This window comes from Poecilia reticulata, chromosome 4, assembly GCF_904066995.2.
Source record: "Poecilia reticulata chromosome 4, P_reticulata-male-v2, whole genome shotgun sequence".
Taxonomy (NCBI): domain Eukaryota; kingdom Metazoa; phylum Chordata; class Actinopteri; order Cyprinodontiformes; family Poeciliidae; genus Poecilia; species Poecilia reticulata.
Genome location: NC_088833.1, coordinates 28,937,782 through 29,009,870, shown reverse-complemented (window position 1 = coordinate 29,009,870; position 72,089 = coordinate 28,937,782). Strand labels below are relative to the sequence as shown.

Genomic DNA, 72,089 nt, shown 5'->3' with positions numbered 1-72,089 from the left:
ATGCTAAACTAGAAGTCGCTCAGCCAACCACAACTTTCCGAATCAGCATACAAGAGTTAGTTGTTTTGCCAACTGAGAACTTTGAAAATTCATCTTCCGAGGACAAAAAGAAAGAAACATGAAACCCAAGAATGACCTGTAGATCAGTAAATACCTGGACTGTACTGGATTTTACAAATGAGTTCAAGTGGAACAAAACAAATTATAAATTCAATCTGAGTTATGTCATTAAAGTGGAGTTAAGTATTGTTGGTTAAGAGGTCACACAACAGTCTTACATATTAATGAAAGCTGGCTTCACAGAGGATGACAAATGAAAAAAAAATAAATCTTCAAGGCAAAAATGTTTAATTCAAATTCTCCCAAATTTTCCCTCCAGCCCAGTTCCAGTACCACACTTCCAGTTGATAGACGAGACCGGCCTCTTCGCCTACACTTACCCAGTTCTTTGAGCAGCTTTTCTGGGCTCTGAAATAATTAGGGAGGACGATGTGAGGATGACAAAAGACAACAGGAAAATGAAATAGGCCCTCTCTGTGGGCCCTTAGGGTCTTTTGCAGCAATTCTAATTAAGCCCATCCAGAAACAGAGGAGCTCAGATTGAGGCAGTTTCTCATCAGAGTCCCACCATGAGCCCCTTTTGTCAGGAACACACAGCCAATTACAAAGCTCAACAATGGAGTGGGGAAGTCTTATACCCTCCACAAAGACCAGAGACTATGGAGAACTGCAAATATCCATCAGCATGGAGTGACTTTGAAGAGAAGAAGAAGAAAAAAACTCACCTTCCAAAGAAGTGAAACCAAATATGCTTTCATGTGTGTGGCCCCAAATTGGTGGACACGAAACTGGCGGGTTCAATTCCCCGTGGCTCACGTGCCAGAGTAATTATATGTTTCCACAGCAACCGTGCTCGCGCATCGTGTAATAGAGCAGTTCCACAAATATGCGTGGTCCGCTAATTAAATAGAAATAAATTTGGGAGTGAAGTAAAATACGAACGGATCTCCCTCCGCAGAGCCAAAGATAACCAGACTTTGTTGTTCATCTTTGCATATTAGACTGCGGGCTTGCCAAGCCATACATTATGGAGCTGTCCCTCGTTTTATTCATTGTGCACTGAAAGTAATTACCCAGAGATAAGTGTTCCTCCATCAGGGCCCACTCGCAATGCTCCCTCAGCAATCTCCTCAGACAAGGGGCCCGTCTCGGGCCATTTGGGCGGCTTCGTGGTGTGGCGTGGCGCGGGGGTGAGCTTTGTGCTTGCCTGCGTTCGGATGAGGCCTTCCTGACAGTCACAGTCAGGTGAGCCAATCTTTCAATCAGACATCCTATTTACCATCGCAAAGCTCCGCTGGCCTGCCTCATTTGGAGCCGCCTTGGGTCGCCTGCGATGAGAGCAGATAAAGCACTGGATCCCACCTTATATTTCTGTCCGTAGAAGAAAGAAAATGCGCGGAGTTTATTTCTTTCTTTGCTCATCAAACCCAGAGATCTGGAGAGAAATTAGGCGGCTTGTCACAAGGTGAAATTAGGTTTCTGAGGAGGGAAGACAAAGGGTAAGTGAGGGTTAGAGGAAAGCTTGTATGAAAAAATCAATGAGTGAAAGAAAAACATACTGTTCTGTGTTGTGACTTTGTACCCAGGATGTTTGAACTAGGTGAATATGCAGTCCCTCTGAAATCAATACGAGCCAGAGAAACAATAATTCCTTGTTCTTATGGCTGAACAACTGAGACTCGATGGAATTAAATTAATCTTTGATTTTACCACAAAACAGTGTTAGACAAGCATTAAATTAACTTTACATGTAAGCATTTTGTTTTATCTTACACAGTGCTAATGGTGTGGGATTCCGCCCCCCCACAAACCCTGCATTAGCATTTTAAAGATGGAAAGTACATATTTTCAGCAGTAAACAGTCAGTTTAGGGCAGGTCACGTCATAAAAGAAATATGATGTGTTGATGCTGAATGTTCAGTGGGTTTTCCTGAAGAAGGCTTTTTGAATTCTTTTGTAACTTGTTTCTTGTCATCAGACTAATCTTAAGTCTTGTGTAAATGTGAAAGTAGTTTTGAACTGACATTTAGTAATGGAAGATGCTAACCAAAGCAACCTGACCTGTGAGAGAAAGTTATTGACCAAGACTTAGCTTCCAAATGTTGTACATTCTTTTTCCGCATAACATCTTTTCAAAGCTTTTATGGACCATCAAGGCATGATTTTTGACAAATTTAACATGATATTTGGTGCTGTTTTTGGTTAACAGGAATTAGGAACATCTAAGATGCTAAGTTAGCTCCTAGCATACGTTGTATGTGCAGAGTGCTTTGTAGTGTAGACAACATGGGGGTCGGTATTTTTTTCACCAGCACCTTCCATTTCAGCACCCTCTTGTTTAAATTGAAAGGGCTGAACTTTAATTATTGTGCAAAAATTACAGTTCTGGCCGGTTGGAACTAGCCACATAGCACTTAGCGTATCATCTACCCATGATGCGTGGTATGGTAAAAAACACGGCAACATCCATTTTACTTCAATTTTTAAAAAATTAACCATTGTAGTATTTTAGTTTTAATATTTTTAAAACATGACATAATTCCACTTTGACCTCGGTGTAGCTTTCTGATTAATGGTTAGCTAAAAGGTTAGCCAGCTAAGACCGCAGGTATGGTCCTTCCTGTTAACATTCTACAGAATTTTTTGTTCTTTTTCTCATTTTTAATGTTTTTAAAGAAATAGTTTGTATACAAATTTGCTTTAGTTACATTTCCAGTGTCTGTGGACCAGGTTTGGACATTTGGTAATAATAATCTCATCGTGAGTCATGCGATAAACTAGCCCAGTTTATTTGAAACATTGCACAGCAGGTTGAAATGCTGCATGGGTTTTTATACAGGTTGCCCTCATTTGCGTTGTTGCTGTAATTTGTTTTTATCTGCGTGTGTGAGCATGGTTGCTAAATGATAACATATTTCATCTCGTGTCTATCTCTGATCTGAACAGCTCATAAACTTAATTTTGCCTTCAAAAACACATTTGTAGAGTCACTCCAGCCGCATTGTCTGGTTGTCCTACAGAGCATGTCCTATGCTCTCCATGTCCTACAGAACTGCGGACAGCAAGTTAGCTGACATAAAACACCTTGGTCAACTGGTGTGGGTTGTTGGTGGGGATGAGCCACTCCATCTGTCGGCCGTCCCTCGCCTCACCATAAAGGATTTGAAAGCGCTGCAGCTTGGCCTAAATGTATAGATCTCAGCCTTTCCTCTCCTGTGTCCCCAAACAGTGGTGGTTCTTGATATGGACGACATGGGAAACCGCCCAGGGCAGCATCTTGTGGGGTGACAATATGATCGCAAAAGTTTTATCGAAAAGTTGTTTTTTTCCTGAAATTGCCATGTTTTCATTAAGAAATACAACTATAGATTCTCAAACTCATTTGTGGTTTATAGATGGCTAATAAAAGTTATTTAACATAAGGTGTTTTGTTCAAAATATTTTGTTAAATGTTATTAAAGCCGCCATCATGTGCAATGGAGAATTTTTATAATTTTCCAATAGGTTAGCGTGTATGTTATGAAGGAGTATTACTGTTTTATTTTTGATAAAATGGTGTGCTTAAAACTAATGTGCTAACAGAAAAGACTCATTCAGGAATTGTGCCTAACGTAGTTTTTGTACCTTTCAGAACAGCACACTAAGTCTGAATGGGAAGTTAAAATTAAACTCGAGAGAAAGTCAGAATAAGGGCATTTCCTTCAGGGCATTGATCGTTTCTTTTCCTTTGGACCTCTGGGCTTTTGCCTCAGATGATCTCAGTGAAACTGAGTCTGACTGTGTCACACAGGCACACAAAGAGCCAATGCGGCCCAGCCGAGCATTCTTTGCTGCTGTTTTAATATATTTATTTATTTTTTTTATTTCTACCTTTATTTGTGCTGGGAAAGCTTTTCCTGAATGTGCTTGTTCTTTTCTTGCTCCTGCGACCCCAGACGTCCAGTGTTTGGCCTTGGAGTGCTATTAGAGGAACAAATGGGAGCAATATTGTTGCTTTTGGAAGTAAAAGCATTACTCCTTCTCTTCAGCTGCTTGGTTTTCCTAACTGTTGCAGAAAGTCCACCAAATAGAAGCCTACTTATTTTTTCTTTTAGACTACTGTTGCCTCAGTCGAAACCCCGAAATAAACCGATTTTTATGTTACATGGCACATTCCAAAAGTATTCATACAACTTTAAAATTGGTCTTCATATTTTTCAAAGTGGTACTATGCAGTGGCGCAACTACACATTATTCAGGTGGATGCGAAAACATAGATTGGCGCCCCCCCACCACCCAACCCCCCGAGGGAAGGATCGTCAGGGTGAAGGAGCGACGCTCTCAAAATATTGCCATATGTTTGTGGCACGACTTTCTATAAAATAAAAGGGAAAAAAAGATTAAGTAACAATTATTTGCTTCTTACATTTTCCATTTAAGATATAAACTTGCCATGGAAATCTTTTCCTAAAACATTTACAAAGAGCATCTGTCTACATCAGAGGGCCGCACTTTAGACATCCCTGTGCTTTGTAGCTTTTTTACAAAATAGTTTTTTTCTTGCAATTCCTCCATAAAGGATATATATTTTTTAGATTGCACAACTAGCTGTATACTACTTGATGCTAGTCTAGCACACAAAATAAATAAAAACATAAAAGTTTTTTATTTTTATTTTACTGTGATGAGACATTAAAGACATAACAAATTTTCAAGCCAGTTCTCAGTAAACACCACAAGCAGACAGTAGCTTTTCACCCTCTCCCATTCTGTCTGACTGGTTTCTGAACATCGTCACATCGTCGGCCAGAAAGGAAAACCAAACAAACTCCGTCTTTCAGACAAGACAGTAAAGGCACCAAGCATTTCCTGGTGTCACATGTTTCATCTCTGGGAGGCTGAGACAGTTCTTCCTTTCACAATAATGAAACACGAGATGCCAGAAAATCTCATAAATATGTGTCGTATTCCTTTTTCGGCACTCTGGAGAAAGAGGCAGGCCTTTGTTTGAGGGGCTTCCTGGCCCACAGGAAGTGATTGCAGTGTGACAGTGAGGAACACTCATCTCTTAGAAAAAAAAAGGGAGTTGGGGGGGGGGAATGCTGGAAGACGTATCCTTTTTGATCAAGGCCTGCTGACGGATCAGTCGGAGAAAGGCAAATGGGGATCATACCGCGGCCTGATGACAAGGGGGCCAATTTTGATGTCCCTTTTCTCTCGTTGCGGCGCTTCTCTTTCAAGCCAAAATCTGCCTGAGCAGCCTGGGAAAATGGCCTTTTTACCCACCCTCATAGTCACACAGTTGACAGGACGACTAAGCTAAAAGCAAATTCACATGAACGCTTGGGCTGAAGTAAAAACGAGTCCTTCATCTTTTCTGGCTGCAAAAAAAACAACATGAGGAGAATAGAGGGATTTTTGTCCTGAAACATCAGAAATGAAAACTGGAGTCAGGGAGGAATAGGGCCATCTGCGAGCAAAATCACAATTTCACAATTGTGGTGTCTGTGTTAAGTAAGAAACACAATCAGAATCGCTTGTGAATAATTTTAACACGATAAGACATTAAAAAATATGCCTCGCCATTATCCTCCTACCACTTCCTGCTGTCTTCTTCATTTTCGCCACTAGTAACATCCAGTTGTTGATCCTGTGACTCGTGATGTAAAAAGTGTTTCCATTGCAGCTTCCTGAAATGCACTCATTTTGATGCGGCAGAAAACCACAAAAACTTTTGATCAGAAAAAGTGAGTTTTTTCTAAATTGGCATGTTTCCATTAAGCAAATTTATTTTCCTAATTCCAATTTGAGGAAACACAGCTATAGAATCTCAAACCTAGATGTGCTAACCCTAGACTTGCTTCACGACTTATTGCTCACAGAACGTATTTAACTTATGGTGTTCTGTTCAAGAGATGTCACTCATTTGTTGAAAAACACAATTTCACAATTGCGGTGTTTCCCTTAACTAAGAAACACAATTAAAATCACACGTGAATACTTTTGTTCATACAATAAGTCATTGAAAATCATACAATGCCATCATCCTCCTACCACTTCCTGTTGTCTTCTTCATGGTTTCCACCAGTGGCAACATCTGGTTATTGACAATTCGACTCGAGATGTGAAAAAAGTGTTCCCATTGCAGTTTTGTGAAATAAACCATATAGCCCAAAAAAACACCTAACCTACCGCTAAACTAACCACCAGTCAACTGGTTGTTGATCACATGACTCGTGTCACTTCAATATTTCTAGTGATACGATTAAAAACGCCACCTAACCTCGCACCAAAACTTTTCATCGAAAAACTTTTTCTTTTTTTTAAATTGCCATGTTTCCGTCGAGCAAATTTATTTTTGAAATGTCAAATTGTGCAGCTATGTGGTCAATGGAAATGCAGCTAGTTTTATTAAAGCTGTCGTCATGTGCTGCGCGATAGAAGAAGTACAATTCTAATACCTGACTTTTCTGGCTGCAAGAAAAACAAAAACAGGAAGAGAAAAGAAAAGAAGGGATTTTTGTCCTAAAACATCAGAAAAAAAAAACTGGACCCAGGGAGAAATAAAGGCCATCTGCGAGCGAAAACAAGGGAGCTGCTTTGTTTCATCCCAGATTGTTTAATTTTAAAATGTTGACCCATGTGAGAAACATTATATCTGAGCGGCATCAAGGTCCATATTCAGTGTAACCAGAACCTCAAAGACGGCACGTCCTCGCTGTGTTTATAATGCATTAGTGGAACCAAACTCTACACTGTACTCTCCTCACAAATCCCACCTGGCCCATGTATTAGTTGCAGATGTGGCTCTCTTAATTCATAATGAACTAATAATGGTTTTGTTAGTGCAAGGTTGTTTTCCTTTTCCCTCCCCGGCGCACACATACATTGACGGGGCTAATCTGCGGCCGAGGTGTGGCGGGGTGGCGGGAGGAGATATTAACGCCCCGAATGAAACACACACTTTGGAATGCGTTGTTGCAAGGCTTTGAACCGCGCTAATATGATTCTCTCATCATAAATGGATCCTGATCATTAAAAAGGGGCTCATTTGTCCTCTCTCAGGGAGTCACCTCTCTCTGTCTGCTGAGATGATAACAACTATTAGCTCATCATTTGTGCCGAGCAGAAACCATGTAGGTGCGGCGTATTTTCTTTCTTTTCTTTTTTTTCTTCTTTTTTTTTATTAACTGCGTTTTTTTTTTTGTGCTAATGAAAACACATGGCTGAGAGCTGCGGTTTTAATGACTCCATATTCCGATGGCGTGCCGATAAGAAGGAGAGCTCAAGGACGAGGCATACCGGATAAAGAACAACAGAAGATGGAGATCTGAAGGCATCAATTAACAGCTTGATCCAGCTTTTATGTCAAAGATGATGGAGCTTTAAAAAAAAAAAAAAAGAAGAGAAAAACAACCGTAATCCTTGCAGTTGTTGACATGGAGATAGATTGTCTGCGTTTGTGCTTGTTTGAATTATTTTCAGTTGACTTGAAAACATTAATTAGCTGAAATGTACGTGGCGGCTATTAATGAACGCAAACTCCTCTGTAGGTCCTAAAAGAAATGGTTTACTTCCTTTATAACTGTGCCTGTGTTCATTGCCACTGATATACAGTCACATTTCATAAATTAGAACCTTAAAGACAAGTTAATTTATTACAGCAACTCCATCAATAGGTGAAACATAATATAGATTAAATTCACATAGATTGATGTTTTCAAGCCTTTGTTTCTGTTAGTAATGATGATTGTCAGCTTCCACCTGATGAAAACGTGACATTTAAGATTAAAATATTACATCGGACCAATCAAACATTTTTCATACAGATGTCTGGGGTTAATGAAACACATATTTAATATCTCCTAAAAGGTTTTCATTCCAAATAAAATTTTCAAATTATTATTATTTTTTTTTTACATATTATGGGAGAAAGTTATCCCAACCACACTAACACTATATAAAATAACTTTAACATCATAAATTAAATATTGTCAACCACATTCTCTGAATTCATTTATAGAGAATATGTCACAAAAAACAAGAAATTGCTTAAAAAGGACCTGAATGATAACATGAATTAGGCTTAATTAATTCATTAAAACTGCAGCTTTTATAAACACACACACGCGTTAAAATTACCACCATGTCATAAGAGTATGTGAGACAGATAATCTGTGAAAAAAATGTATTTAGCAGTGCATACTTGAGGTTGATTGAAAGCACCAAACAGCAAACAGTCCTCCTTGCTGTGACTGATTGTTTCTGAGTTTCTGACCAGGACCGGTGTGTTTCTTCTTTCAGATGCATATGTAAATGCCAGGTGGACCAAAAAATGTTCCAAAAGCAGGAAGCGAACTAAAGCGTAAGGCATTCTGGGTAAATCTGAAATTGTAAATGAAGGTGGATGTTTTGAGTGCAGTCAATGCAAAAGTATGAAGTCCTGCACTGAAACTGAAAATGTACGCACTTCATATTAGTCATTTTAGTTCCTGCATATGCAATGGTATAAACTCTGTCAGGAATTTAGAGTAACTTAATATTCTGAGGTGTAGCTACAGCAAAACAACAGCACCGATTTTTCTTGCATGGGAATAATTTTTCTACCATTTTTCTGGCGCCCGTTCTAGCGCAGCACCCCTATGTGTTGCATGTAGTGCAGCATTCTCTTTTACTGGGTGTTTTATCCAGTTACTTGGCTGATGCTAAAGATTAAGTTCTTAATCTGTAAATCGGAAGTATGACAGAGTATTAGGGTCAAACAAAGAAAAATTAAATTAAATTACAAGAATAGTCAAAATTATATGAGTAAAACATCATTATAATATGAGAATGAAGTCGCAGTATTATGGACAAGAATAACATGAGAATAAAGTGATAATATATTGAGAATAATGTATTATGAAAATAAAGTTGTATGAGGATAAAGTTGAAATAATGAGAGTAAAGTTGAAATAAAGTCATATTATGATTTTATTCTCATATTTTTTCAATGTTATTCTCTTAATTTTTTTGATTATTTAGTCTCATAATTTAATATTTTTTCATCTTTTTAGCATCTCCCCACCACTCCTTGATTAGAGGTCATATAGAGGACATGTAAATTAAAAATGAGCAAAGACAAAAAAAAAAAACAAAGCTGCCTTGTTTTGGCAGCACAGCTGAGCTTCTTACTCAGTATTACAAATCGTTAGCACACACCATCTGATACAATAAAGCCCAACAGGAGAAAGATACGAGCGAAAAAAAGCTGCGTTACCATCCAAAGTGTCCTCCGGCTGTTTCTGGCACACAGTGAACTCCAGAGCTCAACAGAATTCCCACCAGTTGCTAAATCATCAACAAAGTGATCAGTTGTGTAACACCAGGATCAGCTATTGAACATGCTAGTCCCTGCTTCTGTGCTGTCAAAACCTAGAATCTGTTTATTAATCTACACAAAGGTGGTGGAGGGGCGGGGGGGTGGGAGGGGATCTGCTTATGATTTTTCAGAGCTCCACAGCCAAACCTAATAGTTTTTTATACAATGAGCTGCTTATTTTTTGTGATTTATTTGTGTGGGTTTTGGCCACTCGCTTCTTCTCAAACCACGCTCTCAGAATGAGATGCAAAAAACAAATGGCTCTCACCGTGGAGGGATCATCTTTTATTTTTATACCCCACAGTGGCCACACAGACTGACCTCTTGAGCATTAGACCTCTGAAATAATGATAATCAAAATACTGGAAATCATATCAAGCGTAGTGTTAGCGCCACCAGCCTGGCGGATTGCAAGCCTTCTACATTTCCATTATTTTTGCGGCGCAGACTGCTGAACATATTCCAAAAGACAGAAACTTTGACGAAGAGAGGAGGCGATTTCAGTCGGTCGCATGGTGCTGTGCTGACGTGCAAAGAGTAAAGCCGTAACACGTGTGGTGCAAGGTCCCCAAATTAAAATGGCTTGTTACTCCCAACTTTGATGTCTGACCTGAGAGTATGGATTGAATGAAGGCTGCATGCTCTGTATGTGCAAGGAGGGAATTGTACCAATAAGAAAAAAAACAGGGGCGATAAAGCAAATGAAAGAAAAGTGGAGGGGTGAGTGGGGGCCGGTGAAGGAAAGCAGGAGGAAATCCAGCCGTAAAGAGAACTGGGGGATATTGTAATGAGTTGCACCTGTTTCCTTTAACCCAGCTCCAGTTTCCCCTCTACAATCGCATGCAGATTACCCATCAAAGCCCCTCTTCGCTGCCTCTGCTCAATGGATCCTTTGTTGCCAGTTGTCAGGGAGGCGGCCCACGAAAGTATGTAACACAAGCAGGCCTCATTGCTCTGGAACTTCCAACGCATGCTAGCCTCTGCCAGCCACAACAGGAATAAAGGAGGGGAGAGTTTGTATAGGCTGCTGTTCGCTCCTCAGACGCTGGTGGCCGTTTTTCCGTTTTGGCGTTCCACGGCCACATAACAGTTGCATCATCATCTGTCAACACTGTTAAGAAAAAAAAAAGAAGAAGAAGTGCGGAGGGAAGGAAAGGGAATTATGTGAGCCGCGGCACACAGGGCTGATGTCGGCAGAGGAAGGATGGATTTTCCTGGTTGCACATATGCTGTTAGAAACAGTGATATGACAACCAGTATTCCCTAACACACTCTAGGGTTGGGATTCTAACGCCTTGATGTCAAGTAATTACATAGATTTTACTGCAATTAATCTTTTCTTTTTTTCCATACAACGTTCAAATTGGAACCTTTGTATTTGCGTGTTTCTGGTACACATGTAAATCTGACGCACAAGCGACATCTGCAAGCAGCAATGGATGACAAAGTAGTTTTTCTTGGCCCTCTGGAGGTTAAGTTTGGCTTCAAAGAACGATCTGATTGGACGCTGGAAAAGACCTCTGTGGTGTGCAAGTTGTGTTCAAAGGAGTTAGCCTATCAGTGAAGCGATTCCAACCTAAAATAGCATCTCAGCGCAGAAGTAGCTAACGCTAATTTCAACATCCAAAGGGATTTTGAATTTAAAAATGTTTCTCATTTTCTCATAATATAGCGTTCAAATGAAATGCAGTTAATTATTTAAAGAGACTGAAATTAATCAAAAATTTTGATCAACACCCACCACTACTATGTGTGGATGTTTGTGTATTAGTTGTACAGTGATCCCTCGCTATATCGCGGTTCACCTTTCATGGTCTCGCTGCTTCGCGGATGTTTTTGTGCAGTTTTTTTTTCACAGTGCATTGTGTTCTGCGTCCTGATTGGCTAAGCAGTCTCCGAGCTCCTTCTCTACCTGTGTGCCAATAACGTTACAGTATTTAAATATAAGTAATACAGCTTGGTCATTCAGGAGATGAAAGCTGAAAACTTTGAATGCCTGCTGGAAAAAACTGGCCAGAATCAGCGTAAAACCCGACCGGAGGCTCGCTTGACGAGATCCATCGCTCTGCGTAGATCCAGCTGTGAATCTCAGGGCAGCTTGGAGGAGACGCTTTAATGACATGACTCCGGATCACATTAAGGCCCGATTGATGAACACGCACATCCGCTGACCTGAAAACAGGTTATGTTCTTTGGTTTCAATGTAGAGTATTTAATTATGCTGTATAATAATTGTAAAAACTAAAGGTAACTACTTCACGGATTTCACTTATCGCGGGTTATTTTCAGAACGTAACCCCTGCGAAAAACGGGGGATCACTGTATATCTATGTTATGGTAACCATCAATTTCAATGCTTTTCACTGATATTATATGACAGAACCATATAAAATAGTAAACTGCATGGTTTTCAATTTCTTTTCTAAACAGAATAAAGTCTGTTGCTTCTCTGAAATGGTGCCAGTTATGGTGTCAGTATGTTGATGTTAGCCGATTTGTTAATTCTGTAGACATTTGTTCATTTTTTGGTTGAAGTGTTGCTTTTTTGTGGATAATAATTCCCTCTGGTTTTGAATGCTGTGCAGCTGGAAGGATTTTTGCTCTTGCTTTTTCCTTTTCTTTGGGACAGTTGTTATGATGCTCTGCAGAGATCCTCAGGTCAGGTTGGTGAATCTGCTGACAGGACAACTGTTAGTTATGTGATTCACAAATCTGTTACAGGAGAACACACAGTGGTGATACAGCGAACATGTGGAAGAAGGTGATCTGGTTAGATGAGGTCAAAGTTGAACTTTTTCAACACCCTGAACAAGGCCTCTTATGATAGGCGGGGCCTATCTCATGATAGTAGTAGTACTAACAGTAGCAGTAACAGTAGTAGTATTATGGCTTTATTCTATGACCTTTCCTGTATGAGTTTATTCTCGTAATGTTATGACTTTTTTCTCGTAGTTTAATTTTTTTTTATATTTGTATTGCCCTAATATTCCATCTTAGAACACAAAGCCATAGCTGCAGTTCAAAGTTCTGCAGCTATGGTTCGAACCTAAGTCAAAGTTCGAACCTAAATTCATTTCACAGTCTGTGTTATGCTTTCTTTGCTGTAACATGCCCAAATATAAAAAAGTTGACAGGATGTGAAAACTTTTGCCTTGAGTAAAAAGTGTCTTTCTTTAGAAGTCTTGGGTTATTTATTTGTTGGATCCAAAATCATCTCCTTTACTAAAATCAAGCTAAGTTTAGCATCTTTCAGCAACGAGGCAGTTCAGTACTATAAAAACACTTACCAATTATGAAACAAGTAATAAACATTGGAATTTGTCAAATGCCTTCATCAAACCCATTATGAAAATTTTTCTCAAACACATGGATCAATGTCCCAGGTATCATTAATCAGACTCAACCCTGAACCGGTGGGTTTTCAGCCTTGATTTAAGGGAACTCAGTGTTTCAGCAGGTTTGCAGTTTTCTGGAAGTTTGTTTCAGACTAGTGGAGCATAGAACCAGAATGCTGTTTTTCCATGTTTGGTTCTGGTTCTGGAGAACTAAAGTGGGGCCAGAACCAGAAGAGGTACCAACCAGTCAATTTGTCTAATAACAGTACCATTTGACCTAGTTTTAAAGATACACAAACATCCAGCCCCATGGACTTACGTATCACGGATAGAAGGGGAGAGGGACATTATAAACATAATCATCATCATACATGGAGGTGTCTATTTTTCTCTCCCTTCGGCGCCTAATTGAAAACAGCTTGAGGACTTGACATGTTGGTCAGTATTCCTGATCCTGGATCGGCGAGCGCGCGGCACATCTGCTGCAGTCTAATTGCTCCATTTAAAGAAACTGTCCTTGATTAGGTCATTATTAGGCTCATTTAGCTTCGCAGAGAGAGGAGAGGAGAGGAGAGGAGCGGAGCGGAGGGAGGAGTGACGGCGGTAAGCCGTACCGCGGTATTCTCTGGCGCCGAATCGGCCGCTGATAGGCTCGCGCGCTCACCTCGCGGAACGTATATCGACAATGAGCGGCGGGGGCGAGAGGCAAAAAGGGTGGAGAGACCGCTCTGCATTCAAGCGCTAATTAGAAAAATTAGATCTATGAAAGGCAGCGAGTGATCCAGGCCTTCAACCTACGTCTGTGTAGCGCCGTAACGGCACAAAGAGGAGGCAACAATGAGCGCCGGGGAGGAGGGGCGGGAAGTGGGAGGGAGGAGGGAGGAGGGGGGGGGAGATAAATAATTTAATCCATTATCTACTCTGCAAAGCTCATCAGCACTGCTACACAATGGCCACGATTGAATTGCTGATTGCATTTCTCTCCTACCCTCCAGGAGAAAATGCCCATGCTCCGCTATGTTCTCTCAGTCTGCCAGCACAAACCGAGAGAGATGGAGAGAGAGAGAGAGAGAGAGAGAGAGAGAGAGAGAGAGAGAGAGAGAGAGAGAGAGAGAGAGGCAGAGCAGGAGGGAAAGGATGAAGAGAGGGAGAGATAGAAGAGTGTAGAGTGTCTTCCACCAAGGTCAAACTACAATGCAGCAATCTAATTAAGAGTATCAGAGAGTTTCCTGTATGGGGTCAGCCTCCCTGTTGTGCTCACAGGCTCATATTGTCCATTATGTATTACATGGTGTACTGCTTGATGTAAGGGATGGATGTAATGCTAATTAAATCTCCGGACTTCATCTTGCCAATATTCCTTTTAAACGGTCTGTAAAAGAATTGTAGAGTATTAACTTCCTGGCATTGTTTGACTTATAGTATGTTTTGCCTGGATTGCTGTTCAAACAAAGAGGTAAAAAAAACAGAAAGAAAAATAAAACCTTCAGGATTATAATTGTGCGACACGTTTTCAGGCATTTACAGAGTGAACAGTATCTTCTTTAGTCATTACTTGCAATTTCGAAATGCTGCAAATTAGGTTCAGTTTGGCCACTTCAGCTGAGGGTTTCATTCCACACTCAAAAATACTTCATTTATCTCGAAGGGAAATAAAATATTGTAACTCTTATCATCCAAGTATGTTCAAAGAGTTGTTGTGAAGATGGAAGGATCTTCGATAGAGGTCAGTCTTGCGACGAAGACTGTGACATGACATGATATTAGTATTTCACTGAAACATGTCCTGAACGACTCCATCAATTGCTGGTTAGCACTTCTTATCCACCTCCTTGGCTTTTGCCTCTCCTCTTTAAATCTCTGACTGGTTGTGTAGTTGAAAGCTGGGCAGAGAGAGGTTGGAGTTGGGGATATGATCTTTGACCGTTATGACCGATGGAAGAGATGGTGTGAACGTCCTTCTCCTGTCTCTGCTCTTTGGTCCTGCGTCTGTGAAGCTCGAGGTTTGGGGTCGTAGGTCAGGAAGCATGCTGAGCTTCTGAGATGCCAATCAGCTGTTTCCAGTTGTAAAAACGTTTTTTGCCACTGTTTGTCACTGTCTGAAGGCAAAAACGATAATAATAATAATAAAACGGTAACAGCAAAAATCCTTCCAGCTGCTCAGCATCCCAAACCAGACGGAATAATTGTCCGAACATGCAATGCCTCAACCCCTCCAAAAATCTGACCAAGATTTTACAAAAACAACAAATCAGAGATAACGGAGAGTTTCTCCAACATGCTACCATCCTCAGGACACAATTCTAGAATTTAAGCTTATTCTAATCCCCAAATTATTCCTATTGTGCCTAAATGATTTTGTTCTTTGAATTTATTTATAAAATCCCTTGAAATTGGATGGACACCACCAGCAAACACAATCTTGTCCCAACGTTAAATTTAAGTCTAAAGGTGGAAAACATTTTAAATATCCAAAATAAATAAACAAAACAACTTGAATAGTTGAAATGTATTATTATTATTATTATTATTATTATTATTATTATTATTATTATTATTATTATTATTACTAGTAGTAGTAGTAGTAGTAGTAGTAGTAGTAGTAGTAGTAGTATTATTGCTAATAATAATAATATATTAATCATTCAGCTTGGTCAGGGAAGACAGGTCAAGTTTACAGGTACTTTTGTAAAAAAAACAAAAACAATTTCATACTGTGTGTCAAATGTTTAAAGCAATTTTTCACTGCTTGGATTATTGGGGGTTTTTTGTTAGTTTTTTTTTACATAAACCTGTTATAGCTTGTTCTGATTTTTATTTACAATGTCAGATTAAAAAGGACTACAATTAACTTCACACAACACTTTTAATAATTTGGTCCACAAACAATAAAAAAATCAGGTATCATATTTCTTTCTTCACATAAAGTCCCAATAAAACAAACTACATTCTGTTGTCAGAAAAAAAGAAAAAGTGTAAGGAGAATGAATACTTCTTCAGGAGCTGTGTGTCTCAGCCATCATTGATACATTCTGGACATATTTATGGGCATAAAAGACAGAAGTTTTATTGCTACAGACTTTTCCACCACTGCCACACTTCATGCTTCCTTCCACATTTCAATCTTAGTTGTATTTCAAGACGGCTAATGGAGGAGCTGCTTTTTTATGTTCATCCTCTCCATACTTTAGTGATGGTCTCACCTTGCTGCAGGAAAGGCCGACTGGTTAACTCTTTTATCAGTCAATCAGCATTCACACTCTCAATTTCATCTAGCGGTTTATTTAAGGATTTTTTTTTTTTTTTGCTCATCTGAGGTTTTCAATTCTAAAAAGAAGGAAGAAAAAATGCGAAGCTGCTGAAGTTTTGGGTCAAGTCCAGTTTTAGATGTTTTTTTTCATTATTATTCAAAGGAGAACCACATTTCCTCTTATTTGTTTTTGAGCATTACTCCTCCATGTTTTCTGAAGGTTTATCCCTTAAGAAAGCAGCCACGTCAAATTGTTAAAGTAGAAAAAGAATGAAGCACATTCCCAAGCGATTTATGATTTAAATGTATCAATAGCTCATTATGAAGCAAAATATTTTGGAGGGAATTTCTCGACTTGGTAACACTGAGCTCATAGTTCACTTGGAAATGTGTAATATTCAGCTATAATTTAAAAGCATTAGTTCAGTGTTTTACCTAGAGAACACAGAATGCCTTCACAGAACAGGCTAGGAACCATCATCTGGTTTCACCCAGAGAATGTAGAAAGTCTTCACTGCTGGAAACAGATGTGACTTCAAAGTATTGTTAACATCTGAAGGATAAGAAAATCTGACTATTGGTGCTTCAGAAACTCAAACTTTGATCTGGGAATGAAGGTCAGTCCCAACTCCACCAAGTTCCCGTTCAGAGTCGGAAAGCTGTTGGAGTTTGTGAATAGTTGTGTTAAGTGGTCATGATGACGGCTTTAGGCAACACTAGCTGACAACCATGTGAAGCTGTAGCGTTTATTATCACGTTCGGTACAAAAAGTCTTTAACAGGAAAGTGTTTTCCTGTGCAAATGCAAATCTGAGTATTAAACTAAGCTCATACTATCTTTCAAGCTTAAAAACGATGACTAATGTTTAAAAACGTGGAATAAATATAGAAGATAAATATGAAAAATTTGTTCTTTTAAAAAATGTGTCAGATTTGAAAACATTTCATATCCGTTCCAGTAAATCTAATTCAAGCAGGACCTCTATTTAGGCAACTGCTGGACCAACACAAGTTCCCCATTTGGCCGTTTGGGCTCCCAACTGGGAGGTTTCTGCTGTGAAAGACCTTGGTGTTGACCTTGGTGTTGACCTTGTGTTGACATTACCTTGCTGCTTAGTGCCATTTTAAAGGGATCTCCACATCTACCTTCCCCGATCCAGTCCAACGCACCAAAGCATCAATTCTTTCCCTCAATGGTTAACATTGTGTTTGAAAAGCCTTAACTGAAATATTGAGGGTTAACATGGACTGGTGTTAATGTTGTGGTTAGCTTGTTGGTTAGCGTTAGCCTAGCCTTATTTGTTGGGTAGAGCTGCCTCAAATCCAGCATGTTAAACTAAAGCCAAGAGTTTAATAGTAAAACCCATAAAACGCCTGATTAATGTTGCCGTTAGCTTGTATAGCGCTAGCCTGGCCACTGACATCGTTAGTTCTTGGCAAGAACTAATTAAGGCATAACATTTCTCTCACATCAAATATTAAATATGTAAGTGTACACACACTCTACTGCAATGTAACGTTTTGATGATGGCGGCTTCCGTCTTTTGCTCTGAATCGAGCTCTGCTGAAGTAACCAGACGTTCTCCTGGCTCTGTTCCTGTTGCACGCTGCTTTAATTTTGCCTTCCATTTCATCACGATGAATTTACATAAAACATGCACAAAAGTAGTACACATGACGGTCCCCCTTTGGCCAAGCCCTCGAAGGTCCTGTCCACAGTGCCGGTGAGGGGCAGCCAAGCTTCTGCTCTGCTCTGTTTGTTTTATGGAGCAGTAGTGAAATCCGCTTTCAGGTCAGCAAACTGAAGGGGGAAAAAAAAAGAATCTGTGCTGGGTCTCCTATGGTCAGCAGAAGAACTTAATTGACAAAAAGAGGTCATTAGCTTGCATCCAGCAGCAGCAACATCAAAGTCTCAAAATTAGATGCAAAGCAAAACAAATGAGCTTTTTTCATCAAACACTGATGCGGGACAGATTTATTTTTTTTTAAATGGAGACTATTCACACATGCTGAATTCATCTGAATAGTCATTATGCAAGTACAGCACAAATTGACCAAGACCAAGAGAAACTATTTATAGAGATCATAGACCTGCGAGAGCCAAGTGTGTCTAATGGTGTCATTTGTATTGTTAATGGTAATGCGCTGTTGGTTTGCTCCATTTGGTTTTGCACAGGTGCACTGATGGGTTTTCCAGTCGCTCTGTGGTGCCTTCCTGTGGTGACACGGCTCCCTCTAGTGGCCCGGAGGCAGTTCTACCTCGGGCTGGATTCATGGGGGTGTGAGGGATGAAGCAGATTATTGGCGCCTTTTGCTGATAAAATAGGATCAAGAAATGTTATCGTGACATTAAACCCAACACTAAAGCAAAAAGGGAAAAAAGAAAAAAAAAATCATAAATAGCTTGTGCAACAACAGCCTGGATGTTTGAAATATTCTGTTCCTAATTAACCTTCAAGCTCATCAGCCACAATCAATATAGAGTGTGGGCTTTTTTTTTAATTGAGATGAAGTAATTATCAGACTGTATTCATCTCGTTAATGAAACAATGTTCCAATATGCCTGCAGCAAAACTGCTAATTGAGTTCTATTTTCTGAGACAGGAAGCCTCTCCTTTGCCCATGACCACAGAGCAACCAAATGAGGATAGGGAGGGGCTTTTTTTATCTGCCCATGTCTGTGTGGACACAAGAACAGACTGTGGACTGGTGGAGCGTGCTGGAGCTCGGTCCCCACAGACGGTGCCCTCACCCTCTCCACCCCCCCACCAGTCAGAAGGAGGAAGTAGCTGCTCACACAGCTGACTTCAGCAGATCATCCCGTCCCAGTCGGTTATTTCACGCTTTCACTGGGTAAGTACTCCCTGTTGAGGGAGATATAGCAAAGCAATTATTCTGTAATTATGAAGCCAAAAGAGTCTGAGCGCTTCAGCCGTCCTCTGAAAGGGAACCGCAAGACGATGCAAAACGCCTCAACTTATCAGTCCACTGCCATAGAGCAGGCCCCTCCAGATGTCTGCCTTTATTTCTGTTACAATTAAATGATTCAGATCATCAGCTACAAGAAGTTTTTACATGATGACTTCATTTATTAACGGAACAAAAAAGAAATCCAAACCAGCCTGGATTTTGTTGAAAATCTGATTTCCATGAGAAATTTAAATTGAAAAAAGCTGAAGAATATGTATTCAGATTTTTTTTTTTTTTACTACTAATGCAATCAAAGGTAGATTTACATTTCCAAAAGTTCATTCAAATCCTTTTAAGTATAAAGTTATGTTCACTGAAAAATAATTGGAGTTGCACAGAATGAAACTTTAACAGCTTTGAAAAATACGACTTCAATGATTTCCCTGAATGTTACTTTGTTATATGTGTTAACTTATTGGGTTGAATGTATGTTTGTAGAATGTTTTTCATAAAAGATTTTTTTTCCCTTTCATTTTGAATTTATGTATATTTAGTTTTTAAGGTTGAGTGTGTGGAAGAGTTGACCCAAGGAGTAGCTGTAAGGAACCACTTCCGAAAGAAAGAAAAAGATTTTAGCACCAACAGATTCCACCAGGCATGATTTCTGGACTTCACGACGAACCTGTTTTCCTTACCAGATTGACCTTTTGACCTGTAGAACTCTGACTTTCAGTTAGATGGACAGTTATGTTGTTTTTTTCCCCTGAATCACACTGAACTTATGAGTCTCTAACCTTTATCCCTGACCGTTCTGAGTGGTCAGGGCTACAAAGAGCCACAGAGACTCGTTGGGACTCGAAGATCGGATCTTGAAGCAGAAAACGGTGCCAACAACTATGGCTTGATGTTACTGGAGAGAAACCACTCAAATGACCATTTCAGAAGAGTGGTCAAGCCTCATGCCAAAATGATGCTAGTATCTTGGAATATGAACACAACTCTGTTCATTTCAGAGACTAACATTATAAAACTAGAACAATAGATGGTTGATAAATGTCAACGTTCATGTGGACAACAGCTTCTTCAAGCTTATTATGTCCAACTATAGGTGTTAGCATTTTAGCACAACTGCATATTGTTTTCCAACCTAGCAGTAGTAGTCTCCTGCTTTGTTCCCCACACCCCAAAATAAACCAAACATATCAATTAAGCTAAGTGCACGTTAGCCATCTGTCTGGATGGGAAGCTCTGGTAAACCCTGCTAATGAAATGTAAATTGGAAATGCTGGATTCCAGGGATTTTAGCATTTGATCCAGGAACTGCAGTCAGGAGGTGTAGTTTTCATGAAGAGGAAAGTGGTGCGCATAACTTCAATGGGAAAAAAGAATGCCGGGGAAATGGGTACCCGCTTTAGAACGACAGAATAACCAGCAATAAAAAATAAATAAAAATAAAGGTTTTAATGTGGGCAGCCGACCTAGCATGTAGCAGAAACGGGTTCAGCTAGCTTATGACAAGCTTATAAGCAACATGCAGTTCAACATGTTTTTTTTCTTGCCCACTTTAAAATCTTTACATTTTAGCTGGTTACGTCTATTTTTTTAATGTATTTTTCAGTACAAAATTAAGTCAAACTATTCTATTGGACATTAAATGAACCACAGAAGTCAAGCATTATGCAGTCATGTTTTTTTTTTATCAGAATATTTGTGTAGGAAGTGGGAATCAATGTGAGAACACACACAAGTGGACAAAAGAGTTCTATTACAATAAAGGCACTATCAGTCTGATTCTGGCTAAAATCACCCTGTACTTCCACACTGTGTTCATTGATCTGATCAATGCTTTTCTCTCCAGCTTCAGAGAGAGCAGGTCTATGAAAATCAGCACTACATCTGTGACAAAACAGTGACAGGATATGTTAAAGGTTTAAAAATTAAAGACCATCTCAACATGATCAAAATTAGAAAGTCGGGAAGCAAAAACAATACAGTGGTCCACTCGTTCCTGGCTTTGCCCCTCCTTTTGGTCCGTAATTGAGTTTACAACTTGTTGATACAATATGTACAAATGCAGCTTCGACCAAAAGGAATGAGTAAACAAGTTTTGGTGGAGAAATCATGAAAGAACTCAAAGCAGAAGAAGTTTTGTTTTTTCCGTAGTCACAGTTTAGAACAAGTTTTAACTGGTTGGATTAGGTTGAGTTTGGTGCCTGTTAACCAGCTAAAGCAACTGTCTCAGGAGATGCACTTCCTTCACAGCATAGATTTTTAGTCCAAGTTTCAGTTTTCTCAACAGCAAATAGTTTAAAGAAAAACCTGACATATTTCTGCTTGACCTTTAACGGAACAGTCTGCAGCAGATCCAGTGGAATAACCTCAGAGTGCAGCTCGGCTCTCAGCTCAACTTCGGGTAGATCTTTTCGTAGAAGAAGCTCTGGGCCAGGACGTACAGTTCGCCGTCCTTCTCCCGGACGGTATGGGCGCGCACAAACTGGAAATGTTCCAGGGCAAACTCGTAAAATTCGTTTTCGATTTTCCAGATGTCTGACTGCTGCAGCTTGGCGATGGTTTCCTTGGTGGGGGGCTTCTTCTCGGTGGTCTTCCTCAGATGGGACTTTTTGCCTGGAAGCAACAGAAGAAAGTTTTGAGGAGTTCTCTGAACACACACACAAGCTAATCAATGCAAAAACATAAAGGTATTTAATAGAGATGTGCCGATCAGGTTTTTTCCGGCCGATACCAATACCGATCACCCATGAGGGCCGATACCGATCACCGATACCGATCACATAATTTTTTTTTTATTTTTATTATAAGCACTACCGGTTACATTATGTGGAAAAAGGAACCATGAATTCACCTTAATTTAGACAAAAACTTGTTTTTAATAACTTTGTCCAAGAAGAAAACTAAACAAAACTGCAAATTGTACTGCTATCAGTAATACCATCTTTCACAGACCGATAACATATGAAGGCTCTGTAGAGGCCAAATAATGCAAAGAGCCAAAATAAAACCTCTCAACATTGCCAAAAAAATTCAAGTATAAAACTTAACATTCAAAGGCAAATACAGGATCCATTACAATAAACAATCCAGAGTTACTGAATAAAAACTTCCAGATAGCATGGCAGCTAGCTGATTACTGCTAGTTCTGATTGGCTGTTTCTGACTGAGGGGAGTAATTATGCAGAACAGGGAGGAGATCGATTGTTTTTTCAGAGATTATCTGTCTCGTGTTAGGACAGCAAAAGTTTTTATACGCATGTAAAAATTATGTTTTTAGATTAGATGCTGCAGCTTTAGACAGAGGTTCGGTGTGAGAGTCACTACCAGGTGGAGCAGAAGCGGCGCTCCGTCTGTCAAATATTACTACCTGTAGCGCGTAGCAGCGGTTCAACGGCGAGAGCAGAACCAGTGTCTTACATCGCAGCTCGAAGACTTAAATAATTTTGCGGGTTATTTGTGTAGCTTTCTGACCGTCATGCTAATCCGGGTGAGTGTTTGTAGCTGTGCGCTGCTTTACCTGCTATCTGATCCTCCATATGTCTTTTTTACTGCAGTGAGCCTCGATATAGCCAAACTCCTCAAATATGGCATTGTTTTTATGTCGTATTAGATTTGTCGTGTTGATGCATTTTGACGTGATTCATTTTTCTGCCTCAACACTCAAACTTCCCCAGTCACTCAGTGCGTCATAGTTCCACATCGCTTAGGATTTGTTGCTGCGCGTTTGCGCAGTGGGAAGGAAAAAGGAGACCAGCTGCACAGGCAGGCTGCGAAATGAGATGCAGGTGATCGGTATTGGCAACAAGAGCCAATGATCGCCGATCACCGATCATGCAAAAATCGGCCGATTGATCGGTGTCCGATCGATCGGCACACCTCTAGTATTTAATATCAGCCAGGTTTTACTTATGAGACCAATGCTTAATGGTAAGAAATTACAAGCGTCTGCCAATACCGATATTAGTAAATCCCTCGTTTAAACTGTTCTTTTCGAAGGCCAAAATATTTATGCAACAAACATCGTCCGTGACTCGCATGTCAGTCACAAGTCAGTGACATCAACGGACCCAGTGTGACTGTTCTGACTGCAACTTCTAAAAATGCTACTTTTGATTTTTTTTGGCCGTCATCAGTCCGACATCATTTTGACTGACGGCAGTAGATACAGATCCTTCCTTTACCTGCCACAGCAGCCATTGAACCAATCAAACAGAGTGGGATATGACTGAGTCACAAGGCCTAATGCAAAAACACAGAACTCTGCTTTAGCTATAAAAAAGAAAGGCACAATAGGTCCAAAATTGTACACCCAATTTTTGTAATTTGTAATCCAATTGTTCTAATGAATCATTGAGAGTCTCAAATGCATGACGTTCACATGGATGACGAGAGAAACAACAGATCTGCTTCTGCCTCTGCCGGTACCTGATCTGTAGAGTTCTGTTGCTCCCTTGAAGAAGCGCGGCAGAACAGCCTCAAGGATCATGATGAAGTCCTCCAGCTCTTCAGTTACTCCAACCAACAGATACTCATTCACCAGGTTGTACTTGGCCTGTTCCAGAGCCCATCTACTGCCGGCATTCCTGCACACCAAATGTCCCAGACTGACTGTAATCACCTTTACTAGACGTGTGCAAGTAAGTCAAGCGATTCCCATGTAGATATTGTGCCTTATAAGTCAGGTGTATCAAATAGTTTTGACTTGACTAACTCTAGTCTAAATTGCCTTTAATGACAATTCTCCTAGGCAGCCCACCTACCAGCACTCTGAATGGTGACCACAGAAGAAGGGGATCTGCAGCCAAAGTTTTTCAGGAGCACAGTCAGACCCTCCTGATGAGACACATTCATCAAAGGTCTGAAATAAACCAGATGTCAGCAGTTATTGTAGATCCAGATAAAAATAAAAAAGACATACATTGGATGTAAAATGAGCGAGAGAGATATATAGACACCCTTCTGTCAAATTTTAATCCGAGTTTGATGGATTAAACGTTATCAAAGCCCGCCCCCTTTAATTACCCCCTCCCCCATAGGACGTTTGTGACCTCCTGACCTTCCCCTATGGAAACTTTGTAACCTCCCCCCATAGGATGTTTGTGACCCTGTGACCTCCGATAGCCTTCAGTCAAATTTTAATTGGAGTTTGAAGGATTAATTGATATTAAACCCCTCCCCCCTTCCTGTGACCGGACATGTCTCTGCGCGTTGCCTCTGCGTGTTGCCTCTGCGTGTTGCCGTAGCTGGATTGAGTTTACCTCAGCACAGATCCCACGCACCTCTTTTCACTCAAACTGGACACACGCTGACCTGTATGGATGTTTACATCAACCCAGCTGTAGTATCGCTGCAGGTATTTGCCGTTTGTTCCAAATGAGATGGATTCATGGAAATGAATGGGGATATATTCATAACTGTGGTTTCAGGTTCTCCCTGCTACTTTTATTGTGGGTTTTTTTTTTATCGCAACATGCTTAATAACGCAACAGGGGAAAAAAACTCATTTACTCAAAAATGACTAGGAGAGGGCAACAAAACTCAACTAAACTGACAGAACAACATTAACTGGTCCTGCAATGCAATCAGAGAAGCAAAATGTTTTGGGTAGACTGTCACTTTATGCTGCGGTGCTAAGAGTAAACAGGAGATCTCACAAAGGGGCAATTCATAAACACACAGTGAAGAGGCTGAGATGTTAGAGAATGAGAAGCAATTAAGGCAAGATATGATCTGTTTAAGGGGATCCTCCTCACTGACGGTTCAAAATAGATCCAGCAGAGGCTTAGAGACAGTTTCTAAATGTGACAGATGTGTTTAACTTCTAGAAAAATACTCTATAAAACACTTGTACTAATTTGTTTGTTTATGGGTATTGTCATAGGTAAAATCTTTGATTTTTACACGTATGCATGAGTTGAAAAACAGGACAAATACAAAACTTAAATTTATGCACATTTATTGACTTGCATTCACGGATTTAAATGTCTACCATGCATTTTTTATTGACAGTAGTCCCACCTTACACATAGCTCCTTGTGTTTCCATAGCAACTAAAACAAACAAGAACCTGACACAGGTTGTTTGACATCATCATGCCACCAATGTTCTCATCTATGATGTCATAAAGGTTCAAAAGATTTTTATCATCATTTGGAATACAGGAATTTTCAGTTTGCTCTCCAGCTGCCTTAGAATCCACTTTCAGAGAATTTCACACCCTTTCAATTTAAAAATGATGCTATCGATCGGTTGGGGCCTGGGCTACTTAGCCTCTAAAGGAGTGGAAAAACTTCTAGGACAACATAAGGAAGATGTTGTCGAAGACCGCGAAGAAAATATCAGGTGGAGATATTTTGGGTTTGAGGAGTTAATTCCAGAGGACCAAAGCCACACGGACGTTTCCGCCAACATCGCCAGTGCCATTTCAGGTGTCGTGACGAGATTAACAAGTTTCACCCCTGAAGATGCCGTGGCTTTGGAGACCATCTGTGCAATGAATTGGGAAACTTGCTCTGAGGACACAGATGAAGAAAAAGATGACATGGACGCTTCCACCAACCTTGTCAGTGCCGCTTCAGGGGTATTGACACCTCTAAACGATTTTACCCCTGAAGATAGAGTGGCTTTTGAAAGCAGATGTGAACTGGACTTGGAAACATGCCCTGGGGACGCAGATGAAGACCAAAGTGACATGGACGCTTCTGCCAACCTCGTCAGTGGCACTTCAGGTGTCTTGACAAGTTTGGCAACTTTTACTGATGAAGCTCCTGTGGCTTTGGAAAACATCTGTGGACTCCATTTGGGAACTTGTCAAGGGGACGCAGACACTGATGTCTGTACAAGTGTCGATGTTCCCCTTGACAAAATGGACCTGGCCGTTGAAACGAGCTGTGACGGCCAGGAAGATGCGATAAATTTAGAACCGGTCTATGAGGATCAATTGATAGAAGAGGCTTCTTCTGTTGATGGAAACTCAGAAGACAGAGTTCAAAATTACGCAGACCATTTTGATGGCATGGACGCTGCAGATACGGACGTCGCCTCAAAGGAAATCCCTTCTTCTAACACAGCTGCTGATAATGTTGTGGCACATTTTGAAGAAGTTTCTGAGCATTCTTCAGAAAAACCATCTTCTTCAGAAATTCTCACAGAAGATGACATTGAATTCTCCGAAAATTATAACAGGAGGGTGTTTTCCTCTAGGCAATCATCCATCCTGGGGTATTTAAATTTGGAGAATTACGTGCCACCTTTTGACAGAATTTCTGAGTGTTCAACATCAGAAGAAATGGATTCTGAAGAAAGCTCAGAACATGTTCAAATTGAGCCACAACATCATGAAAGCAATGATGTTGAAGAAGTGGATGTTTCTTTTGAGGAAGTCCCTTCTGAATGCAGAAATGCAGGAAATTTAAGGTCACGAGTTTCCAAGTGGCTTCGCCAGCAAGGCAGTAGGTTGGCTAATCTCCTACCAAGGAGAAAACAAGTAGCAGTTCACATTGGGCACCTTTTTTGGAGTTGTTGGAGGGGTGCTGGAGAGTGTCCCTCCAAGAGACTTCTTGTTCTGCTGGGGGATTTCAACACTCACATGGGCACTCACAGTGAGACCTGGAGGCTTGTGGTTGAGAGGATCGGCCACCCTGATCTAAACCTGAGTAGTGTACTGTTATGTGACTTCTGTGCTCATCATGGACTGTCCATAATGTACACCTTGTTCAAGCATACGGGTGTCCATATGGCCATGGCACAAGGACACCATGGCCACAGTTCTATGGTAGACTTTGTTGTTTCCCATCTGATCTGTGGCTGTATGTCTTGGACTCTTGGGTGAAGACGGGCAGAGCTGTCCACTGACCACTCCCCGGTTGGCATCCTCCCCCATCATCAGTCAACTTCCAGTCAAACCAGAGAGGCCCAAAAGTGTTGTGAGGATCCTGGCAGAGTCATCTGTGAAACAGAGCTTCAAATTTCACCTCTGGAAGAACTTGAACACATTTTGGAGAAAGTGGATAGAACATTGCCTCATTGTCAATGAGGCTTATCGGAGATGTGGCCACAAGATTTTTGTGCCTGTTTTGGGGACAACCCTAAAATCAGCTCGTAGGCACCAGAAGGGAGGTATGCTCTCAAACCAAAGATAGAGAACTATCAGGTCTTTTTGGACAGACACCCTGGAAGCAACTGATGGATACTGGCAGTCCAACTAGCATGCAGCTCGGGTGGTCGCCAAGGGAGAAACTCGGGTGTAGAGGAAGTTCCCAGAGCCCATGGAGAATGACTTGGACCGATCGTCATAAATTGCGGTTTGTAGGTCATGAGGTTGACATAGTGGACCCATGACAAAAACACAAAATCCAGGCAGCACAGGTGAACAGCGACCGGAGGCAGCGGACGGAGGCGAGAAGACTGCGGCGGACGGAGGAGAGAAGACTGCGGCGGACGGAGGCGAGAAGACTGCGGCGGCAGGAGGCGAGAAGACTGCGGCGGCAGCGGACGGAGCCGAGAAGACTGCGGCGGCAGGAGGCGAGAAGACTGCGGCGGACGGAGGCGAGAAGACTGCGGCGGACGGAGGCGAGAAGACTGCGGCGGATGGAGAAAAACAGGATGGCGTTCAGGAACCAGCCATGCCACCAGCTGTGCAGCCTGATATATACTGCTCAAAAAAATAATTAGCATGCTCCTCCAGGCTATGGTATGTTTTTTTGAGCAGTGTATATATATATTGTTATTTTATTTTTATTATGTCAGTTTTGGTCCTCCATATAGTTTTGGTCCTCCAGGCTATGGTATGTCCATACCAACGGTCCAGTCCGTTGGGCAAATTGTAAACTTTCTTAAAACAATTCAGTTGATTTATATAACACTAATTTACAATAGGTAATCTCGAGACAATTTACAAAAAAGTAATTTCCATTCTACTTAACAGTGGAGAAATTAAAATGTATTAAGTCAGTAAAAAAAAAAAGTTAAGTTATTCGAGTTAAAAATGCAGATTGTATCATGTCATTGACTTGACTTGTTTATATGCTTCCCCCTGTTCAAATTACTTTTACCCTGTAATGTCTGATTTGATCTATATTTTCAGGGGGACCATGTGGAACCAACATGTACATTTGCTGCCTTCTTTTTTTTGTATCTTTATTAATGGACACAACTGGAGTTCCATAAAGTCTCGTAGTAAAAGTCACATTAAGAAGCAATCAGAACGCCTCATGCTGAACCAATCCTCAACACAACCATCCTCCAACGTTTGTTTAACATGTCAGAGTTTTAACAAGAAACAAAAACACAGAACAACCGGTGAAATTGTTACTTTATAAGTCAGTGTACATTTTATCTTTAGGTTTTATGTAACACCATGCTAATAAGCTACAAGATAGTTGGTAAATAATATCACACTGAACACAAATCCTAATCAATAACCTTTACTGTATTTGCTCCTTTCTTCTTCTTCTGCAGCCCCTGAATTAACAGGAACAACTGATGTTTGTCCGTTCTGTAAGAAAAAAAAAAGTTTTGTTTCTTTTACATTGTTGTTTTTAGAGCACACAAATGATACAGCACTTAATAAATTAAAATAAAAGTTGTTCATTATATTCATTTAGCCACAAAAGGAAAGTTATTAGTTATACTCTACAATTCAGAGGGGAAAAGGTTGTAGACATGTTAATGAGATCCACATTTTTCCAAAGTTTTGACAAACCTTAAAGTCTCTTCGTCTCCTGGAGTCGTTTCAGTGAAGTTAGCGTTCATGGAGGGAAACTTGCTGTCGCTGTTCTGCTCAGTCAGAAAGTTACTAATGTCAGAAAAATCTGCTGTCATGTCATGAGCAAAAAAATAAAAATAAAAAAAAAAATCAACAAGCATGTTTGCAAAAATAGAAGTCGCATCGTAGTTTCACTTAAGACTTATAAAATAGTTTCATGATTTTGGTTATGGTTGTAGAATTTAAACTGAGGTAACTAAACAATAAATCGTTGGGTAGATAGTGTGAAAAAGAGGAGATATTAAAGACATAAATGGCTGAAAATGCATCCATTGTTGAAAATGAAACAAACTCATGTAACAGTGTAATGATTTGAGTCACCAAGCTTCATGCTTTCCAAACCGTTGCTATTTGGTCAGTTTGATTTCAGAAGAGCCGATGACATTTTTTATTACAGAAACATAAAAATTACTCATCTTTAAGATGACTAGAACAAGACTCACTGCGCACACTGATGGCGATGAGTTTGGCCAAAAGTAAAACATTCAGGATTCCCAAAGCCACACCGAGGCAGAGCCTCTCTTTGGAGCTGCTTGAACCTTAAGAAAAACCTGAACCTTAGCAAAATGTAATGCAGTACATGCTAGATTTATCTGTAACGTTTTTCTTACCTGTGTGATTAGATGCAGTTTGTCTAACAGGCTCCATGTTGATGTAAATTTCCTCCATCGCTTCAGACTTTCTGCTGGCTTTCAACACTAACTATAAAATCCACTGCAGTCGTGAAACTAAGTGAAAAACTGTGGGAAAGAGGTGAGATGTGTCTGGTGTTCAACATAAAAAAGTAACATATTTTAGATATAACAGTCAAATAAAGAAATTCATGAGCGCGGTTTCAGTATTATTTTCTTAAATATCGTACACAACATAAGATTCTTGAAGGTTTCAATAGTTTATAAGTTCATATTTCCTGATTCGGTTCTGTATCAATGAATATTTATTTCTCCTTTGTTTTCCTTCAGCTCAGTTAATCCTACTCATAATAAAGATGTTACACTTTTCTATCGATGAAGAATATAATTGACTTTTACATTCATGCACAACTTTGCTTTCTGTTGTATGGTATCAAAAATTAAAAATAGTTTTAAATCACCGATATACGGATGAAAAATACATCTGATGTTGTGATGTTGCTGCTCCTTGTGTCCAAACATTTCCTAAAGGGTAATAAATTGTTGGAGCAGGTGACTGCAGATGACTGTATGGACCCCACAGTTTTACGGGTCTCATTCTGTCCTGATAACTAGTCATAGTCTTTCTTCCAGTAAATACAACTATCATCTTTGTATTTTTATTTCTAAATCCTCGTCTAACCCTATCCCTTGTTTTCTCACTATCTCACTCCAGTAGCAGAAACACTGACATTAAGAAACAACAATCCCTGAATTGCATTATCAAACTTCTATAACCGCTGGATCGAATAATTATAAAATTGTATGTATTTATTCATAGTTTAAAGATACATACTTTTAGGACTGCCGTTTAGTAAAAAGCTGGATGAGCTGTCAACTAGTGGCTAAAACTCAGGCACCATGTCTTCTGAGGGAGATCAACAGTTTGACAAACAGCTTGCTTTGTGAAGCACCGCCTCACTGGGAGGGAATCGAAAGGCTAACATGCCAATCAGGTGCAAGTTGGGCGGTTTAAAGTAAGAGAAACCAGATACTGCATTCAAAGCATGAAGAAGACCAGCAAGCAAAGCTTTCACAGAAAGAATTCTGAATATCAGAGTACAGGAGATACAGGATAGAAGATTTGACTGAATCAAGACATTGTCCAGAAGTTCAGACTGGGAAGCTAACTGGAACATTGCTAGCCAAGTATGTGGAGCAGGAAAATAGGTTGTAGTTACTTAAATTTATGCAAACCAATTGTCTCAAAAGATTCAATTACTGCAACATGTAAAAGACAAGTGTAGTTACATTGTGTGATTTTGGCAAACAATATTCTTAAACTCATCCAAAATATTATTCAATGCAAAATTTATTTTACTTTCTGCTTATAGCAGCAGCAATATATTTACTTCATGTCATTACATGACATACATAGTTGTACTGTTCAAAACATCTCGGTTTGCTTGAGTAAAAATGGAGTAATGTCTGTGTATGTTAAAATGTTAAACATTTACCACCCAAAATTCTCACCACTTTCAAATAGTTCACTTTTTATTTTATTCTAGTTGTTGCAGACTCAACTTAAATAGATAAACTTGTAAAGCATCTTTTTTTTTCTTTTTTAAATCCAAAAGTTCCTGCCGCTTGTTTAAGATGAGTACAAACAACAAGTTGATGAGAATTAAGTGATGTTCACTTGAACTCTTTTATTAAGCAGAATGTTTTATTTTACAGTGAGGAAGGCCGGAGTCTAGCTTTAGCAGACGGCTGGAGGCATCTGACCCGCTTCAAACTCAGTACCTGTTTGCTCTACGGCAAAAATTTGGTAAGATTAAATTTAGTCGGCTAAAGAAAGTCAGACGGTGCATTATGAGTGAAATCTCTTGAGGTAGTCAAGTTTCTTGTTTGTTCAGATCTTGCTAGTCATTTCCATAGTATGATTACTAATTAACAGTTGATTCTTTTGTGTCTAATTGCAATCTAATTATTCAGTTCACAATTGAAGTTTTATTATCAGGATTCTGCAAATAGAATATTTTTATAGTATATTTCAATCATTCCTTTCATACAGTCGAAGTTCCCTAAAAAGGATACATTACCTTTCTGTGAACTATAATTTTGATTCCTTTCAGTATCATGATATTTTACGAAGTCTGACTGATATGATCTTCTTGAACACATACTGATGCTTCACTTTGATCATTTATAAGCTTATTAGTTACAGTTACTTATCAGTTACTGTCTGTTAGTGAACATTAGTGAACAGACAGCATCAAAAGCTGTAGATACTTTTAAAGGTAACAAAACAATTTACCACATTGTGACCAACTCTCGGAGCCTGGTTGTGTAGTGAGCATGTTTTATTATTAGGTAAAGTGTAGCAATTAGGGCTGAAACAATTCCTCGAGTGATTCGAGTACCTCGATTATTAAAATTCCTCGAGGAAACTTGACCTGCCTCGAAGCTTCGTTAATTTATGTTTTGTCATTTAGTGCACCGTGTTTCAGCCGGAACATTATTTGCGTTGCGCGGAGCTCTGACTTCCGCCTCTGAGTTGTTGACGGAAGCTAAGTGTTAGCGGCATAACGTCCAATCTTCAAGTTCGGCCCGCAGGGATTTTACTGATTGGTGATAATTCCGGGTTTTCGTCGTTTTTGTGGGACCAATAAACATCCTTAAAATGACCGGCGCGATGCCGGGAGTTTGGCAGCCTTTCTGCTCCGGAGCTGCTGGTTGAACGGCGGGAAGAAGCTGAGGAGGATTTATACAGATGAGCGGAGAGACTGAACACGGCGGGCGGCTGAGGGTTGATGCTTACAGGGTAAGAGCAGCTTTACGGACGAACCGCACAATAAACTTATATCATCCCGGTCTGAACAAACGGGAGGCGGAACATAGCTGGTAGATGAGTTTCTGAACAGAGGAGCCGTAAATATCCCGTATTGCTTCCCCGGTCTACAAAAAAGTAACTGGTAGGGAAGCTCAAATGTGGAAAAATTAGACTGATGTTGATATCCGATAGTAACACTGGTGTTATGGAAGATTTAGCAATATTTTATTTCATAATTGTTTTTATCCGATTACTCGATTAATCGTAAGAAAAATCTACAAATTACTCGATTACTAAAATAATCGTTTACAACAGCCCTAGTAGCAATAGCAAGTCAATATTATAAGTAGGACCAGGTGTCAGAAGATGTAAGTCTCTGTGAGAGGGGCTACTTGAGAAAAAAAACTAAGATTCACTGATTGAATTGTTGGTCGATAGCCAGCATATATTTGAATTTGTGCAACAAACATTGAAAGGAAAGCAAAAACTATATAAAACCTGAATGATCATTCAGTTTGATAAATATTTACATAGAGCATCATTCAATAAATCAATAGAAATCTAAGTGCTCACATCAAAACATCAAATCTAAATAAATAGAAATTGTACTAAATACTTTAATACAGACTGATGGTTGACACTGTTCATTTATAAGTTTTTAGTAGTGAAACCTTAACAACTACATGTGTACTATATTTTGTTAGTGAACACACTTAAGCATGTAAGATAACAAATGGAAGGAAAGAATCATTAGTGTCAAAAAACAAAACGTATAAGTCAGAGACAAAAGCTGTACGTAATTTTAAAGGTAACAAAATGTTGGAGCAACTCTTGGAGCGTGGTGGTGCAGTGTAAAAACTTTAAACTTTGGGGAAAACTGAAAGATAAATATGAGCAGTAGCCTCACCTGGGCCTGTTTAGTCCCTGTCACATATTCTTAAGAAATACATTTACAGATGAGGAACTTTTACTGAAATGTATCACACTAGCAAATGTTGAAGAAAAAAAAAATCTATAAGTTTCAACCAACCTTTACTATTTTGGAGAAAGCATGAAGCACTGAGAAGATCAGTGTTGATACAACAGCAGGAAAAAGACTGAAGCAAAGTAGAATTCACAATGATGCGAGGACAAATCCTGGAAAGGCAGTGATGTCAGAGTTTGTCTTTCACTTTCACTGCAGAAAACTAAAAGTTACATTTGAGTAGCCTCATGTAGGCCTGTTTACTACTTGCCACATATCTTTAAGAAATGCAATTACAGATGAGGAACTTTTACTGAAATGTATCACACTAGCAGGTGTTACAGAAAACTATCTATAGAGTTTAAAATTTAAGTGACTGTTTTCGGAACGGATGAAGGAAATTACAAACTCAGTCAGTACTGACTAGTCGTGCTACCTTAAATATTTACAGTAAAACAGTTAAAACTGTTGTTTTCATTCAGAGGTTCCTACCCACTCTTATGCAGGGACACACACACACACGCGCAAATACTTTGCTGTGCTGGACAGAGGTCAGTCCCTCTTACCATGCTATAAGTCTGTTGTTCAACAACACCAAATAATGCATCGCAAGCTAAATATTTGCAGTAAAACAGTTAAACTGTTGTTTTCCTTCATAGGTATCCCTCATACCTAGCTATAAGTCTGTTGTCTAGCACCAAATAATGCACTGTAAGCTATTGTCAGAAGGAATGTCTGACATATCCTGTGGGTTTCTCATGCTTGAGGACACACACGCACGCACACACATGCAGCAAGGCTCTCCTGCCCCATTCTTTAATGACAGATACACACGCACGCACATGCAGCATGACAATCTGTTTAAAACCTGAGATAGTTACATTATTCCTAATCGTATTCAACATGGTTTAGAATATAGTATATTTATTTATTCACTTACAAGTAAATGATTCCTATTGGTTAATTCAAAGAGTTCGGGAGGAGTTAACACTGAGCAGATGGTCACAGAGGGAGGTCAGGAGGTTACAAAGTTTCCGTATGATTAAAGTCTTTGTTTTCTGGGGGGGGGTATCCGGTCACAGGAAGGGGGGAGGGGTTTAATATCAATTAATCCCTCAAACTCCAATTAAAATTTGACTGAAGGGTATCGGAGGTCACAGGGTCACAAACGTCCTATGGGGGGAGGGGAGGAGGTCACAAACTCTCCATAGGGGAAGGTCAGGAGGTCACAAACGTCGTATGGGGGGAGGGGGAAATTAAAGGGGGCGGGCTTTGATAACGTTTAATCCATCAAACTCGGATTAAAATTTGACAGAAGGGTGTCTATATATCTCTGAGCGATTGGTGCAACACAGACCTTCTTATCTCCCTGTTTCCTTCGTCGAAGGCCTGGTCTGTAGTCGTCTCCGAAGCGCAGGAAGTAGTAGTAGGACACGAGGCGCTCTATCGGATCTCGTACCACATTTATGTACATTGGCTTACTTTTCACACCGTATCTAAACAAAAACAAAAGCCAGACATTATCAGTGTGTATTTTAAGCATGGTAGAGTACCACAAGGTTCAATCCTGGGAACCTCTTCTTTTAATATCAACATGCTCTCACGAGCTCAGTTATAACAAGAAATAAGATTAGTCACTATTAGTTACCACGCAGATGATTCACAGCTCTACATTATGATCTCACCAAGTGACTCTGGACCCACACAAACACTCGACTGATGCTTAGAACAAATCAATTTGTCAAATCCATAACTTTCTCCAGCTGAACAGAAACAAAACTGAAGTTGTCATCTTTGGACCTAAAGAGGAATGATCAACACACATCTTCAGTTATGACAGCTAAAAGGTAGATTAGTCCCAAAATCTGGGTGTAGCGATGGACTCAGTCCTGAATCTTCAGACACATAAAGAAAGTTACAAAGTTGACCTTCTATCACCTGAAATTTCCAGGATTAAAGGACCAAGCATGATTTAGAGAAACTCATCCATGGTCTTAGTCGCATTGATTTCTGCAACAGTCGCTTCACAGGTCTGCCTAAAGTTCTTCTACTGGCTCCAGTAGCTCAGATAATAGACTTTTAGATACCGCTAGTTTATAAATCACTGATCTGCTGTTGTATCAACTTTCCAGATCACTCCGGTCTTCAGAGAGGTCATGGAGAAGCAGCATTCAGCTTCTGTCCACCACAAATCTGGAATAAACTTTCAGAAATGTGCAAAGATGCTGAAACACCGAGTTCCTTTAAATCAAGGCTAAAAACCCACCTGTTTAGAGTTGCCTAAATAGAGTTGTCCAAAATATGTGATGTATATTGATGATTCTAACGATGCTGAGAGACAAAATGCAATGTCTGTTACTGCTTCTGCATGATGTGTTTATCATGTTTTCATGATGTAAAGCATTTTTGACATGCCTTGTGGCCAGTATTGGCCAGCAGTGATTGTTGGCCAATATATTTGATGACATTTGAAGTTATTTTTTATTTTAATGTAATATTTAGTCAGTAGGACAGAGTCAAACGGCAGAAAATGCACAATCAATCAAGTTTATTTGTATAGCGCACACTGATATTGCGATGACAATAATTATCTTTCATAATCATAAGAGCAGATTCTGTACTTAAGAGCAGCTTAGCCGCAGCAGAGCGTGAAGCCGCTGTCCTTGTGAACTGATTCGGTGTTATTGTAACCATCCACCGCTGAACAGTTGGCAAGATCCCTGCGATGCACGCCAACAGAAGGTCGCTCCCTCTCTCTGAGAAACACTTAGACCATTAGAATAATTACCCGTGATCAGCGGGACGATAGAGTCAGGGGGAGATAAGGACAACAATGCTATTAATCAACACTAAAGCACAAGCTGGCAATCAATATGTGACCCCTCTCTTTATCTGCTCTGCTAACTGCGTGTAACTTATCTGGATATTAATGGTATTACAGGAAATGAAGGGTCTTACTTGGAGAAGTCCAGATAAGCGACGTGGCCGTGATAGAAGCCAGGCTTCATCTCTCTCCATGTGGTGACGTTCCGAACAAAGCGCACCTGCAGGTAGAGATAATGGGACTTCATTGTTGAGCAACAAAAAAAAACAAACAATATATTTAATATATTGGTTCGTTTTGCACAGGAGTTTAAGTGTGATTGGTTGGTTAAGACATTTGGATGTAAAAATTCCTCTTCATGTTCCTGATGTGATGGTAGCAGAAGGGAAGGTGGGGTGTGATGTACCGCAGACTGGATTTCAGTTTGACCGTGTTCACAGAGTGTGTGAGGGCAAACAGGATATTACCTTGGCACCGGCAGCCAGACGTATAACAATACTGGAGCTGCGGAGCTTTTATGTGCTCAATGCAGCAGGCAAACGCGGTGAGGAGATGAAAACAAGACACCTGGAGAGGTGAGTAGTGTGTAGCCATGCAGTCTGTTCATTAATGTGTGATGGAATGGAACCAACAGTGCAGCACTGGGGCTGATCAAGCAGGAAGAACAGCTTTATGGAAAACAGACCGGTTTGTATATCAGTGGTCCAAAGTCCGGGTTTTTTTTCAAAGTAAAGGTGCAATTTGGTTACAGTTCAGAGTTAATTGCCTCGAGGAGTTTACACGGGAAACACAGGTGTTCTTTCACTGGATGTAAATCTTCTGTTCATGAAGGAAATGTAGATATTTTTCCACCATGGCCCTCGGTGGTTCAGGCCTTGCCATCTGTTTTACAAGCATCTTTTACAGCTTTGTATTTATCTGGACTTTGAATTCAGGTCAACTCCCAAAAAAGACAAAAGCAAGTTTTTGAAAATATTTTCCATCATTTGCAATTTCTTTTTAGAAAAAATAAATAAAATAAAAAATTGAATTTGGTATGAAAAAACTATTGGATATGTATTTAATTTCGTACCACATGTGGAGTGGCACAAATCTACATTTTTTTCTTTGGTGAAAAGATTTTAATTGTTCTTTTCAGACTGCCATGACAAAGTAATTTAAAAAACAGAGTTTATGAGCAAAAAATATATATTTAAATAAAAACTGGGTCTGAGTCACATTTGCTGTGTGAACAGTGCAAAGGGAACCAACAGGTTGAACAAGCAACGTTGGTCATAATCATAAGATGAACTGATTTATTGCAAAAGTTCTTAACATATCATTTGTCTCAAACAGACCAATAATAAGAAGCAGGCAATTCTCATTAACGTGTCTGAGCAAACTAAAAATATTTTCTGCTCTCCATTTACCACAAAGACAAAAATAATAAAAAATAAATAAAACTACCACACATCCTTTGTGTTGTCACGTAATAAACTGCTTTCAGAGGTTTCAAACTCAGGCGTTCTAGTCAAAGTGTGTAATATCTGCGCCTTCAGCATTTGGAGCCATAAAGGCTCGTCATGAGTTCTGCGTTTGTGGTGCCAACAAAACACTCTTTGCTCTGTTCATTAATATATGATTAGCATCACCATGGAAACGAGCAGATGCGAGGGGATTTTTTTGGTCTATTTAATGGAACATTTAAATGAAAATCTATTATTTTATGGTAATGTGAAAATAAAAGCGTCTCCGGCAGGATGAGCGTATCTGAACATTTGACTCATCCCTTCGCCGGTTACCATGGAAACAATGAAGAGGGAAGGCCCTCACCTGGTCCTGCAAGGACATGACAGGGTTGTTTTTGGTGGTGTTGATGTGCAGCACGTGGAAGCGGTTCCTGCTGCAGAGGTCGTAGGCGATGTTGGTGAAGGAGGTGCTGGCCGTCTTGGGAACCCTGTTGTAGATGATCACCGAGTCGTCGGCTTCACGCCCGCCGCCGTCCTCGCTGCGGCGCAGCTCCACCCCCACCACCTCGTGTCTGGCCATGGTCCGCTCTGGGAGGACAGAGGCCACAAACCCAACATCACTGACGAACCGGTGGACATTTCTGCTGCGTGTTTGCAGAGATTACCTATCTTTTGGCCATAACTAAGTAATCTACAGTACTTTCCATTGTGGTATTTGGTTAATATAAAGCCAAAGGTGACTAAATTTGTCAAAAAAAAAAAAAAGCATATTTATGGACATTTACAAGCAAATGTTTTATAATTTATTGATTTGCCTCCTGAATGACTTCTGGTGAAAAAAATTGACATTTTTGTCAAATCAGACAAAAATTTTAATGGTCAGGGATTCTGATAAAGTCTAGTTTCAGTCATGTGGACAAGTTTGGTAAGTTCAAAACTAGTCAGTGAGAACTAATCTGGTTAAGCAGAAGAAGTGAAAGAAATGATACATTTAGAAGCAACAGGCTCCTTGAATACATAGACGTTCCTTTTTCCACTTTTTATATAACATTTTTTTGTTTAAAATGATAAATACTAACTTGGAATGTGATTTTGTTCCAGTATTGGTAGTTTCTACAATGTTGTCTTTAATGGAGGATGTTGTGTGTAATTCACATTTTTAGGATTGCTCAACCACAAAAAAACTCAAAGTTTTTTTTTCAAATACAGTAACAAATTTAAATCTGTGTCAGTGTGAGAAAAGAAAATTGTCATTTTATTCCATCCAAGGATAAGCATTTTAATTAAGGATTTCTTCTCACAGTTCTGTAAAAGAGTTCATGTTTTAGGGAGGTAGATTAACATTTTATTTAATCTGACAGTAGTACAATTTAGTCAGAATGATCTAAAACTAGAGATGTGCCGATCGATCGGTCACCGATCATAATCGGCCGATTTCCGTGAAAAAGTGTATGATCGGTGATCGGCGATCACAGTCTCTTGTTGCCAATCACACAAACCGATTACCTGCATCTCATTTTGCAGCCTGCCTGTGCAGCTGGTCTCCTCTTTCCTTCACACTGCGCAAACGTGCAGCAACAAATCCTAAGTGATGTGGAACTATGACGCACTGAGTGACTGGGGAAGTTTGTGTGTTGCGGCGGAAAATTGAAGCACGTCAAAATGAATCAACACAACGAAGCAAATACGACATAAAAACAATGCCATACTTGACGTAGTTTGGCTACATCGAGGCTCACTGCAGTAAAAAAGGCATATGGAGGATCAGATAGCAGGTAAAGCAGCGCACATCTACAAACACTCACCCAGATTAGCATGACGGTCAGAAAGCTAAACAAATAACCCGCAAAATTATTTAAGTCTCCGAGCTGCGATGTAAGACGCTGGTTCTGCTCTCGCTGTTGAACCACTGCTACGCGCTACAGGTAGTAATATTTCACAGACGGAGCGCCGCTTCTGCTCCACCTGGTAGTGACTCTGACACCGAACCTCTGTTTAAAGCTGCAGCACCTAACTTAAAAAATAAATTCTACATACGTATTAAAACAATAAAAAAAAAAACAATAAAAAGATCCCAGAAGGAATAACACTAGTTTTGGTGAAAATAGCTCTGATTCTTTGCCATCACTTATGTGGTGTCCGAGCTACTTCTCCACTGCCAGCTGGTAACCAATAGTTACGCTATTGAGAGCTAATAATCTCTTCCCTGGGATTTCCTGTTCAAGAACTAACACAAGGTGACACTTTCACACAGGTACCTCAATTTGCGAAATGTAAAAAGAGAGAAACATGGACAAACACCAGCCACATAATTTACCTGCAACAAAGCAGAAACTTTCATTAATATATCAAAAGATTTCAAATCTCTTTTTCTGAGTAGATTAATAAGCAAACAGCTGGAAGAAGTGTGGACGCCTCCAGCTGTCAGAGGAGCGCTCAGAGCTGTGAACATGGGGGTCTTTCCTCCCACATAGAACCTGACCTGAGGTCACCACTGTGTGTTTGCAAGCCTTAATTAATTAAAAACAACAGCTCCTAAAGACTGAACAACTTTTACCTAATTCACGTTTTGATGAGAATATTGACAGGAGGCGTAATTAAAAGTGTTTTTTCCTCATTTTTTCTCTTCCCCTCCACTGCAGTGGAAAGAAATGAAAGCCAATTACAGGTGTGTGTGTGTGTCTGTGTGTGTGTCTGTGTGTGTGTGTGTGTGTGTGGGTGTGTGTGTGCACGTGTGTCCATCAGAGTGGATGGAACATCTTTTGACTCAGTCTTTCAAAGTTCAGTGAAGTTTCACCTGTATGATGGAACACAGCTGTTTATGGATCAGAAAAAAGAAGCCAAACAGTGAAATATTTGACATGTCAAAAAACAAAGGTTTTCAAAAGTATTCACAAACCCTGAACGTTACATGTTATGTACCATTTCATTTGGCTGCCTGACCCTTTTTTTTAAAGATTTTTTTGGCTCTAGTGGCCTTTATTTGATAGTTAATTGACAGGAAAGTGGGTAATGAGAGAAGAGGGAAGACATGGAGCAAAGGTTGCCAAGGCCGGGAATCGAGCCTGCGACAGCTGCGTCGAGGACTAAGGTCTCCATATGTGAGTTGTGCTTAACCTCTGCGCCACCCAGGGCTGCCTGACTTATGGCTTCTCCCTGCAATTACACGTTTTCTTTTGGGTTAGGATTTGTTTACGCCTGCCTCACCACAGCGCCCCAACTGTAACCTTTTATTCCTGACCAGATGCTGGTTAACAGCACAGCTGTAAGGTTTAGTGTACACATAAACCCGTAGCTCTGTGCAGCATTGTGCTGCTTAGCCTAAGGAAACTTAGGCTCACTTAGCCTAAGTTACTATGGCTGCTATTTTTCCAGTATTGCATACATGGCGATAATCCATATATATTGTGGAACCATTTAAAAATCCGATTAGATCCAAAGATCAGCAGTGCAGTCGCAGAATTCAATAGAACCTTTCTGATAACGACTATGTTCTGTTCGGTGCGGCACTGACTGTATGCAGTGACAGATTTAAAGCCAAAGAGACAAAAGATTTGATTTTTATCTTTTTAGTGTCACTTTTATAATAATGATAAAGAAACCCCCATGCTTTGTAGGATGTTTAAAAGCTTGAGATGTTTTAGAAGCCAACCCAGTTTTAAGCTTGTCAGCTTCCTCCCTGACCCGACTCTGCTGTTTTCCTCCGTCTCCATGAAGCTGTTTGTTCTCTAGCCAAACCTCTGAGGCCACAAACAGAACAGCTTTATTTATACTGGGAATAATTACACACAGGGGAATTGCATTTTATTTATGGGAATTAAATAAAACGAGCAACAGTTTTCAGACCTTAGATTTTTTTTTTTAAAGCAAACTATTTCACAACTATGCCTATGGTAGTGATATCGCATTAAACCCCAATGAAAATATTGTCATCCCTGTATGTATTACAGGGATGACAATACCACATTATGTGATATTGTAATATCACGCAAGTATCCTTAAATTTGGAAAAACATTTACTTGGTTGGGTTTTTTTCATCTAATTTTAAACGAGACTATTAATAATATTGTTTACCGTTGTTGTTGTTCATCTCTTTTGGAATCTAAAACCCAGACTTCTCAGACCTGAACTCAACCATACAACACTAAACAAAGTTCTCAAACCACAATTTGGAATCTTCCAACTTTATTTTCTTTGTGTTGTTGATTATCTCAGAGGAAATATCTAACTAAAACTTTAATCAGTGTGAAATCCCTTTAAATCTGTATGTCTTTGAAGATTATAGAACGTCTTGCTTACATATTATAGGTCCAGAGCAACAAACAGAGTTATCTCTTACCCAGTTTGGCTCTTGACTCGTCCAGTCTCTGGATCTGGTTCTCTATCAGGAGCATGGCCACTCCGAACGCCAGGACTGCTAGCAGCTGGATCTTGGGCGGCATCGTGCTCCTCAGCAGCCCCATCGAACAAGCAGCTGAACCATTCCGCGGACACGGCGAGCCGCTTATGAGCTCATTAAATCACTGCTAACACCAACAAAGAGTCTCTGCTGCTGGTAGCTTTCCACGGCCGAGGCCGCTTTTATTTTACTGGCTTCTGCAACTAAAAACAACAAACCACAGAGCGCGACTAATTAAGAGAGCAGCTACACAATGCAACAGTTACTGTGACTCATTGTTAGCAAAACAAACCAACACGGGCTAGCTCTGAGCTAAAGGTAACCAGCATCAGGGAGCTCGTGCCAGCCTTATATTTTAAAAAAAAGAGGCGTTTTTATTCTACTTCATGTCTTGTTCAACCGCAGAAAAATCCGCCCTGATATCCCCAACATGGTTTGTGATAGTTCAAATAAATTTCATTAAAATTAAAACCAAACTATTATCTCAGTGACATGCAGCAGCTTACAACCTCGGAGCAGAAACTACTTCTTCTGCCATCTCTATTAAAGTTGTATGCCGCCCCCTGCTGGAAAGCAATATGTTCCTCTAAGCAAGAAGAAAGCTAAATCTTTCCACATGCGCAAACCAATAAATAATAATACTAGAAAATATTAGAACATTTTAAAGTATTTCTCATGGAAATGTTACTGTGCCTGAGCCAAAGAGGCTTAGTCATGTTGATTGATAATTTAATGGAATAAATTAACCAAAATATTTATTGAAAATGTTTTTCTGTAACGGAAATGCTTGGAAGAGGCAGGGCAAAGTTGAGGCTATTTGCAAAGCTACCATCAAGTTTAACATTGTTTTTATGCAACTATGCCTATGGTAATGATATCGCATTAAACCCCAATGAAAATATTGTCATCCCTGTAGGCATTACAGGGATGACAATACCACATTATGTGATATTGTAATATCACCACTTCATTGTTACGCAAGTATCCTTAAATTTGGAAAAACATTTACTTGGTTGGGTTTTTTTCATCTATTTTGAAACGAGACTATTAATAATATTGTTTACCGTTTTTTGCTGTTGTTGTTGTTGTTGTTTATCTCTTTTGGAATCTAAAACCCAGACTTCTCAGACCGGAACTCAATCAAACAACACTAAACAAAGTTCTCAAACCACAATTTGGAATCTTCCAACTTTATTTTGGAAGATGATCCTGATCATCTGTCAGGATCAACTTCTGACAGATGATCCTGTCAGAAGTTCAGGATCATCTTCTGACAGATTAAATACAACAAATACATTTTTATTAATGAAACCATATATATCATCTCTCTCATGTTTCTTTGCAGTGAGCTAACAGTGATCCATATTGACTGATACATTATTCTACAAAACTCACTGGCTGCAATGTAGTGAAAACAATGCACCCTGTTCTTCCTATTAAAACGTCTAAGCATTTTTTAAATATTAAAAATTTATTTAGGGTATTTAAACTGAGGAGAAAATTACTGAATAAATTGTTAGAGTTTGACTGTTTATATCATTATCTCTCACCTGTGTGTATCTTAGTCTTTTGTAGTGTTTTATTTCCATTTGAACTTTTATTTGTTTTTATCTTATCATTAAATCTTGATGGAAGACACATGGTGTTGCTTCGCATATTAAACGTGCTTCATCAAGAAAACTTTTATTAGGTTATTTGACTTGAAGACTCGGCCTCTCCAAATTGCCCCTAGGTATGAGTGTGTGTGTGCATGGTTGTGTGTCCTGTGTGTCTCTGTGTTGCCCTACGACAGACTGGCGACCTGTCCAGGGTGACCCCGCCTCTCGCCCGAAACGTTAGCTGGAGATAGGCACCAGCAACCCTCCCGACCCCATTAAGGGACAAGGGTGCAAGAAAATGGATGGATGGATGGACTTGAAGACTCTAACCTCAACAGTGAACTGTTATCAGTAATGCACAGTTTACCCAGCAGATGGCGGCAGTGTTTCATGAATAAAGCTTTGTTAGCTCTGACACATGAACCAAGTTGTTTCATTTCATGTGAATTTGCTGGAACTCAAAGTCCAGATGTAACTAGTAGAATCATCTGTCTTCTAGGAGCTGGGTGAATGTAGATTGTTTCTGAAACAACTGTCATGAGGACACCGGCATTTTAATAAGGTTGAATTGTAATACTTTTTTTTTTTTTAGTTTGAAATACAGTGCAGAAAATTTTAACGGCTCTGTGTGACATGAAAAAACTGACAGTTAACTGGTAATAAAGCCTGGTGGCTACCTGTGCTTCATTTGTGTTACCTCTAACATTAGAATCTAAATTTGACATCCAATTCATCCATCCTGTTCATTTTTTAAATGAATAAATATAAACATCAAATAAACAGTACAAATCTATTTTAATTCATGTTAATGTTTATTATTTTATTTTATGTTTTAGCATAATGTAAAAACAATCTGAAAGATTTTTTGAAATATATGAATCTTTGTTGTTTGATTAAAAACAATGTATTTTCAGTTTTCATTAGCGCCTATGTATTTTTCTCTGCACATAAAAAATTGACAAAAAATGATAATAATAAACTATACTGTGAAAACAAAAACAGTAGTAAGCAAAAACAGAACAGGAAGCAGATCTCTGAGTTAAGAGAAGGGAATTTTTCTTAAACATTTTCATATTTCATCTCCAGATTACGCTTTACTGTCTGTTTACTGACAGAAAAGCATAATCAGCCTGGATTTACAAACCGTCACTTACGATTTCAATAAAACAACTGGTAAACGTCACATGATCAGTATTAATTCTATCAGTTTGTCCAATTTAGCCTAAAGTTTTAAAGATAACCTTTGACCTCTCAATAAACAAGCACAGAAGCTTTGTATTTCTGCGGCTTTGGTCTGAGGCTTTATTCAATTATGCTAAAACAAAGTGGCAATTATTTTATTTATCAAGTGGACCTGCAGGGCTGCAGATAACAGCTATCTAACAATGATAAACTGTTGACCACTGCATTTATAGAAGATAACGCTAACAGGATAAACAACAACAACCACCTATCCTTCCATCCATCCACACATCTGCTTATCTGTGCGGAGGACTGCTGCCTTTCTCTAGGCAGAAGAAGCTGCATCCTGGACAGGTGGCCTGTAACAACAAATATATATTATGCATAAACTTCTTTTAGAATATTTTCTAATCATTAAAAAAAAGACTAATTTTTTTTTTTTTTTTAAATAATACCTGAAGGTATTTTGAGTGTAGAGCAGGGGTGGGCAGCTCCAGGCCTTGAGGGCCGGTCTCCTGCAACTTTTAGATGTGTCTCTATTTCAACACACCTGAGTCAAATAATGAGGTCATTAGCAGGACTCTGGAGAACCTGACTGCACTTAGGAGGTGACTCAGCTATTGGATTCAAGTGTGTTGACCAGGGAGACATCCAAGAGGTGCAGGACCTCGAGGACCAGGATTGCCCACCCCTGGTGTAGAGTGAATGAATGTGAATGTGATTTGTAGATTTTGTGGGGTGAGGAGGAGTGTGGGGGGTTAAAGCTGCAGTGTGTAACTTTTATAAAGAATATGTTTTTTTCACGTTTGTTAAAACTGTCATTGTGTCTTGACATAATGTTATCAGGCCAATAATGTGTGAAAAGATTGATCTCCTCCACCTCCTCCCTGAGGAAGAAATTCTCCTGGTCAAAAATGACCAATCAGAGCCAGGAGGACAGTCTTAGCGCTGTCAATCATCCTAATGTATTTGCTGTGAAATGTGCAAATACATTTCCTGTAACGGTAAGAAATAACTTACCGTTACAGGAAAACTGTTTATCCACAATCAGTGGTGACTATGCTGTCTAACCTGAGCACATCAGAGAGTGAGGGGGGACGGAGGGGAGGATGAGCAACAGCACATGAGACTGACCTGCCTCCTGGTTCTGATTGGTTGTTTCTAGTTAGCACTGGGAAAAGGAGAGGAGCTCAGTTTCTTTCACAGATTATCTCTCATAATATACAGTTACAACATAGTGACAGTTTCAACATACATGTAAAATATATATTTTTTTTTTATAAAAGTGAGATACTGCAGCTTTGAAAAATATATACAAATTGTTTTTTGAGTAACTCCCTGATATTACAGTTCTCTAACTGTAGGACTTTTGATGCGATTAAATAGCAGAAGTGTGAAAATTGAAGGATTCATTAAAAAGTCATTGTTAGTTTATTTAGCTGCAAATGCAACACATTTGTATCAGGATATCCAATAAATGTGCTTCGCTTCATAGGTCTACAGTCTTCTTTGGAGACCCAATTCAATGCGTTTGAAATTATTTGATAGTTCCAAGAAAGCCGAATTGAAAATCAGATCTTTCCAATAAATTTACAATTTGAGAGTAGTTAAGAAATCTGAACCCACGCAGCGTTAATTTCAATTAAAGTTAAAACTGTCAAAGAAAAACCACGTTTCCGTAGCTATTTCCTAACAGCTGCGATGTGCAAACCTCCTAAGTCAAAGCAGCATGTGGTGAAACATCCCATTTTTCAGTGTCCTGAGATAGCGTACCTGTTTTTAAGCCTTTAAACCCTCACACACAATATGCTCTACACCACATTCAGCTGTTAAGCACTGCGTGTGGAAATGTACTTTACATTGTGTGACACTCTAGTAAAGCTTGTGCTTGCTCAGCTAAGCTTCGGATGTCTCATCAAATTTCCATTTGATTCCGGAGAGACACCATCTTTTCTGCAGTCGACTGCATTTTTATGTGACGGGGGGGCAGAGTGGGGTGCGGGGTGTAGAAACGGAGAAAATCTGCCCTGAAACCTCACGAATATTCTAAAGTATCCTCCAAAACATACTTTGGAAAAATGTTCTCCCTAATCCGACATGTGGAGAAATGTTTGATAAATGTCTACTTTTCTCACCCTCCGTGCGTAAAAAGCCTTTACCTGGCAGTCCCAGTGTGAGGAAAAAGGGCCTGCATTGGTTGGTGCTGTATGCTGTACCAACGCTTTCCACCACAAACCAGATATACTTTGTCACCGTTGTAAGATATTGCTGCACAAATCGGTTGAAGTGCTTTTCCAATGTTTCCTACAACGCCGCATATGCTCATGGATTCAAAAACTCATGCTACGTGGGTCTAGACGAGGGTAAGTAAAAGGGATTTTAGCAGAACATCAGGTCGTTTCTGAAAGGTACATCATTTTGTGATGTACTTCTGTTCTACACCAGGTTTCAACATGTCAAATGAAAGACTTTAAAATACCTTTTTAATGCCACTTTGATTGAATTTTAACTATAAATATCAGGGATGGTTGGGGGAACTTACTGCACTACAATCAAGAAGAGCAAAACTGGGAACCCGATTTCCAACCTTAACCCCCATAGTGTCAAGCTTAAAAGTTCTTTTGTGCCAAGCCTCATGTGGGTTGACAGCAGAAATCAGTCAGTGGCAAAAATGAACGACCATAAATTAGCACTCAACCATAATAGAAGCAAAAAAGCTAACTACCTAGCTAGGTAGCAGTGGTCATTACCGATTCAAATCTTGCTTCAACAGTAAACAGGCTTTCTCCTCCTATCTACTGGATTCCCTCTGGTAGAATTTCAACCCAGCTCAGCTATCAATACAGTTCACTGATATTAACACAATTATACGGCATAATTTTACCATTTCAACACTTTGTTTCATCCTGTGGAAGAGGTCCAGTTTCCTTCAGCAGGTCGTTGTAAAATTCAAAATGGTGGTCAAGACACTAGAGAATGATGAGCCTGCTGCTATTATCTGTTTTTGCCCAACAAACTGGTTTATGTTTTTGACCTAATGTTTACTTAATGCAACCAAACCTCTGTACCAACAGCATTAACTCAACATTTTCTTTTAAAGAATTGACCTGGCAATGTTTCATATGCAGGTGGCAATATTTTTTATTTAGCCTTGGCCGTTGTCAGTGAAACACCTCAAAGGAAATCCTTAGTGTCACTGCTACACCTGTGAAACGTTGCCAGATGTACATCAAATTCTGCCTGTACTGCCGTAGACTTGGACTGACCCAATTATTTCCACTGTATGTTGAAATTGAAACGTACGACCACGTAAATTTGAAATTAAAAATCATGGGTTAAAGTTGTGTAAAAGAAGTAATCAAAAAAGAACATTAATAAAGTGTAAGTTAGAAAGAGTGACACTTGCTTAGCTAAAGATTTCTTTTAAAGAACCGTTCAAAAGTATTCGTTTTTACATTTATTAAGAGAAATCTTGGAAGAACTAATTATATGTTTTTTTAAAAAAAGATCAGATAATATAAAATTTCATCAAGCACTATGGCATAAAAGAAAATGAAAGGAAATGAAAACCATGTGGTGGTAGAGGAACCATTGCCCTTTTAAATCATAAATATTTCTTGATAATGTAGCAGACCTCTACAAAAGTTGGTAGAAACTCTAATAATGCAGTCCCACATGCCATATAGCAGGTAGAATAATCTGCTGTCATTTTCTCTGAGTTTTGCTGGAGCAAAAAAAAAAAAAAGGAAAAAAAAGTTGGTGTGACAGAGCTTGAAAGAAAATTTCCCCAGCTTCTATTTAGAACTCCATTCAGGAGCCTCCATTACTACTCAGGCAACAATGTGAAAACACTAGAAAGAGGTGTGCTGAAATGATGAAAGGCTGTCCCGGAAAATGGTAGAAAAATGGCCCATTTACTTTCTTGCACCTTTTGGGGAGTCTAAATGGATTTTACTGAGTAATCACCGCAATATCTCCTGAAGCCCGCTAGAGGGCAGAGTGAACGCACGGAACTATTATTTATTTTCTTTTTATCTTTTATTTTTTTGCCGCCGCAGGCAGGAGGCAGAATAGCCAGGAGGGTGATAAGGAGGCCTTTGACACGGTGGGAATGTTTGTGCACTTTCTCTGCACTTTTCACAAAAAGTAAGCATGACAGGAAGAAGGCAATCACAGACGTGGCAAAAAAAAAAACTAAACAAAAGTAGCTACCATTTTTATTTATTAATTTTTTTAAAAGAGGCTTAACGTGAGGTAAAGTACAGGCCCGGTTCAGCCGCAGTAAATGAATCACCGAACCTCGAAACAATGAGCCCTACCTGGGCAGCCAGGGAGACGTCGGCCACAAATCTGCCTGGGCTTGAAGAATGAGGGGAAAACTTCAAAAATCCCCGAGCAATTAACCAATCACAGCCCAACAGGACAGCGTGATAGAGTGCGCACATCACCGGCCGACAGGCCCGCATCCGTTATGCTTTCAGTGGGGCGAGATCTAAATTAGAGAGCCAATTAACTCTGCTAATAGCCCCTCTCCTATTTAATCTGGAAGACAATGGGGATTGAAGAGGAAGCTTTTACAATATCCTCTTTCTGCCACGATTCCGAGGGTCTGCGCTTGCCTTCTTGTTTTCACTTCAATTAGCCCAGCGCTTTCTATGATTAAGTACCTATAATTATTTTTCAATTAAGGCTTTGATCTGCTGTGTACTGTATACAGCTCCTCGGCGCCGGAAAGAATGAGGATGAAACAGTAAATTTGTTCCCTTCTGTGTCGCACTGATGAGGGTGCAAGCTAGATTAAGCTGCTGGGGGGGAGAGAAGTGCAGCCAGAGAACTTGTTTTGAAATCTGTTTTCTTTGGAGAATTCATTCGTGCTTTTGGAGTTTCTTTTGCATCTGTCCATTTTTAACCGTCTCAAGCGTTTAAACTGTAGGAAAGAATATCAATAATGTTGGTGTGTTTAAATTAGGGATGCACCGATATGAACATTTTTATTTTATGTTGATATTATTGAAATAGTTACCTTTATTATGTTCATTATCATTTTCACCTTTGACAACTGACTGACAACAGCTCCAAAAGTGCATCAGAATTCAACACAAAACAACACACAAACATTTCCCACACAGAGAACAGCCCATTCAGCCCATTACAGTATTATGTTTCCAAGTCTGATGTTTATTTTTGTGATTATTAAGTGATCATCTAAACACAGCGGTGGTTGATTAGCTAATTGAATCACCTGCTCTAATGATGATCTGTCAGACTTGGTGTGTGGTCGACTTGTTTTAGTCTTTATCTGAACCGAAACACACTGAATTCTGCAGCACATCTACCTGTAAAAATTTTAAAGTCAAGCTAGCATAACTGACCTACTACCCATTATTTTTTGATGAATTGACCTGTGAAATGTGGTACCCTTCGATCTTATAATCTAGTTTGTAGCTAACAAACTAGATAATTATTAGCAAAGCACTGCCTCACATTTTCTTTTACATATCACATGTCAATTTAAGATTTAGCTTGTTTTATTGACAACTTGACAGCTAAAACCAGTTGGAGTCATTGTCGGTGAGCAGCACATAGCAACGTGTCTATCATCCCACAAACTCAAATAATGCCCTTAAAAAACATACCCATTTATAATGTGTAAATAAGTGTGTCTTGAATCACTAAATTGCACACAGTTAGTGTATTTTTCAAAACTACTGGTATTTGTTGATGCTTTCACTGAATAAACAGTGGAGAGCAAAAATCCATCTCGACAATTGGGACAGTTTAAACATCACTATCTGCAATTTATCATGACAACAATAAATCCAAATTGTTATCATGACAAGACATTTGTCAGGATAAATGATGAATGCCTACCTCATGTGAGTGTCATTAATGCAATTACTGTGAAATAAATATTGTTTACCGGGCTGTAGTTTTTGTTTTGGGTCCAGAACATTCTAAAATGGTTACACTGTTCTGGTCATTCATACACAAGAATCCGTTGACGGTCCCGCTGCATACTTGACTGTATATTCAGGTTCATTGCTGGGAGGTGAACCTCTGCCCCATTCTAAAGTGTTTGGCCACCTTAGCAGGGCTTCTTCCAGAACTGATCTATGTTGTCATCAGCTCGAAGCAGCTTCTCTTTACCTGCTGAAGAAAAACCTCCCCACAGCACAATCATACCACTACCATGTTTTATAGTAGGAGTGTGGTTTTATAAAAGGGCAGTATTACATAAAATCTGCTTTTCTGAGCTCGGCATCACATCATATATATCATGCATGTTTGAGAAATCTTTCAATCTCCATGGCAACCATTCAGCCGTGCAAAACAGCTGGGGGGACTTGGAGCGAAGTTCCTCCTCAAAACTCCAGATTCCAAGCTTCCGCCTCACAGAGCGGCCCTCCCCCACTCAGCTCCTTCAGACTAGCCAGAAGCAATTAGCAAACACCTGGTGGAACAGCATATCTGCTGAGCTCATCATATCTACGAGCTACTTCTCAGTGAAACGCTGATAACAATGTTGTTAAAGGATTAATAGAGGAGCCATGTGATGACTTCTTGAAGGCAGAGTTTCAGAAAAAGATGGTTTTAAAGAGACGGAGGCCCAATATCAAGGTGTTAAATTACAAAGTCAAATTTCTTACGTCATATTTTATATATATTTATATATACATATAATTTTATAACATCTGAAGTTAACATAGTGACTTGATTGTGGTATAAAAATGGCACTATGTGGCTGGAAGACACATAATACTGCCACTTTAAATAGCTGCAGTAAAAATATGAAAAAGTAAAAAAAAAAAAGTTCACTTTTGCAAGGCCTCACATCTACATAACTACTAATTACTCAACACTAACTTGTCAGTGAGTAAATCTAGACCTAAATCCCAAATGTCAGCTCTGAGGTCCAATACAATGAGATGCAACGCATGAGCTGTTGGTGAAGGCCTCCACCAGCTGAATATTAACTTAGTCATCAGCAGCATTGCAGCCTTTCTGCCTCGCAGAGCTGGCTTCATTCACAACGAGAGGCTCTCTCTCGTTTCACAGCCAGTCCTTCAGTCCGTGAAGTGCCTCCCCTACCGCCCATTGTCGCCGCATTAACCGTAGGCTAGCATAAAAGTAATTGGAAAGTGATGCCGAGCCAAAGCTTCAATTAATACCCCACCAAAAGTCCCCAGTTCTGTGTAATCGGCAATAATGGTTTCATGTTTGGGAGGGCGTCCGGTCACTCGCATTCAGCGCTCACCTCCTTGACAGAGAGCGCTAAAACCCCTGCTCAGAATCCCCACTCCACAGTAATCTTCATTTCACTCATTTTCCTTCTTTTTCCATCTCCGATGACAGCTCCAGTGTCTTCGTTTCGCTCGCAGTCAGATCGTGCGCCCGAGTGAACGGGAGGTGTAATTGACTACTGACAACTCGGCGACAGGATTCTTAATTATTACTCTAGGGTATGGCGGCTGGCTGGCCTGAGTTCAGCTCTCTACCAGAGTATGCTAAGAGTCTTTTTTTTTTTTTTTTGCTCCAATATTGAAATGCAGTTTCTGCTTGCTGCATTTCCGTGCCAGATCCCGACACTTTGAATTTAGGCGATGATTGCAAATGAAATGCATGTGCTTCTTGGTTTAATGCTTAACATATTTTACACAAGAGAACTGCAGGCTACGAAACGGCTAACCCATCCGATTGTTATTAACTAGATATTACAGCTGTCCGCTGAGAATTACCACCCAAATATACATATTTTATTAGTGGATGTTGTCAAAAAACAACAACAGCCATGTGTTCATCCTGCAAAAATGAGAAAACAAAATGCCTTTTGTTTTCCTTTGCTTTTGTATGGCAGCAGTTCATGTTACCCTTAAAGTGATAAGATATTACACTGAGGCTGCTGCTGCTGGTGCTGCAGCAGAGCATAATTCCTCTGGTCGTTGCGTGTTTATGTCTGCTCCGGGCCTGCTCGGCGAGATAGAGAGGAGGAAAGAGGGTGAGCCTCGCTTTGTGCCGCAGTCGCTATCTTTTGTGCGGGCGGATATGGAAGAGGGTGTGAAACAATTGGACAAAATGGCCCTAATGTGCTTAAAGAATCTTCTGTCTTTAATCAAAGCTCACACACATGCACGACAAAAGCAGACAGAGCGAGCCCGATTCTCCGCTGCCTCTGCTGAGCGGCTGCTCTCTTCCCTCTCCTCCTGGCTCCCTGCACCAGCAGTCGGAGTCAGGTCGGCTTTGTTTTGTGTTCGTCTTTGACTGTTCATCCCTCCGCTTGTTCTTACGGATCCGTTGCCTCATCTCGTGAGCGAGGGGCAACAAGGACCGGCTTGGATGCAGCACGGCAAACTTTGTCAGTGTTGTTGCGATTGTGTCGTAATACAATTACAAAGAGAAAAGAATATAATTTATGGTTTTCACTTCTTTTTTTTTGTCTGAAAAATGTAGCATGCATTTGTATTTAGTCTTGTTTTCTCTAATACCCCAATTTAAAATTTGGAACCAGTCATATTAAAGCTGCAGTAAGTAACTTTTGTAAAAAATATATATATGTTAAAACTGACACTAGATCCTGACAGACAAATAATCTGTGAAAAGAAAAATCAAGCTCCTCTGTTGCTTCCTGTGATCCTGCTGCCATCTGCAGAAATACAGCGCTCCTGGTGTGTATTTTCCAGGAACATATGCCATTTTATAGCTCAATCAAGTAACTATGTTAACTTCAGTTGTTGAAATTGGGCCTCTGTCTCTTTAAAAACAACTTCTCTTTCTGAAACTGCGCCTTCAGGAAGTCATCACAAAATGGCTCCTCTATTAACCCTTTAGCAAAGTTTTAAAAAAGTGTTGCACTGAGAAGTAGCTCCTTTAATGAGCTCAACAGATAATTTCTTCTGGCTAGTCCGAAGGAACTGAGAGAGTCAGAGGAGGAGCTCCGTCCTGAAAGGCGGAGCTAGGTCCACCTAAGTGTTTCGAACAGTTTGCCATCGGAGATTAAAGGATTTCTCAAATATGCATGAAAGAATCAAAGCAGCACTCTAGGTATGTTTTGATGAGGTAATAGCTTTATAACATGATGTAAAGCTCAAAAAAGTTCATTTTACACAATACTGCAACTTTAAAGCCACATAGTTTCAGCAGGCTGGATTTGGCCCACAGGCCTTGAGTTTGACATGTACTCTATCTACGTCTAGCTAAAACAAGTTTTGAAGTTACGTTTAAAGGTATTCAGCTTTTGTTTATTATCGGACGGGGGGTCAGGGTCCGGCATTTTCAGTGGTTCCACCCCCCGTGTCCCACTGGGTTCCAACTTCTCTCCTCCCCAGTCTGCATATCTGTCACAGTTAAGAGATCAAGAGAGTGATCAGAAAAGGCAGCTCATCTCATCTGTAATTTGATGATGAAATGGATGGGGATGAAAAGCGGGGCGCGTACCTGGGAGCGTCGAGAGTGTGAAGGTTGCTTCATGACCGCTCCTCTTGCCCTTAGTGTAACATTCAGGGAAGAGTGTCCCTTTGTTATCGCCCCCCTTTTTCCCTGGCAATTATCACAAACTCCACTTCCCCTTGCCCTGCGGATGCCGGAGAACTGAGCGGCCGGAGCGGGAGAATAGCTACATTTATAATTTTTTTTTCTTCTTCTTCTCTTTCCATAGATTAATTTTCTAGGAAGCCCTGTCACTTCTGTACAGGAAAGCGGACGGAGGAGAAGAGAGGGGAGCGGGGGGGGAATGAGTGTAAAAGGAGAGAAATGGGCGAGGGGAGGTGGAGATTGGGGCTACAGTGCCCAAGCCTTCTCGCTTTTCTCGCTCTCTCCCACCCAACCCCCCCTTTTTTTTCTTTCTTGACAGATCATTTTCCATGCAGGGGTATCAGGGGGTCTGGCCGATAATTGGCATGCAGATTGCAGCTGATGGCGTCCCGCTGCAGAAGAAAAGAACTGGCTAGTTAGAATAATGAGCCAGCCTGCCTGATGGATGGGCGAGAGAGGAGGTCACGCAAAATATTTCAGACACAATTCCGTACCGCCCCCCCACACGCCCTGCCTCCCTCCCCGCTCGCTTACCTGCGCCTCCCCATTTTTTATTTTTCTGTTCCTCACAAAGCCCTGATATTGCATTATTTCCCTTCTAGGGTAATGAAAGCGTCCCATCTTCCTCTTTCTTCCCCGCTTCTTTTATTTCTAGGGTTTTTCTTTTCTTCTTCTTTTCACTTGCACTGTGGAGCTTCCTGCCTTTTCTTCAGGTACCACAGAATGACAGTACAGTTTTTGATGTCACAGCTCATTAAGAGCCCGGCACCCTTTTGAGACTTGGAGTGTTTTAATTACAGTTAAAGGAGTTAATTACTGGCCTCTCAGCGGATTTCACTTCCTCTTTCTCTATTAGCTACAAGACAAGTTTGAAATGCGGGGAAGGAGCTTAAACAAAGAGGGGAAACCAGTGTGACATGGTGGCAAATGTTATTTTACATACGTTTATATGTTTTATTTTAGTGTGAAACCTTAGAAAATAAATCTTCACATTACTCCTTCCACCTGAGAGCCAACCAGGATACGGAACAAAAACTGGACTGTGTAGAAGTACAATGTTGGATAAAATACGGAAATATACGGAGCAAAAAACAAAATCACTTCAATTCTGTCTTGAAGCAAAGCAGGTCAACATCTCTTCATGTAGACATTTTGCTGTGCAGGCCATATTACAATACATGAGAAGAACTAAAAAAAAAAAGTACTCAAGTGAAAATGAGAAGAAAAGAAACAAGAGAGGCCCCTAAAATAGGACCTTGACGTACACCTGAACAAAGTGAGCTTGAAAGAAATTGTCCGCTACAGAAAAATATCTGTTCCAGCAACATGAAGCAAACCAACTGACAGAAAGTCCTTATGCCCCGACCCGGTACGTCTGCCTATCAGACTGACAATCAGTCAAGTTTATTTGAACAGCACAATCCAGCAACAAGACAGCTCAAGGTGCTTACATCATAAAACACAAAATACAAAGTCATAAGACACAGCCAACAACTGAGAAAACCAGAAAACATTACATTTTGATAAGTGCCATCATTGCACATCAAAATGTTGGCTAGTGTTTCATTTATGATGTTTCAAAAGCAACTCTTTTGAAACATCACAAACCTTTAGATTTAAAGGAACTCAGTGTTTCAGCTGTTTGCAGTTTTCTGGAAGTTTGTTCCAGATTTGTGGTGCATAGAAGCTGATGGCTGCTTCTTCATGTTTGGTTCTGGGGATGCAGAGCAGAATCAAAAGACCTGGTAGGTCTGGAAGGTTGATACAAAAACAGCAGATCTTTATTGTACTGTGGTGCTAAACTGTTCAGTGATTTATAAACTAACAGCATTTTAAAGTCTATTCTCTGAGCTACATGGATCCAGTGGAAGGACTTTAGAACTGGGTGATGTGCTCCATCTTCCTGGTTTTAGTCAGAACACTAGCAGCAGCGTTCTGGATCAGCTGCAGATGGAAGATTGAATTTTAAGGCAGACCTGTGAAGACAGTAATCAATGTGACTAAAGATAAAGGCATGGATGAGTTTCTCTAGGTCTTACATTAGTGCTTTAATCCTGAAAATGTTCTTCAAGTGGTAGAAGACCGACTTTGTAACTGTCTTTGTAACTGACCTTAACTTTATCAAATTTGTAGGATTTCCAGCGTAAACATGAAAAGGTTAAGGCCTCTGCATGACTGGACCAAAGTATCAAAATCGGTTCTTATTGTGGCAGTAGAATGATAAAAATCGCATTGGATCATTTTGTTCTCAGCCTCGTGTTGTGGGTGTGTTTATTTCTGTATTTTTTGTAGGTTTTATTGGGTCTGCCTTTATTTGAGAGTGGTCAGATAGGAAAATAGGTAATGAGAGAGAGGGAACATAAGTGAAAGTGGTGACAACTCTACCAAAATACGTGACCCAAACTGTCACTGTCTCCTCTAGCCTGGCCATTTCTCTTGTTGAATTTCAACGGGGCCAATTGTTGAACAGGAGCTGTGAATGTTGATGTTGAGTTTCTGCTCTGGTTTAGAATTGCAATCTGCCAACATAGAATTGTAGTTTGAGAATGGCAGTGGAGGAAGAGGACAAAGTCAGTCTGAGTAGGCTTGTTTACAGAGCACGCAATTTCCAGAAAGCTTCATCGAGCTAGCACATTTTACTGGGTAAAATCAGATTCAATTGTTTAAAATTTCAGCAGAGTCCACGCCTCCAGCAACCAATCATTTATCAATAGCCGAGAAACAGTAATCCAGACTCTCTGGACGAAGTACGGCGTAGAATAAGGAGCTGGTTTTTAAGAAGATTATCCTCCTCAGATAAAAGCAAATACATTCCAGAAGAAGTCAGGAATCCCAGTAAAGGCAGGTTGCCCTACTTCATAGACCAACACTCATAGCTGCAGGTGTCAGGTCAAGCTAGTTTTGTCTATTCCTTTTTAAAGTGGAAAATACCTGAAGGAGCAACAATTCTCACATCTACAAAGGGGCTGTTTAATACCCTAATGCTGCAAGACTTGTTTTACCAGAAGGCACAGGGAAGTTGCTTCTGGCACTTTTGTTCTCTGCTCCTCTGTACCTGAGCAGAAAGAATCCCTCAGCAGAGTTTTCACGTTTAAAAGCGAAAGGCAGAAAGGGGTCGTGGAGCGTCTGGGAGCCCTGCTGTGAGAAAGGCGTCAGCTCCGCCATTTGCCCCTGCTCAGCATCTTTCAGATTCAAGCACATCCAGATTTTTATCACTCTCCGAATTAAACCTTGATTTTCTGTCCAGTCAGCAAAGCGAACTCCACATCATTTCACAGTCCGGACAGGCAATCCGTAAAAAGGTGCGCAGACGAACACAAACCCACTTTCTTCTTCTTCTCGCCGGAGATGGACTCAAAATTGCAATAAAGGTTCCTGACACTGATTTATATTTATTTATTTATTTCATTTTTTTTTAAATTCCCAGCTACACCCTCGTTTTCTGCCCTCTTTTTTTTCCCGCATCAACCTGGGTCTCTGTGGATCCACGCTTGCAGGAAGGGAGGAGGGAGGGGAAAAAGAAAATTAAAATCCATCAGCTAATGTGTCGTCTAGTAATGAAATAAGAATCTGACACTCTCCAGTATTGAAATGCAAAAGAGGTGTCCTGGCCTTACCCTAGCAATTTATCATAAAAGCCAGTGAATTTCTACTTAATATACATGAGGTACAGTGAATTATTATAGGGCTTGCCACTATAACAAACTTCTCAAAGTGGACAGACAAAAGGGTCAAGTATATTATTTTCCCTTACATCACTCAGACGGACAATCTAAATGGCTTTCCGAAGTTGGAAATTTCATACTTTCTTTGACTGTGTTTTATGGTTTGTCCCCTTTTTGGGACAATGCGAATCTTTTTACCCTCTGTTCCCTTTTTTCTCTCTTTTTTTCAGCAGACAGAAAATGAGGAGAGTGGGTACAGAGAGGCAAGGCAAAAAAAAAAAAAAAGTCACCTGAGTGCTTTTCCTCAGCTCCACTTCATCTCTCTCCGCTTCGCTTTTCCTGCCAAACTGAACTCGAATGACTCGGCTTTAGCAAACCTGCAGCGACTTAAAAGAACAAAAAACAAAAACCCAACGCTAAACAAAACAATTTTGTTAAGAACTCCCAGCGAACACGTCCGTGATTAATCATTACCTCTTGATCTGCACGTTCTGCTCGGTTGAATTAATCGGGCGGTTAACAAAGCTTGTGATTGATATATGAGCCAACCACAATTAAAAAGTGAAGTCGTGGACGGGGACAATGGTGAATAATGCTTGGTGGTATTAAATGTGCTACACTGCATAGTGTGATTGATGACTTTTATCAAGCGGCAGCCTAAACAGTTTGCGCATTTGTCACATGTGTATATATATGATGGATGAAAAGGAAGTATATTTTACTTTCGACAAGATCTGCGCTAATGTTAACTTTCACAATGCTGTCAACACGTCTGCTGCATAATGGCAAAAATAATGACATGCTAAAGCTAAGTAAATTCTATGTGGACCTAGATAAAGTATGGCTATTCTTTAATTAGGTGTCATTTGGCTTATTGCTGCAGTGAGTGTATCATTTAAATTTTTAGTAGCCACATAATTAAAGATCATGCTTAAGCTTTAAAGTTAATCCAACTAAAGGCAAAGTGAACGAGGAGGAATGAATTTTAAGTGACACAGTCGAGCGCATTTCTTTAGCCCGGAGTCTGTCCCATCAGCCACGGACGCATGGAGCCGCCTGACAGTGTGTGATTTATATGACAGCGTTTATACTGAGGTGAGCATAATGTCATTATCATATTGGAGAATGTTTTTGGTTCTCCCTGGGGGAAGTGCGCACAATTTCACTGTGTCTCTCCACCTAACCAGGGCCAAAGATTAATGATAAACATGACAAGGACAAATTAGAATATGCAGAAGTGAACATGAGCCCGCCACACCAAATATCCCTGAGCGAAATAAATACGCCTCCGTTCGGATCCGTTCTCCCCATGCCCCGTTCTCCAGTTTTAGGGAAATTTCTTTTGACGTATTCATGGACTATTATAGCATGGGTTGACATTTTAGACAATGGCATTAGCTGTCAGATGTAATAACAGCACACACACACACAGCTGGACACTAGATAGCCCAAGTCCTGTCTGGGATTTACATATTTTGCACACACACACACACACACACACACACACACACACACACACACACACACACACAAATTCAGTCAAGAAATTGGTCAGATATTTTAAAAAGCTATTTATTTATATATTTAGTGTTTCTCTGAGTCTGTACTTTCCCACAATTATGAATGTAAACTATAAATAGCAGGTCTCTAGAAATGGCTTAGTAGGGGTGGGGATTAATTGTATTGTTTATCATTTATCGTAATAAATCTTTTATCAGAAGAATTTTGATAAGAGATTCCAATTAATGTTTTTTTTAAAAGGTTTTATTGGCTCTAGTAGCCTTTGTTTGATAGCTAATTGACAGGAAAGTGGATAACGAGAAGAGGGAAGACATGTGGCAAAGATCGCCAGGCTGAGAATCGAACCTGTGACAGCCACGCTGAAGACTAAGGCCTCCAAATGTGGGTTGTGCTTAACCTCTGCGCCACCACAGCACACCCCAATTAAGTTTAAAACCTTCCAAAATGGTCCGTATTGTTGGGATTGATACTTTTACTCTTTTCTCCACAGTTCGTTCAATAAAAGAATAAATAAAAACCAAAAATAAAGTTACTGTATAATTTAGTGATGCAAATCACACACTTATTTTTGTGATTGCTTTCCTAAAAAAATCGCATTAGAAATTGGAATGTTTTTTAAGAGCATTATTTGTGTTTGTGGGGCTATAATTGCTGTGACACACCGTCAGTAACTTGAAAGGGAGGTGAATATTTATGCAATAACTTTCTTTATGCTTCATATTCTTATTTAATTGACAATATTGTGTAGAAATGTTTTGTAAACTGATCACAGGATTCCATAATAAGTTCTGTCATTGTGTCTAAAGTTTAAACAATCAATGAAAAATTGGTGAAATACATCCACTGGTGAATTTGAACCATTTATTAGTTTACAATGCCAGCTTACTCTGGATATTGAGTGCAGCATTGCTTTGGATTGTCGGCTTCAACCTTGAGAGTAAAATTAGTCAAAATAAACCTCAAGGCAACACGGGGTCATGATGTTTGTATTGTGGGATGGACCAGTAGTCTCAACCAGACCGGTTGGATCAGGTAAGATCTAATGGTTCATTAGGTTGTGAATTCACAGAGAGGAACATTTAAAGCCATCTGAACAGCAGGAGTTTATTGAAATAAACATCTGCAACCTCTAAGACGGAGGTGTGGGCAGTGAAGCAGCTGAGGCCAAGATTCTTGCTCCAAAACAAAGTAAAATAAAAGTAAAGAACACTATAGCATACAACATCAGTTTAATTTGAGTTGACGCATCAAGCTAGGTCTGTCAAAGAAAATTCACCACTTTCCTCTTCCAAACTTTCCCATTTGGGTCAGTAATTTCGAACTCCGAATTATTCATAAATATATAAAAAGATTTGTTTGCAGAAGCATTGAAACGCCTCCATCAATATATATCAGCGTTCTAGCAGTTTGTAGCGAAAAAAGGACAAACAGTCTATTCTGAAAATGTTGAAAAAAAAACACAATTTCACAACTGCAGTGTTTCAATTAAACAACACATTCAATTTCAAATCACATGTGAATAACTCTGTTCATTAACAATCATGGCAGCGTAAACAGCTACATGCTATATATTCATAATTCTTCCAAGACGCTATCGCTCATCATCTATCAGCCAATCAGAGGAGACATCTTATTCAGCTCCTTATATGTGGTAGTGGCAACATATGTGGCGTTTCGGGGAAATTGTAATCTGCGATTTTACAGAAGAGCGATGGACTCGACATGTTGGAATGACACACAACTTTTTATGAACTGTGTGATGCTGTGAGATCTGGTGGAGCCAGCTGGACGCTGTCCAAAGAGGCCGGTGTATAGAAATAAAAGTGCTGCTGCTGTGTACAAACTGGCCTGATGAGAAAAACGTTTTTCCATTGCAATTTTGCGAAATACATAAATTTCGATATGGCTGAAAAAAACCCACCTCATCCTACTGCAAAAACATTTTCCTGAAAAATGTGAGTTTTTCTGAAATTGCCGTGTTTCCATTAACTCTGTTTATTTCCATCATTCCAGTTTGTGTGATTTTATGGTCAGTGGAAACACAACTGACCATAAAGCTGTGACCAAACAGTGACAGACTAACCGGCACTAAAGTTGACATATCCTTCTCCTATTTGCTCCAAACTAAAGGAACATTTCAAACTTTCTGTTTCACTTACCTTCTAGAATAGATCTAGAATACTTTGATCAAAGCTGAACTGGAAAACTGAACCTTGAAAAGATGAGAGTTTGAGATTTTTGAATCTATCACTGTACTAACAAAAAAGTAGCATTTTCAAGTTTCTTTTGAATTACAGAAGCATAAAAAACAAAATAAAGAAGGAATGAAATATTCTACTCTGTAAACAGCTTGAGAATCATGACTCCATCACATTCTCGTGAACACAGTGTCACATATCAACAGTATCTTTGATACAATAAGAGTGCAACACTTTGTTTTGGAAAAAAAAAAGAAAAAAACAGCACCATCGCTTTTTTCTAGTAGTTACAGACAGGTAGCCTTATTGTTTCTGATAGAGAACATAAATCCTAATAACCAGCAGTAAGGACAACCAAGCCATTAGGTCCCATGAGTGACTGTCACATCTGATGGCGAAGCCTCTCCTCCATCCCCGAGCCGAGGCCCCGGAGATGGATGGGCCGCTGCTCTGTGGCGCGCCGCAGAAGTCAGCGCTGATTAAAATATCCACCCTGACTCCTTATTTTCTATTACAGACCCAGTCAGGCAGGCCTAGACCCTCTCAATTAAAGAGCTCGGCCCCGGATGAATGGTGATGAGGGGGTGAACGGTGGCTGACACAACGCCACAGTCACTATTTATCCTCCTGACAATTAGGGAGCAATTTGTTTCATGCCAACTCATGCTTAAGGTTTTTCAGAAGGTTTTATTTGATACCAGCAGGACTGGCTGCAGCTGTCACAACCCACCAAAGTGCTGCTCTCTGTTTTGATTATGCACAGATGACTTCCCCTCACTGTAACACTCCGTCGTTCGCCGTAATTAGATCGCTCGGAATCTTGTTTCAGAAGACTCCACCGGATGTAGGGGATCGTACCACGACTTGGCCTCCGGGACGCGGATTTAATCTTAGCGCCGCTGTTTAGATTCACAAAAGTAATTATTATAGGAGTTTAAAAGATCCTAATGTAAGCTTTTACAACAAGCCCTTTAACCACAGCTTAGGAAAACAAAAAAAAACAAAAAAAGTGAAAAAAAAGTGAGAAACGGTGGCGAGTTTTCAGAGAGGATATCTTAGGCTCCGGGCACAATGCGCTACAGCTCTCAGCCACTGAGCCACGTTCTCCGGCGGGAGCGGCTAAAACTTCTGTGGCGATATTCCCCCATTGTGCTTTGAAAAGGGGCTTTTGAAATGCATTAGCGCTACACACTTTCAGAAGAAAGAGTGAGCACGGATTTGAAACACAGCGACGGTGCGGAGAATGAGGAAGAAAATAAGAAATAAATACATTTTTAAAAAGACAGGAACGCAATCGCTTTTCAGAGATCCGCCCCGGCCCCTTTCAGATCTCTCTTTCATTGTTCGCTGACGACGTGATGCTTGCAAAGTTCTAAATAAATAAATATATATACAAATATATATATATTTCCCTTCTTCTTCTGTTTTTTTCTCTTCTGCCGTTGCAAATTTGTTTTCAGGCCACATAAAACAGCCTTTTCTCATTTCAAGCAGCAGCGTATGCAGTGGAAAATCTTTCACATAATATATCCTTAAAAGCACATTACTGTGTCCCATACACCGTTAAGAGTTAAGAACACAGTTAATATTTACAGTTGGAGAAGAAAAAAAAAAAGGAAACAGAAGAAAAGGAACGGATTTTGCCAGGGTATAAAACACCCCCACCCACGTATACACACTCACTCTTGAGTGCAGCACTTGAACAATTGCTATTCACAATCCTATCCTTAATGCCTAAGACCAACATAAAAGAGGGGAGTTTAAGAATATAGGGATAAGCCCTTTCAGCTTTTCTAAGTCTTAAGGCTGGTTTATGCTCCATGAATACTGAGCATCGGCAGCCAGTGCTGTTGCCACTCTAAATAGATATTACAATGATTTGGGAACAATGCGTTCCACTGATTCCCTCAGACACAAAAATACATATATGTGTATATATAGTGAATAGGAGGCAAAACATTAGCGCTCCATGACAATACAAGCATTTTTTGATGTCGAACGGCAGAGCAAGATTAATGTCTGAGTGAGAGAAAAGGCGAGATACCACTTTGGGTGTTTGCTGGGAAAGCTGCAGCGAGAAGATGCTTTGAGAGCCTAAATCCCCCCCGGAGTACAATGCAGGGCTGCTGATACAACCAACAGACACGGGGTCACCTCCCCTCAGGGAGACAATGCAGGCACAACAACAAACCGGAGTGAGGAAGCACCGGGGACTGCGGCGGGCACAAAGGCATCCAGAAGAAAGAGGAAGAAGTGAGTGTGTGTGTGTGTGTGTGTGTGTGTGTGTGTGTGTGTTTGTGTGTGGAAAATGAAAATGCAATTTGCCTTCATTTTTCCATCATGATTATTATTGCTAAGAAAAGTCAAGGGCTGCTGAATGTCAACGGAGGACAGCGACCCACTGTTCTCTGTTAGGTACAAGAGCTCCATGCGCTTCGCTACAAATGCGCCAGAAAATTTGTCGATTTTCCGCCAATGTCGATAAAAACAAGTTCACGATTGGGTTGTTTCCGTTAAGTAAGAAACTCGATTGACAGACACAGGTGAACAAGGTTGTTCATGCAAAACGTTATTGAAAATAACTTATTTTGGACGTACACACTTGTGTGAGATATGTTCATATTTGAGTCACGGCTCTAGCGCTCACCAGCAGCCGTCAGAGGAAATGTTGGCGTCTTTTTAAGGAGTTGGAGTGACAAACTCCTTCTACTTGGTAGCGGCTATGTTTACAAGTACCTGTGTTTCCATAGAGAATCTGCCCAAAACTTTGTCAATAATCTGCCAAAGTTGAAAAAAACAACAAAAAAACCCACAATTGTTAAGTTTCTGTTCAATAAGCGACGCAATTAAAATCACATGTAAAAAAGTTTGTTCACACGATGTCATTAAAAACCACGACACGTTGTTGTCCCCCTACATCTTCCTGTCGTCTTCTTCGTCTTTTCCACCAGTTGTCGATCATGTGACCCATACTGTGATGAGTATTGCAAAATAGTCTTCATTTTGATACAGACAAAAAAAAACAGCGAGAAAAACATTTTATCAAAATAAACTTGTTTTTTCAAAATTTCCACGCTTCCATTAGGGGAGGGCACTTATTGTTTATCATAATAAATTCCAATTAATGATGTTTCTAATACCTCTGATCTGTCCATGCTATCAGGATACATAGTTTTACTATTTTCTTCACTATTTGTTCAATTAAATCATCAATAAATACCAATAAATTGCTGTGACACAGAGTCACGGTCATACAGTTACCTAAAAAGGAAGTAACAAACAGATAGTATTATCGCTTTTATCGATATCACAATACTGCTGGCAAAATATTGTGATAAAACTTGAAGTCCATATCGCTTACTCCGATTCCATTAAGCAAATTTGTTTCCAGAATCCCATTTTGTACAGTTTTATGGTCAAAGCAGCTAGCGCACAGCAGAATTTCAAATTCTAAAAGATGCATTGCGTGATTTAGAAGGAAGCAGCTCAAGAGAAGTACGGATAAGCAGTTTTTTTTCTCTCTCTCTCTTTTTTTTTTTGCCACTTAAGCTTTCCAACCGGCCTCAGGGCTCCGGAACAACTCCGACCCTTGTGTCTCCTTTCCCAATCCAAGATTAGCCTGTCTCCTTGTCTTAATCCAGCAGAAACGCTGCATCCTGACTCCAACACCTCTCCACAATTACTGCACTCCATAATCCCCTGCCTGCCTCCATTTTCCCTACTGCTTTAAGAGGGGGTAAAGATCAGGGGTGAGCACTCATCCCCGAGCCCTCCCCTGCCTCTCACCATGGCAGTTAAGTGTCTGTGGAAATCATAGAATGAGTAAGCCTTGTGACAGCTTATTAATACTCCTCTCTTCTCCGAGGGTTTACCAGTGGTCAGTCCTTAAGTACACTGTACTGGATTAAAAGGATTTGCTTGTACCGTAGGTTGGCGCCGGCGAAGAGGTACCTCCCCGGCCCCCTACACCACAGTTCTGGCGTTCTAAGGTGTCACTCGAAGGGTCTGTGGGTTGCATTGTGAGCCAGGCCGATGGCTTGCGAGATATAACGCGGAAACACCAGGCCGGGGTCTTCGAGAGCCCCCTTGATCCGCTTTCAGGAGCAGCGGCACTCGAGCTCAGGTCTGGAGAGGGCTTTTGAAAACAGTTTTTTTTTCCAACTTTGAGAGTTTCTGCCTATTCCAAACGGTGACCACCGCAGTTTTCCCCTCCACTCCGAGGCGCTCTTCGTCGCAGCGCGCAACAATGTCTGCGTCGCTCACAGAGAGACGGGCTTAAATGAATCATCCTCCTGGCTTAGCATAGCTTGGCTGCCTCTGTGCTTCTGGATGCCTTTAATGCGTTTGTTTGCCTGCGGGCCCTCTCTCCGATTCTTTCTCTCCCTTTGCTTTCCAGCCCGGATAGATTATGCGTTTCTATATATTTATTTCAAACCCTAAATGGACTCGAATCGATCAATACCTTCATTGTGCGTGTGACGAAAGCGGCACAGGAGGGGCGGAGGGGGGGCGCCCAATGTGACAGATGTTACAATTCAGATTCTCTTTTCAATCTTTTGCGAGTAAACACAATGGCATATCGAAAGGCATTTCAAAAGCTGTTCAAATTGATTTAAGTTAGCTCCTTGTCATAAAGCTGTGTGTTCACAAGTATCACAGAGATGACTGGGAATGGGGGAAAGAGAGTAAAAGAAAAGCAGCCTCCTCCGAGGAGTCTAAGCCATTGTAGGCTTCTACCCAAGCCTTAGATTTAAAAAAGGGACCAGGCCTAGACAGATTTGCTCAGAAGCCTTTTCAGAAGATTTTTTTTTTTTTTTTCCGAGCGAGAGATAGTCATCACGGAGAATAAACAACTTACTTTCAGAGAAGGGAGGGACATGAAAGAATACGGAGGCAAAAATGTCCCACTGGTAACGGAATCAAGGAAAATAGAAGGGCATCGGAATCCTCTGAGCCTCCATATCAAATGTCCCACCCGATGTGAAATACACAATAAAAAAAATAAAAAAAGACAACACTTGTGCATAATATACCAACTGACATGACATATCAGTATGACAGAGGAAGTAAGAAAGAAAAAAACAGGGACAGAAAGGAGCCAAAAACGATTTTTTTCATACAGGAAGTTACAGCCCCGTTTTCCTCCATAGCAGTAAAAGGTGAGATCTTAAACATGTCTGGTCCAAACTCTTATCTTCAAAATTATTACCGCAGCTCAACTACATTAACTGATGGAAGTAGGGGTGGGGGTTTATCGTATCGTTTATTATTTAAAATTAATCATGATACAAATTTTGATTTATCGCTGTCTCGATAAATTTCAGGTAATGTTAAAAAAACTCGACTAAAATGCCATTTTTACTATTTACTCTGCTACTTTTTCCACACGAGCAACAACAAACATCTGTTAATTCAAAAATATGATTAAATGGTTTGATATAAATCATGCATATTTAAGCAAGTAGCCTCCTGATGAAGCTTATTTCAAATAGGGATGTGTTTCCAAGAGCAGTTTCTGGGTTTATGGCGCTATGAATGATGCGTCATACAGTCACAGCCGTACAGTTACCTACAAACAACGTGATACACAGTTCTTATGGTCACTTCTATTGTTATCACAATAGTACCGCAAAATACTATGACAAAATTCTAAGTCCATGTTGCCCACCTTTTGATGAAAGTGCAACTGAGTTGGAGTCTCTGCTGCCTGGTTTCATCCAGACTCATCTGTTCTGTTTATGAATTGCTGTTGTTTTTGGAGCTGCTGATCTGCCCATGCATCTTTCAGACAGAAGGATTGACCACAAGTATGCAGCAGCATGCTACTAGCTGTGATGGATGGGTGAGGAAGAGGAGAAGAGGAGTGAGTTTCTCTGAGAGGGGAAAGAGGGGAGAGCTGGGTTCCACTCCGAGTCGGCAGAGAGCCTCCTGAAGAACAAAACAGGCAATTAGAGCCGCGGCACACTGTGAAGTGGTCATTACTAGAGCTAATGAGCGCCGCTATCTGTCCACACATTAAAGTGCTCGCTAACGAGGGCTTGTTCATCATCGGGCGAACACAAGTCATCGCATAATCCTATCTTCTGTCCTCTCATCCCCCAGAGCAGGGCGGGGGGTTCGGGGCGTGAGGCTCGTTCTGAGCAGGCAGCGAACAAAAAGATCCAAACAAGCATCTGGACTCTTCAAAACTTGAGTTTCTTCTTCTTGGCACTTCTGCTGCTTTTTTATACTTATTACTATTATTATTACTCCAAAGGAAGTTTTTTTTGCTCTTTAAGTGTACTGCCATTGTTCACTTGTGGTTTATTGATTTTTAATAGCTTAGCACCACTACATGCCTGGACACTCCTCAGAGGAACTTACAGGACTTGATCCTGTTTGAACTCAGAACTCGGCAGTCACCACAAGAGGGCACTGCAGCCAAGCATTTTCTTCAGCGGTTTCTGCTGTGTGGCATACCGAGCTGTGGAAAACATGAAGAAAAGACAACCGACAGTTGCGTGAGATAAAAAGGGAGGGAGTGGGGTTCAGAGATTCTTAAAGACTTATCAGTTTGATTCATTCCTGATTAGAAAATATTTAAAATCCTCCCAGAGGGCGAGCAAACTCCGGCTGCTCTGGCATTGGAGGAAGAGGAAGAACGAAAACGAGCCCCTAAACCCTTCGTGACCTTCTGTCTGCCTGAGGGAGCGAATGGCAGAAACAGAAAGAAAAGTTTGGTCTGTCGCTGCATTTGATCAAAGGAGAAGTGAAATTTTTGGCACCTGAAACAGGAAGAGGAGCCTCCATGCTTAAAAACAAAAATCAAGAAGAGCATGTGTTGAGAAGACAAACTGAAATCTTTTGAATGCAAATAAATGAAGTGAAGACATAAAGAGTTGAGTTTGGATTTATTTTCCCCTCCGTGTGTTTGTTTCCCTTCAGCGTCTCCACGGGGCGATGTTCTGGCAGTCGCGATCGGATGAACAAGTTTTCTTCTTTTGTCGTTGTGGAATCTGAAAAGCTCCGCCGTGACTCATCTCGTACTCTGTAATTATGTTGGGCGGAAAACAGACTTTAATTCTCTTTAATTGTTTAACTCTTGCGCAACAGAACGCAGCCGGCTGACAAAATGTTTAACCTTGGGCTGTTAACACATCGAGATTAAAAGTGTCGAACAAGGCTTTTGTATAAAAGATTGAAAAATTGACCGAATTGATTCTGATCAGTGGAAGCGCCATTTGTTAGTCCTGCTAACTCTTCAGACAAAACGGTCCAAGAGAAAAGGTGAAATTGGCCACTTGGGAAAACGGTGGGCAGATCAAATCAAAACGTTGATAATATCGATACATACTTTTTATCAGTATTGGATCAATGCATTGCAAGGTTGATACTTTAGTTTCAAATTCCCTCTTGACATTTTCTTTTTTTGTGTTGTAGTTTCTCAACTGTACCTAAGAAAAGGTTTTGTTTTAATTTGCTCTCAAATTATAATTTTTTTGCACTTTTTTTAAGAAAAAATACACACAAACTAGTTTTTTTCCTTTGTTTCCATTCATCCTCTTAAAATGTAAAAGTATTTTGTAGACATCTATAAACTTTGCACAAATTTTGTACTTGGGTTTTAACAAAATAATTCAAAGGAAAAAAGCACAAAAACATGTAAAGGTCAGAAGTTTGATAATATCTTGAACTGAAATCAGCGAAGGTGTCAGTACTGGTGATTCTGTATTTATTTGGTATGTGATCAATACCAAAATACGTTCTACTGGACGCCTCTGTTTTCTACAACATCCCGTCCTGAGACATGTCTGCTCATTCAGACTGCGAGAGGAAAACAGAAAGGCTGAACGAAGCACGGCGAAGTTTGGGACTTATTCCTTCTTTTGAGCTATCAACCTTCGTCTCCACTGCAAAAAGACAAAATCAAACAAACAAAAGCATTTTTGTTTCGTTTCTAGCACAAATATCAGGCTACGCTTGAAGTAAAACAAAACTAACTTGTTTTAAGTTAATAATTCCTTAATCTTGATGAAACAGTATTAGTTCCAATGGCAGATTATTTCACTCATAAGACATTTTCCAATAAGTAAAATAATCTCCCAGGGGAGCTAGTACTTGTTTATCAAGATTAAACATGGTATTTATCTCACTGAAAAGTTACTTGTGAGTCAGTTTTGCCTTATTTCAAGTGTACTTAGATATTTACGCTGGGAACTAGACCTAAAATACTAACTAAGATTTTGTGTTATTGCAGTTTGTCTCAGAGCATCAGCAGTCTTTTTGAAATTGGTGGGTTTTCTTTGAGATAAATAACACACAGAGAGTACTGCTAGCTGTGCTAATCTCACTAGCAGCACTGCTAGCAAATATAAAAACTGCTTAAAATGTGAACTCTGGAAAAATGTTGTCTCAGTTTCAAAATAATACTAAAACCGTCTTTTATTGCTCTCACTCACAGGTGGCCTGACTTATTTTGCTGTAATATCAACAACTCATTACTGCTATTAATAGCTAAAAGCACTTTTATTGTTGTTCGTATTATCTTGAACCTAATAACTGCTGATTTTAACGGTGATGAACTGAACGGAAAACCAGGGTTTCATCTGGGCTTCTCTTCCCTGACACGCCCTCCCTTTGGCCCCCGAGGGGCCGCCGCTGTGCCTGTGCAAACATGCGGACCTCGCTCTGCCACCTGGGAGCGCAAAGAGAGGAAGACAATCACGATCAGCTGGCCAGATAATCTCTGTTTAGGACACTGCACGCGTTCGGGCAGAAACGTGAGACTGCACGAGTGTTTTTTTGTTTTGTTTTTTTTCATCCGAAGATGTTTGTTCAGCATCTAAAACAGGCGGTCGATACCAGCGGAGGAATTAGTCTGGAATGTCGGTGCAAACAGAAGGAAGATATTTTTGAAGTGAGATCGCGCGCTTTTGCTCATACTGAGTTTTAATAAATTTACTATTTAATGGGACAAAAGCCGCATGCAGAAGCAATTTCAAAGCGCTCCCATTTCGGAGGTCGGCCTCATCTCAGCTGCGCTCGGCGGCAATTGCGCCGCGAGCGCACAAGCTACGCTTAACCACAATTAACCTGGAGGGTCCGCCACGCACACCGACGCCATTCAATCTCACTTTGATATCGCCAACAAGTCAGAAGTTGGGAGATTGTCTTGGCCCCCACTCTCATCAGACATCAATAATTGATTGAGGCCTCTGGGACGCATTGCGTATTGTGTTGTTCAGCAGTGATCAGGATATGGACACCTCGGGTGGGAGGAGAGGGCACCCAACTGGTGCTGCGCTTGACCCAACCAATCCTCTATTATTTATTACAGCAAAAAGGATCCTGGTGGCTGGGTTAAGGAGGTCAGTCCACATTTAGTGCTTCCTCAACCGACGTCCCTACGGTTTAGATTGAGCATTTCGCGCTACACTGCCTCTGATTTGATATGAATAACAATCTTCTTTTTTACCACTCTCTTCATTGAGATTAGCACCTTTTTTCTCCCTCTACCCTCTTTTGGGTCTAAAACAGGCGTATTATCCTCTCAAATGACAAAAGCCGAGGTGTTGTCGAGGCAACCGAGGTCATCGGAGAAAAATCGCTTTGAAAAATATTCATACCTCTCAAACTTTTTCACATTTTTTTCCAATGAAGACCACAAACCTCAGTGTATTAAAGTGATGTTTTATGCAATCAGCCAAGATAAAGAAATGCATAATTGCAAAGTGAAGTATTCATTTGCATATAGTCAATGCTTTGTAGAATCAACCCCCACCACAAGAATTTTTGCGCATTGTTTTTTTCAAAATAGTTTAACTTCAGTCAGAAATGATGAAAAGCATTTCGGAACAATGATTTTGAAGCATGTTACAGAGACGTTACACACAGCTGTTTTCAGTTTTTAATTTAGTGACTCTTCTGAAGGTGCCTAGTTGCCTTGAATTTTATTTTGACATGAAGAGATTTAAGCTGAGCTGACTCCAAATGTACGACACTCTTTAAAATTTTTACTGGTATAAAGCGTTAACATTTAACTTGTTCTTTTCACTTCAGCATTAGATACTACTTCAGGTTTATTCTACCCCCCAAAAAATCCCAATAAAATACATCAAGGTTTGCTTAATTAGTATTAGTTTACTCAAAGCAGGTACAATGAGCAAAAAAAACCCCAAACATTAATAAAAGATACTTTGCACCAGATTTAGCTCAAGCTAGTTTCTATCTGTACTCCCTGAGCATAATAAAACAGTCTAATGTTATAAAACATACAGCCTACAATCACTGTACAACATCATAAAATCAAAATATAAATACATTTTTCAATGCTGAAACTGTTGGTCTTCATGATGTCGTTGTAATGATGACTAAAGTGAATATGTTCAACCTTACCATGACATGCTATCAACTTTTTGATAAATAAATGTGCATGTGCACAAGTCAGAGGTTATCTTTAGCATTCAGTTAACTTAAGACAGACAAATAATCTCTTTCTAAAATGAATTGCTGAATGAAAATGGGAGTAAAAGCAGCTTTTAGCTAACGGTTTATTATGCTAGTAGCACCGCTGGCCAGAGGTTGGACCTGCGCCGGGGGGCAAAAGCTTCGACCACAACATATCGGTCTACGGTGTCACCCCTCCATTGTTCCGGGCTGACACTAG

General features: G+C 40.1%; 1 protein-coding gene across 1 annotated transcript; it reads right to left on the bottom strand.

Moving 5' to 3' along the window:
* Positions 1-20,569: 20,569 nt before the first annotated feature.
* Positions 20,570-42,300, bottom strand: hs2st1b (heparan sulfate 2-O-sulfotransferase 1b). The gene is made up of 7 exons (XM_008407745.3): positions 41,693-42,300; positions 37,717-37,940; positions 36,039-36,124; positions 34,438-34,576; positions 23,667-23,764; positions 23,332-23,489; positions 20,570-21,519 (listed from the first exon to the last, which is right to left on the bottom strand). Exons 1-7 carry the CDS (start codon positions 41,814-41,816, stop codon positions 21,293-21,295), a joined length of 1,056 nt encoding a protein of 351 aa, XP_008405967.1. The 5' UTR covers positions 41,817-42,300; the 3' UTR covers positions 20,570-21,292.
* Between the last annotated feature and the right edge of the window lie 29,789 nt (positions 42,301-72,089).

Bases quoted from the DNA above. Each gene is read 5' to 3' on its own strand.
- hs2st1b (XM_008407745.3), bottom strand. From the start codon at position 41,816: ATGGGGCTGCTGAGGAGCACGATGCCGCCCAAGATCCAGCTGCTAGCA. The intron at 23,490-23,666 runs GTAGGTGGGCTG...TTTGGTGTGCAG, and splicing joins GGTCACCATTCAGAGTGCTG to GAATGCCGGCAGTAGATGGG. The intron at 21,520-23,331 runs GTACCGGCAGAG...TGTTGCTTCCAG, and splicing joins AACAGAACTCTACAGATCAG to GCAAAAAGTCCCATCTGAGG.